This window comes from Melospiza georgiana, chromosome 28, assembly GCF_028018845.1.
Source record: "Melospiza georgiana isolate bMelGeo1 chromosome 28, bMelGeo1.pri, whole genome shotgun sequence".
NCBI classification, from domain to species: domain Eukaryota; kingdom Metazoa; phylum Chordata; class Aves; order Passeriformes; family Passerellidae; genus Melospiza; species Melospiza georgiana.
In genome coordinates this window covers 2,480,276-2,546,762 of record NC_080457.1, presented here as the reverse complement: position 1 = coordinate 2,546,762, position 66,487 = coordinate 2,480,276, and the positions used below count along the sequence as shown (strand labels likewise).

At 45.4% G+C, this 66,487-nt stretch overlaps 7 protein-coding genes across 7 annotated transcripts in view; all 7 read left to right on the top strand.

Moving 5' to 3' along the window:
* The first annotated feature begins 5,882 nt into the window (after positions 1-5,882).
* LOC131094110 (keratin, type I cytoskeletal 9-like) lies at positions 5,883-11,588 on the top strand. Its single transcript, XM_058041583.1, has 9 exons — positions 5,883-6,467; positions 6,557-6,639; positions 7,118-7,274; positions 7,682-7,843; positions 8,121-8,250; positions 8,962-9,184; positions 9,487-9,821; positions 10,265-10,366; positions 11,269-11,588. The coding sequence occupies exons 1-9, from the start codon at positions 5,883-5,885 to the stop codon at positions 11,292-11,294; spliced, it is 1,803 nt and encodes a 600-aa protein (XP_057897566.1). The 3' UTR covers positions 11,295-11,588.
* Positions 11,589-18,087: 6,499 nt separating this feature from the next.
* Positions 18,088-23,928, top strand: LOC131094109 (keratin, type I cytoskeletal 17-like). The gene is made up of 8 exons (XM_058041582.1): positions 18,088-18,780; positions 19,524-19,606; positions 20,044-20,200; positions 20,777-20,938; positions 21,292-21,417; positions 21,634-21,860; positions 22,799-23,154; positions 23,606-23,928. Exons 1-8 carry the CDS (start codon positions 18,088-18,090, stop codon positions 23,629-23,631), a joined length of 1,830 nt encoding a protein of 609 aa, XP_057897565.1. The 3' UTR covers positions 23,632-23,928.
* Positions 23,929-26,780: 2,852 nt separating this feature from the next.
* Positions 26,781-30,511, top strand: LOC131094119 (keratin, type I cytoskeletal 14-like). Its single transcript, XM_058041594.1, has 8 exons — positions 26,781-27,422; positions 28,202-28,284; positions 28,475-28,631; positions 28,823-28,984; positions 29,148-29,273; positions 29,366-29,592; positions 29,755-29,843; positions 30,260-30,511. The coding sequence occupies exons 1-8, from the start codon at positions 26,964-26,966 to the stop codon at positions 30,277-30,279; spliced, it is 1,323 nt and encodes a 440-aa protein (XP_057897577.1). The 5' UTR covers positions 26,781-26,963; the 3' UTR covers positions 30,280-30,511.
* Positions 30,512-35,088: 4,577 nt separating this feature from the next.
* LOC131094118 (keratin, type I cytoskeletal 15-like) lies at positions 35,089-38,990 on the top strand. Its single transcript, XM_058041593.1, has 8 exons — positions 35,089-35,556; positions 36,395-36,477; positions 36,631-36,787; positions 36,979-37,140; positions 37,304-37,429; positions 37,522-37,748; positions 38,298-38,386; positions 38,697-38,990. The coding sequence occupies exons 1-8, from the start codon at positions 35,089-35,091 to the stop codon at positions 38,714-38,716; spliced, it is 1,332 nt and encodes a 443-aa protein (XP_057897576.1). The 3' UTR covers positions 38,717-38,990.
* An 8,694-nt stretch (positions 38,991-47,684) lies between these two features.
* On the top strand, positions 47,685-52,560 carry LOC131094122 (keratin, type I cytoskeletal 19). Its single transcript, XM_058041599.1, has 8 exons — positions 47,685-48,193; positions 49,546-49,628; positions 49,943-50,099; positions 50,328-50,489; positions 50,623-50,748; positions 50,865-51,085; positions 51,791-51,819; positions 52,296-52,560. The coding sequence occupies exons 1-8, from the start codon at positions 47,765-47,767 to the stop codon at positions 52,313-52,315; spliced, it is 1,227 nt and encodes a 408-aa protein (XP_057897582.1). The 5' UTR covers positions 47,685-47,764; the 3' UTR covers positions 52,316-52,560.
* A 4,033-nt stretch (positions 52,561-56,593) lies between these two features.
* Positions 56,594-61,430, top strand: LOC131094114 (keratin, type I cytoskeletal 15-like). The gene is made up of 8 exons (XM_058041588.1): positions 56,594-57,205; positions 57,691-57,773; positions 58,578-58,734; positions 59,021-59,182; positions 59,319-59,444; positions 59,555-59,775; positions 60,594-60,619; positions 61,114-61,430. Exons 1-8 carry the CDS (start codon positions 56,660-56,662, stop codon positions 61,194-61,196), a joined length of 1,404 nt encoding a protein of 467 aa, XP_057897571.1. The 5' UTR covers positions 56,594-56,659; the 3' UTR covers positions 61,197-61,430.
* A 3,320-nt stretch (positions 61,431-64,750) lies between these two features.
* The window catches only part of LOC131094111 (keratin, type I cytoskeletal 23-like), a 10,198-nt gene continuing 8,461 nt past the window's right edge, over positions 64,751-66,487 (top strand). Inside the window, exon 1 of the mRNA XM_058041584.1 lies at positions 64,751-65,380. Coding sequence (XP_057897567.1) covers positions 64,751-65,380 — 630 coding nt within the window. The remainder of the gene's footprint in view (positions 65,381-66,487) is intronic.

The following is a 66,487-nucleotide window of genomic DNA, read 5'->3' as shown; positions in this document are numbered from 1 at the left end:
AAAAAAAAAAATTAACAGAAGCTGGAATAATTAGTAATCTTGACTGATTGCAAATGCTTCTTGCGCTGAAAAACAAGGAAATTGAGAAAGTGTCTGGGAAATCCTGGCACTTCCCAGCTCTCCCCATCAGGTGTCAGCTGCTCCCAGCTGGCAGATCCCAAGGAAACACTGACCTGTCAGTGTCCTGGTGCCGAGCCCTGTCCTGTCCCTGCTCTGCCCCAGGTGTGCAAACACTGTAACCTGAGACAAGGTCTGAGACTGCTTAAAGCCGAGTTTACATTTTCCTAAGGGGCCCAGAGACGCTGAGTTAAATAAGGGCTAATCCCGACTGTGGCTAAGTGGAAATAGTTGCTGTTAGCCTATCCAACAGAAGTACAATTATATGTGATTAAAATGATATAAAAATGCATTGATCCACCACCGTCTGCAGCAATTTCAGCCCTGTCCAGCCCCCCGGGTGGGCAGCGCTCCCTCTGTGCCACCGAGCTCACCACGCCGAGGGATCCCGACACATTGTACGTGTCAACACACATACATTTTGAGATTTTTTTTGGAGATGCAGGATGAATGACCTGCGCTGCAGGTGCTCTCTAGAGGGCACTCGGCTCCTGCGGCAGAGGCAGCGCTGGGGGCTCGGCTGGTCCCCTCCCAGCGGGATGTGCTGGGGACACCCCAGTGCCCCAAACACAGCCCTGGCATCCTGCTCCAGCCCCGCCGGAATTCAATGGTCACACTCTCACAGGGCTGCTGTGTCCCGGATTTGTGTGTGACTGCAGGGATGGCGCAGCTGTCCCGGATTTGTGTGTGACTGCAGGGATGGCACAGGTGTCCCGGTTTTGTGTGTGACTGCAGGGATGGCGCTGGTGTCCCGGTTTTGTGTGTGGATGGCACAGATGTCCCGGTTCTGTGTGTGACTGCAGGGATGGCGCAGGTGTCCCGGTTTTGTGTGTGACTGCAGGGACGGTGCAGGTGTCCCGGATTTGTGTGTGACTGCAGGGATGGCGCAGGTGTCCCGGTTTTGTGTGTGACTGCAGGGATGGCGCTGGTGTCCCGGTTTTGTGTGTGGATGGCACAGGTGCCCCGGTTTTGTGTGTGGATGGCACAGGTGTCCCGGATTTGTGTGTGACTGCAGGGATGGCACAGGTGTCCCGGTTCTGTGTGTGGATGGCGCAGGTGTCCCGGATTTGTGTGTGACTGCAGGGATGGCACAGGTGTCCCGGTTTTGTGTGTGGATGGCACAGGTGTCCCCCTGCCTCCCGCACGTCCCAGGTGTTTGTGCTCCCGTGCGGGGGTGTGCGGGATGGGCGCAGACTGAAACTCGCTCACCAGTTTGCTAATACCTGTTTGTTTTCCAAACTGCACCGGAGTATTTTGCATTGTGTCGTTAGTGGGAGCACAGTGAAACGCAGGATCTCCTCATGGTTGTAAATGTGCTGTAATGACCCTTTGCTAATGAGGGTCTTGCAGGTGAGACCCCAGAGAGAGAGCTGGGCCAGGGGCTGTTTGGAGCCACAGTGAAGCAGCTCCAAACCAAAGGGTTTGTGCTCTGAAAGTCTCTTACAGCTCTGACTCACCTAATTACTGCTCCTATCACAAGCACCATCTCTGTTGGGTGGTGGAGCTTTTGAAGGTGCTCTTTAATGTTTCATCACTGCTCGGCTCTGCAATAGGGAATGAGTAACAGATCAGGCAGAATGTGGGCAGGAATGATGCTGTTCCTGAAGGAGGGATGTTTGCTGCACCGGACTCTCCCACTGCCCTTCCCAGAGGGCAGCAGGTTACCTGTCCATGCCAAGGCCAGCTTTAACTGAGCAGTGGCTGAACGTGTGGCACTGGGACCACTGGACACAACAGGACAGATTCCAGGGATGTTCCCTGTGACCACACACCTTGGGGTGTGGGTGGACACCAAGATTACACCCTGTCTTGCAGAATAGTTCAGGAGAGGCGGGACTTTCTCACTTCAAAACAGATATTTTAAAACCCTTTGCTTAAGAAGAGCATAAATAGTTTTTTGGCATAAGGGAATCACAGAATTATTTAGGTTGGAAAATCCTTCTAAGATTCTCGAGTCCAGTCCTTCACCCAGCACTGCCAAAGCCACCACTTGCAGATGATTTTCACAGAATATCACTGAGATCTAAAACAATGCTGTGTGTTTTGGGCTGTGGGAACAAACCCAAGCACTCTGGTTAGGAGCCCCATGCCTGGAGAAGAATGAGGCACCATCTTTTGACAGAATTATTTCTAATTATAAAAACACATTTATAGAAAATCACACTTTTCATGGGAAATTGTTGGAACTGAGCATTTTCAACCTCAAATATTTCTGGATGGAACTGTTGCCAGGCACCCACAGCTGTCTTAGTGGGGGGACAAAAGACTCCAAACACATTGTACCCTCACTACAGAGTGAGCAATTATGAATTGTTGGGTAGGAATTACTTTTTGCTTAGAACTCTCAGTTAATCCACTATTGAAAGAATAAATGTGATTGAGCTCTAATATATTACAACTGATCTAAATCAGATTTTTCCATTTTCAAACATCTAGCTTTTTATTGGATAAGAAAAAGGTCCTCATCATTTAAATTTTAATGGGGAAGAGAACAGCCTAATGCTATGTGTCAGGCAGCTGGAGCTCACTGGAATGAAGAGCAGAGTACAAACAAGAATGATGTTCATCCTCCAACACAGTCACACTGCACAGTCTGCCTTTCTTTTCTACTATGGAGAAATCCTATGGGATTACCTGGTGATAATAAAACTGCCTGATGATCATATAATGGGAATTATTTTATAACATATAATTATGAGAATGAGTCATATTCCCCAGGCAAATATTTCATCGTTTTTCTCTGTGTAGCAGCATAGAAGAATTGAATTTTCCAACAAGACCTGGCCAGAAGCAGGAAGGATGGAAAAGGATCCCAATGAAGCACGAAAAACGGGGACAACAGTCCAGTTGTGACCCCACAAATGTGCTCAGCAGCCTCGGTGGTTTCTCCCAAACACAACAGTGTGGGGAGGGTGTGGAGCTGGGCAAGGTGGTCCTGGGGGCTGAGAGGAGCTGGTGTGTGCTCAGCCACAGCCCCAGCCCCTTCCTGCTGCCACACTGCCAAAGGAACAAACTCTCCTGCAGCCTCTGCTTCAGCCAATCTGGGCTGTGCAGAGCACAGGAGAACCCGGGCATTGAAATGCTGATGAATTCCTGCGGTGCTGGGTGAGCAGCTCAGGCTTAAATAGTCCATCCTACTCTTTGGGCAGAGCTCAGGCTTAAATAGTCCATCCTACTCTTTGGGCAGAGCTCAGGTTTAAGTAGTCCATCCTCCCCTTTGGGCAGAGCTTAGGCTTAAGCAGTCCATCCTACTCTTTGGGCAGAGCTCAGGTTTAAGTAGTCCATCCTCCCCTTTGGGCAGAGTTCGTAATTGTTTCATCACAGGCAAAGGGAGAGGCCTCATTGAAACAACTGTGGAGCCACCTGCCTCCTCCTCCTCCTCCACATCCACATCCCCCAAACTCTCCATCCTCCCATCCCAGTTTCTGGCTCTGCTGCAGTGAGCAGCACCAGCCCCAGATTCTGTAACATTTCACTCTTCCATTTCACAGGGACTGCTGCAGATCCTTCCAGTTCCTGAAGTTTATTGCAATCATTTTTATGTGAAGGTTTCCCAACCCTCCAGCTGCACTTCAGCAGCATCTCTGGATTTTGCTGGAATCACTATCTAAGATCACCAGGAACCTCAGTGTGTTGCAAGGGCCTAGACAATACTCTGAGACAGAACTGCAGAGAAAATTACCAGCTCATAAACCAGCTTCCATCTTACAACAGCTCTGAAATAAAACATTCCTTTCAGGAACTGTAACTTCTATCTCTGGTCCTGGCCAGGATTTCCAGACATGATGGATCTGTCAGGCTTCTTCAGTTCTAAGGAGCTAAGTTTCACTCTTGAAGCACATTGCCTTCACAAGTTCTAGGGGGGAAATGGCAAGAAATCTTCCTCTCATGTATTAAAAATGAAGCTACGAAATTGCACACAAGCATCCTCACTGATATCTAACCATCCAAAAATGTTCTTTTGTCAAGGGAAGACAGGAAGGTTCATTTTCCTAAAAGGAATGACTGATACAGAAGATGTAATAAAGTAATAGAGGTAAAAAAAACCAAAAACCCAAACCAACAAACAAACCCTTTCTGCAGAATTATACAGAACAACATGGATTCGTTCCCATGTCTCTGTATCAGTTAAATGGGACATAACCCAAGTGGTTCTTGAGCTAAAATAGCTGTGAGTATACAAGAGAATTTCATTCCCTTTGGGAGAAAAGGATTTCTCAGTGGAGAAAATGATCCCCCAGACTCCACTGAGTGCTGAGGTGAACCATTGAAATTTCTACAATGCAGGGGAGGCCCTGCTCCCTCAGATGTTTCAGAGATGAAGTAGAGCAGCAGGTGGAACGTGAGGCATGTCCTCTGCGTGGGCCAGGGTGTGCTGGGAGGGGCCTCTGCCAAAAGCTGTTTCCATAAACAGTTGCTGTAACAAACAAAACTTAATTAGCAACAAGCACCACCACAAAGGCTGAGTGAGAAAACAGTAATATCCCAAATCAATAGAGGAAATTGGGTGTCACAGCTCCACCTACAAGGTAACAGACTGGGATTTGCTAAGGATCAGGTACCTGGGCAGGAGGAGAGGGGTGAGAGGTACCCAGGGGAGAAATGTCTGAGGCTCAGAGTGCTGTGAGAGCTCACAGGGCAGATGTACAGCTGAACTATCCACTGCATTGGGCTAAGATACAATCTTAAAAGAAGAAAATGGAAGACAGCAGATATTTCCTACTTTTGATCATGTTATGTATGTGAATAGAAACAAAATCTTAAGGAAAAAATGCTGTTTTGATGTGGTTTATTGGCTAAATCCCCAAACCAGGAATTTGACCTTTCTCCTCCAAGTATTGTATTTGTGCTGCATAGGGAAAATATCCTGATAAAATTCTGAATCCCCTTCAGGAACATGACCAATGACACTCCCAGCCTTGTCAGGAGAGACCAGGTCTCTCAACCATCCTGTACCTGCATTTGGTCCAAGGAAGGGTTTTTCCCTGCCACAGCTTGCCACACTTCCTTCCCTCAGCCTGACCCAGAGCAGTTCTGCAGTTGTTGTGATACCATTTTTCATAATTAATTTGTTATTTATAAAACACAATTATAGAGGTGTGATTGAAATAATTGCTGCCATGTGATATTTGCCATTATTCACTGAGTTTTTATGAGGTATTACAAATAAGTCAGAGTGGTTCTGTGTACCTACAACGTGCATCCTGCAGTGGGCTTTCCAAAGGTAATAAAGGATTGCAAATAAGGAGCATACAGCATAGGATAATGAAAAACCTATGAAAATCTCAGTTAGCTATAAAAAAATCAGCCAGAATTCCTTGACAAATATCTGAGGATTAGAAGAGAGATGGGAACATCCACTGCTGTCCTGGACTGTGGCAGTGTGGTGTTGTGCTGGGAGGGCTGTGACCAGGACGAGGTGAGTGGGATGAATTTGTTTCGGGTGACTGTCAGCCCATGCACTAGATCTCAACAGAGATCTCCCTAATTCAGAGCCACCCAACAGAAATTACATGTTTTGTGGTAATAAACAAATGGTCACAAACACTTAGAGGAAGGGTTAAGCTTCCTGTCACTGCCAAGCATCTCCCTTTGGCAAATTAAGCCTTGTAACCACACATGGAAAGCGGGTACTCCCTTCCACGGTGACACCCACTGTCTCAGGTATAAATGCAGAGGAGGCTGGCTGGAACTTGGAGCTATGATTCCAGAACAACTGTAGGACCAGCTTTGACTTTTCTCCTGAGTTATTTGCTGCTGCCACAATGAGCTGTGGCTCCAAGCAGCCCCTCAAGAGCTGCCTGCGGGGCAGCAGCGGTGGAGGGGGCAGCTCTCATTCCTCCTCGAGGACAGTCACCTCCAGGAGCAGTGGTGGTGGCAGGATTTCTGGCAGCAGCTGTGGTGGAGGAAGCTCCAGGAGCAGCTGTGGTGGAGGCAGTGGCTATGGCAGGCGCAGCAGCTATGGAGGAGGAATGAGCAGCAGCAGCTGTGCAGGGAGACTGGGGGGTGCATGCTATGGAGGGGGAATGGGCCACAGCAGCATGGCAACGGGCTTCAGGCCTGGGAGTGGCTTTGGGGGCTTTGCTGGAGGGGGGGCTGCTTTCAGTGGGGGCAGCTTTGGCAGTGGTGGCTTTCAGGGAGGGAATGTGGGAATTTTCTCCTACGATGAGAAGCTGACCATGCAGAGCCTCAATGAACGCCTGGCTTCCTACATGGAGACAGTCAGGAATCTGGAAAAGGAAAATGCTCACCTTGAACAGTTAATCAGGGAGTGGTACCAGAAGCAAGGTCCTATTGGCCCAAAGGACTACAGCCACTATTATGAAAAAATTGAAGAACTTCAAAAGCAGGTAGGATGCTCTTTGCCAGAGAACTTGAAGGACTGACAGACTGAGAGATTCACAGGAAATGTTTTCCTAACATTTTGTGTCTCTTCTAGATTGTGGCTGCAGCTGTGGAAACCCACAAGGTACTTTTGGAGCTGGATAACACAAAGATGACTGCAGAAGACTTTAGAATAAAGTAAATATATATTTCTCTTTTACAGGCACTGACTTCCTTCCTCCTGCTTTCCTGAACTTAGCTTCATAGATTCATTCCATAAACAAATATCAATCCACAGGGACTTGGCTTTCTCCTGCTTCCATGGCAGCACAACTGAAATAATTTGTGAAGCTTCAAATTTTTCAGTATTCCTAGAGTGGTCTTTGATGGGGATGCTGCCTATGGCTGCAGAGCCAGAGCTTACAGAAAGTTTTATTTTTAAGAAAATAAATGTTGGGATTATCTATCACTGAAAGCCAGGTTAACCAGATAGATGGAATCTGCACAAAGTTGTAGTAAGAAGAGAGGATGAAAGAGACCACAGAACACATTTTAATACTAAAGTTTGATATTAATATTAAACTTTGCATTTATTTAGTATAAAGAATAATAACTTCATGTTATTAAGTAATATTATTAATTAAATGGCTGACCTCTGTGCCTGTCCCTGGCACAGGTACGAGATGGAGAGCGGGCTCCGGCAGAACGTGGAGGGCGACCTCAACAGCCTGAGGCCCATGCTGGACAACCTGACCCTGGCCAAGTCCGACCTGGAAATGCAGTTTGAGTCTCTGAAGGAGGAGATCATCGACCTCAAGAAGAACCATGAGGAGGTAAGAGCCAGCTCCTTGAAATGCACACTGAGATGTGGGAATCTGACATCCAACACTGACCAAGGGGCACGGCCAGGCTGCTCCAGGGTTCCCCTGAGCTCAGCCCCCTCAGCAAACAAGGACTGGAAAGTCAAGGCTAAATAATTGCAACACAAACCCTCCAAATATATATATAAAATATAGGCATATACATATATACATATATACATACATATATGTCTGGGAGTTCCTGCTCCCAGGCACCCACAGCTGTTTTAGTGGAAGGACAAAAGATTCCAAACACATTGTACCCTCACTACAGAGTGAACAATGATGAATTGTTAGGTAGGAATTACTGTCATATATGGATATGTTGTTGAAAGGCTCTGTTTGTGTTCATTGTCTTGGGGCCTGGGTTTTCTCTGCAGGAAATGAAACAGCTGCAGTCCCAGTCCAATGGGGATGTGAATGTGCAGATAAACACTGCTCCAGGAGAGGATCTGCTGAAAAAACTGAATGAGATGAGACAAGAATACGAAGCTATAATTCAGAAAAACCGTGCAGAGGTTGAGAAGTGGTACGAAAGCAAGGTAAATGGTGACAGCTCTTGGTAAGAACTTCCTGTAAAGGAATGACACAACATCCATTGATTTTACAAAATAACAGTAGAGTCCCTTTGGTCAAAATGAGGTAAATCACAAGTGGGCTTGAATTGCTCTGGCAGAGCCACACAAGCAAGTTTAACAGCCCCATTCTATCAGTGCCCCTTCTGCAAATTGTTGTGTTCCAGATGGTCCCATGATAAACTGCCATGTTTGCACTGTAAGTAAAACTCAGAAGCTGCAATTCCCTACATTCATTTTTCAGATGGAAGAAGTGAGTCAACAAGTCCACTCAAGTAGCCAGGAAATAGAATCAAGCAACCAACAGATCTCTGTGCTGAGACGTGAATTTCAGAGCCTGGAAATTGAGCTGCAGTCGCAGATCAGTCAGGTAGGTAACAACTGATCCTCATCCCCTGGTGAGCAAAGAACTCAGGAGCTGCTGGAATGCCAGGATGCCAGCTGTGACAGCCAGTGAGCATCCTTGGCACACCTGACACTGTAGCCACATTTCTCTTCACAGAGAAAAGCAAGTCACAATTCTCCCCAGGAATATTTCTGGGTTTCACATTCTCTGAACGTCAGAAAAAGGGAAAACACAATTTTTATCATTTGCTGTGCCTGTGTGTGTACAAAAGTAGAATGCAATGTGGAGATTGTTTACCCACAGTGATGGTGTTTTGTCTCCTTGGCCTATCAGGGCCAGGTGTGTGTGTGTGTGTGTCAGGACTGTCACTGACAGTCACAAGATTCTGTGCAGTGTGAGCAGAGTGAGTGCTTGGCAGATTCAGCTTAGATGTAATGTAATATAATGTAATATATTAGAGAATAATATAATAAATATTATATTATTTATTATATTCGTCTATGCTATATTATAAAATATAGTATAGAATAATATAATAAATAGAATAAATTTAATAGATATAATAATTAATTAGCCTTCTGATAAGATGGAGTCAGATGCATCATTTCTCTCCCCTCGCTGGGCTTGCCTGCAAATTCTATATGACACCATGTGGGACTTCTCTCATGTTGGGCATGAGAATGAGCTAATCCTGCCCCATTCCCTTAAACATTGTATTTTGTTTTCTCATTGCAGATAGACTCTCTGCAGTCCAACCTGGAAGACACAGAGCGTCGTTACAACATGCAGCTGCAGCAGATCCAGAGCATGATCGGGCCCCTGGAGGAGGAGCTGGCCAGCATCCGCTGTGAGATGGAGAGCCAGAACGAGGAGTACAAGATGCTGCTGGGCATCAAGACCCGCCTGGAGCAGGAGATCCAGCAGTACAGGGCACTGCTGCATGAGGGGCAGCAGGGCATTAGGTACAGACATCAATTAATTAACTTTCTATCGATGCCATCACGGAAAGAGGACAGCAGTAATGCTTGTATTAGGAACTGGTGCAAGGGATTAATCAAAATATTTACTACAAGCACAAGAATTCACATGGAATCTAAATTTTAGCTGGCAGCATGCAAAGCTGTACTTGTACAAAAGTGTTTAGAATTGTAATTTGCCATTTCTTCCCCTAAGTACAATCAAGAAGTGATGGCACATCAGGAGATGCCATTATTTGGGAAAATGAAAGGTAAGAAAGAAATAACACACCCCTTCCTCCTTACAGCACTTCACAGGGAGGAGCTGGTGGTGGATCTTCAGGAGGAGGAGGAGGTCATGGAGGAAGTAGTGGATCTTCAGGAGGAGGAGGTCATGGAGGAAGAAGCTGTTGGTCCTCAGGTGGAGGAAGCAGTGGAGGAAAAACCGGAGGATCCCATGGAAGATCTTCCTCTTCTGAAAGCGGAGGAGGAGGGAGTGGAGGAGGAAGTTCAGGAGGTGGAACCTGTGGTAAAACTTCAGGTGGAGGAGGTGGCAGTGGAGGAGGAGGAGGAGGGGGTAAATCCTGCCTCTCCCGCTCTTCATCTTCCCAGTCCCAGCCTGGCGACTCTTGTGAAAGCCCAGGTAAAAATGGAATTAAAAAACACATCCTGCAATCCACAATTCTCTCTGAATAGCAGGAAAGGATCTAACAGCTTCCTTCCTGGAAATATTTTTGCTATTTTTCCCAGTCTTGTTTTAAGGCCACTGTGACATTTATTCTTAGTGATAAATCAACATGAGCAGCACAAAGGATGGCACGAAGAGTTGCGTCAGAGGATGGGTGAAAAGAGGAAATGGAGGGGGAAAAGGGAAAATAGTGCCAAATCCAAAGTGTGCAGGGAATTAGGAAAGTCAGAAGTTAGAAATGTGACTGATATTAAGCAGGGGTTATTTAAAGCAGAATAGAATAATTGGAACATTCAAAACATTTAAAAGTGTCATTGGCTGCAAAATACTGAAGCAGTAAAAGATGGAGAGTGACCAAAGGTCCTGATCCATATCTGACTTCCTGGCTCTGGTTCCAGGAAGTGTTGAAAACATGAAGCTCTGCCTGGAAGGAAATAAAACATTGGAGAGAGGAGCAACCATGGAGGAAGTGTCTGAAGCCATAAAACAGATGAGAAGGGGTAAGGGTCCAGGTCCAGGCAGCGCCTCAGACAAAAGCCTGAAAGTGGTGAAAATGAGTAGAAAGATGTCATTTTTAGAAAGATTCAACTCCACTTTTGGTTTTCTATGAAAAGATGGAAAATGGTCCTGCTTTGAGGTTGGCATTTACTCCTTATTATGACCAGGTTCAGTCAGGCTCTGTCCCAGACACAGTTTCCACTGCAGACTGACAGTCAGTCGTGACATGAGAGCTGGCTCTCACCCAAAGGGCCTGAAGCCATCAGTGCAAACAGCAGGAACACTGCACAGACACTTCTGATGCTGAAAACAAGGCAGTGAATTCAGGAGCATTTTGTGTCATGAAGAAGATTATTTGGTAAGATTTGGCGTAGATGAGCTGTAGTTTTTAAAATTTCCTACATGGGCTTTGCAAACTCCTCTGCAAAAATTTTTTCCTCTGATCAAACATCCCCTCTGCCCTGCAACACTCCAGGGCAGTGGAATGTTATATATTAATATTAATGTTATATTAATGCTTGGTATATATATAATGCTTGGTAGGCAAGATTAAAGCATATTATGTGTCATCTCTCTTTAACTTATAAAAATCTACTGTAAATATCCATACACACACAAATGCAGGTTCTAAGTTCACCTGTATTTGGTTTGTAGTGCTGCAGCCACACTAATTTTAAGTGATTTGCACTGCCATGGCTCAGAACAGAAGCAGACCCAGGTAGTTAATTGCTAAATCTGCACACACGCTGTACAAACTCAGGTCTGGCACTGTCTGGACCTTTCCAGAAGTCTGGGAACAACCCTGATGCATTGAGAACTGCACAGGTGATACTTAGGAAGTAACATAAGGTTAAAAATGCTGAATTCTTCAAAGAAATTCTTGTTTTCCTCCATCTTTCAACAGGGAGTTTTAGAAAGGTTGAGGAGTGATGAGCAAGACCAGCATCTTCCACTGCACAACCTCCCAGTGAGGCCTTTGGACCAAGCAAGACTCCACTGAGCAAGGCTGAACGTCCCCTGCCACGAGCAGGAGTGAACTCTTGTCCAACTTACTCAACTCTGCTCACTCCAGGGGCTCTTCTGAGCTCTCTGCATGTCCTGTCTGCTTCCTCCATCTGTGTTTCTGCTCCAAATCACTGTTACCTGAGTTAATCTCCACTGTGATTGGTGCTCCTGTGGAATAAATGCTAATAAATCTTTGCTTCTCTCTGATGCAACCAGAAAGCTGTGTCTAGTCCAAGTTTCTTTAGCAGAGATTTTTGTTTGAATCAGTTATAAATATCAAACTCTACCTGTGGAATACACAATGATGTATCAGATTACCCACAAGACCCAAAGTTTTCAGGGACATATTCACCACTTAAGACTAACTGGGCAAAACTTTGCAGTCTGCAGTGCCAGGAACAATGCTCTGTTGAGGGAAAACTCAGTCAAAACCCTTCTGCTATTGATTTCCATCAGGGACAAAAGGCTGGGTTTAAGGAACTGACTATTCCCCATAAAACCTCTTGAAAATACGACCTCTGTTGGGAATTTCACTTGAAAATAACCCAGGGGGTTATTTGTATATTATGTATATTTGTGTATTATGTTGTATTTTACACAACACCTGCTCACAGATTCATCCTTTCTCCTGTGCACACCTCTCCCCTCACCTGCTTAAGCCCAAATAGAACAATCACTCTATGAGTCTTTATCTCTCAGTTTTACAACCATGAGGTTTGTTTTTTCTCTCTGAGGAAGGCATCACTCATGGGAGAATGTTGGGAAAGCCAGACTGAGTGGGAGACCGTGGGAACAGGAATCCCAAACTCCTGAGTTCCAGGCAGACCTGTGCCAGTGATTCACAGTGTTGCCTTATGCTGGGCTCTCAGCCATGAATTACTATTGGAAAACAAAAAAAAAAAAAAAAAAAAAAAAAAAAAAAAAAAAAAAAAAAAAAAAAATCTGATTTTTTTCCTGACCAGTGTCCCTCTGGGGGCTGGAGGAACCAGCTCACCTGCATGAAGGACTCCTGCACACACAGGCATGTGCTGATGCACCTGGCCTGACATCACAGCAATGCTGGGGATTGTTTGTCAGGATACCCTCAACTCCCAGCTGTTGCAAAATCACCTTTTCATATTTAACCCCTTGCAGCATCCCACCACACTTGTCTCTGTTCTGCTACCTGTCCCCTGACCCTACTATCTCCAATTGCTCTGCTCATTTACCACCTCTGGCAGGTGGTGCCAGCTATTCCTCAGACTCTTCAGGGCGCTCAATTTACAACCCAAATTAAGGAATATTCCCAATCCAGGAGCCCTGCTTCTCATCCCTCCCCTAGCAGCCTGCCAAGTTAACCTCAAAAATGTTGCTGCTCAGGGTCTGCTTCCTGGCTGTCCCATGGTGATTTACAGTTCTCTGGCCTCACACTGACACCCAGGAGGCTGTTGGGGTGCTTGGATATGATTTACTCAGAGGAGCAGCCTGTCCATGCTGGACGTCACTGCTCTCTGCCACTGTGGTGCCCCTGACACCTGTTTCTCCTGTCCTTTCCAAAAATACAACTTACTTTTAGTATTTTAGTGCTGGTTATCAGGCATGTCTGCATTTAACCCTGCAGAAGAAATTCTCCTGAACTGACCCCTGGAGGAGCAAAGCAGAAACTGGGATTTGGAGCGTGGGAAGGGCAGTGAGGCAGCTCAGGGGCTGAGAACCCAGTGCTGAGCACAGACACGTACCAGGGTGCAGCATGTTGCAATACTCAATGCACTTCTGCTGCTGATTTAAATGCTTATTTTAATATGTTATAATCAGTAACAATTTCTGAGCCATAAGGATAAATAATATACTACTACTACTTTTGCTACTCAGCATTGATTGTACTGTCTTTTCCTTATCTAAAACCTGTGGCTTTCTTAACAAGATGTTTTTATACTGTTTATACATTTAATGAGTTTGCATCTTCTACAGTGTAAATCAGCTTCATAATATGATTTACTGAATGCTATGGTATGGGACAAAATAAAGACAAACCACCAAAAAACTGACAAAACTCCCTACTTAATCATGGCATTAGGACTCATTACAGACAAAAAGGAGACTAAAATGAGATGGTTTCTTACCAGACCCCAGAAGAAAAGCCAGTTTTAAGGATTCTTTCCTTTTTACATTTTGTATTACAAAATCTGCACGTGGGTTATCACTGGCACTTGCTTACTGAGAAAACAGGCTTATATGGAGGAGCAGAGCTGGAAAACTCAAACCATTGCAAAGCAGGAGTAAAAAATACAAACATTGTCGTGTCAGGTGTCAAAGCTTGGGGAGGCTCAAAGTGGGGCAGCAGCAATACTGAGGAGTGAGGAGAACTTTGCACTTTTTATTTGCATGCAGTCATTAATCAGCATAATAAGCTTTAATTTTATGAGCACAAAGTGTTGCAATTCGGATACTTATCTGGTGCTCCTATTAGTGCTCTGAGAAGATAATTGTCCTACATGTTGGGACAAGACCTTCAGAGCAACCTTAGGCAAAAAGCAATGTGCACACACTCCTGTGTTTGGCTTCAGAGCTCCCAAGCAATCCATGTGTCCATTTGAAAGCACAGATGTCGTTTCCAAATTGCCTGTGTGTATATTGTGCTGATGTCTCTTTTGTTGAGCATTGATTGTCAGCCCTGTTAGTTGCCAAATGCTCCCCAGGCCATCTTCATGGGCTGCAGAATGAGGACAGCAGGTACATCGTGTCACAGGGGACAGGCAGAGCCCACCTGGGCCGTCCCTGAGTGTGTAAATCCTCTGCAGAGCTCAGCCCAGCAAGACCTTCCTCCCTTGCTGTGCTGCAAGGAGAGCAGAAGCCATGGATGTTCTCCTTCCCCACCCAGCATGAGCCACAGCAGTGCCACCCTCCATGTGCCATCTCACAGGACTCTGCACTGAGCACAGCCAGCCAGGTGTGGGTGCCCACAGCTCTGGGGGGCTCTGAGGCTGCCCAGCCCAAATGGACTGAGGTACTTGAACCTCAGAGAAAGGCAGGGACCTTGGTGTTCTGACCATGGCCTCCAGCTGTTCTGGTTGGGTACCAGCAAAAGGAATTATTCCAGTCTAATTCCTTCACTCTCTAGGAGACTGGGGAAATACAGTGGGACCACTCTGATTGTGGCTCAGAAACTGCTAGAAACACTGACAGCTGACAGGAGGGAATTAGCAGCCTGCAAAGTGTCCCCAGCAGTGGGGCACACACCCCCTGACCCACAGCTACATGGCAAAGCCCACGTGTGCAATTTTAGGATCTGTTCTTCCCATCAGCCTCCTTGCATGGAGGGTCCAGGTTATCCTACACAAAAAGTTGTGCTGGGGGAGTGCTGAAAGTTTTAAACTTCACAAACAAGCCCACTGCTGCCTTAGGGGTTCCTGTTTGCTTTGCTGGGTCTAATTTAAATTTCTTCAGAAACAACAGTGATTTCACTAGAACATTCTGAGCTGAAGCAGGAATGAGAAGTGAGCACCGTCTCTGAGGTGAAAACAGACCCTCTCTTCTTATAAAATTTTCTGGTAAGAATGATGGGAAGAGGTCATTAAACAGAAGAACAGAAACTCTGGTAGCTGCCTGAGGCAGCAGAATGACATTGAATTCAGGGGAAATGTTTCCATTTTTCAGCACACAGGTACAAAAGGGAGAACACATTTTCTCCAGGTCTGTTTGGAATGCAGCAGCTCCAGCCTGTTGGAGAAGTGTCCCAGCTCTGCAGCATGGGCTGCTCCCAGGGTTTGTCAGCACTCTGGTGGTTGGAAGTCACTTTGATATGGATCACAGAGACCTGATTAAAAGGAGAACAATAACAGAGTGAGAGTGAAGGAACACGGCTGGGCTGAGCCTGAGCAGAGGCTGTGCACTCAGAACATTCCACTGTGCATCACACAGGGGAAAGAGATGAGAGATGGTCCTAAACCTGATGGTTCCTTTTTGGGTAATTCCAAAAATTACATCATCCATATAATATATTAGGAAAAAGCATCAGAGAACAAAAATCTTTAAAGGCTCTTCTAATGAGCTCAGAAATCAAAAATTCCTTCTGTCCACAGAACAGATCTTCTTTGCTTTACAAGTATTTGCACAGTCAAATATTTAATAATCAAAAAGTGTTTAAAAATCAGCCAGGAGGGAATTCAGTGTGTGCAACTTTACAGGAGGATGAAGTATTCATAGTTCACCTGTATTTTTGAGGCACTTCAGCGTCCTGCTCCAGAGAGACACACAGTGACTGTGACAGAAACCAAACATGCCAAGGGCTGTTCTCAGCTCCAGGAATACACAGGAATATGGCCCAGCCTCATGGCCAGCAGGGTTCCTGTAAACCAAGGTGTTCCACACCCAGGTGGAACTACTAACAAAAATGAAATAGCAGCAGTGCTAAAGACAAAACAGGAGCACCCTACACGCATGTGACTTAAAAATTACCTTAGATCTATAGGCAAAATCTGTGATTTATGATCCTCTTTTACATACAAAGAGTGGTAACAATACAAAGCTAAAATGAAATGTCAAGGTGAGTGGAAGTTCTCCCCACTTAGTGGTTTGATTCTTTCCTTTCATTGTTCTTATTTTTTAAAGTATTTTCCAAGCCTGCAATAAGACTTGCCTTTATCACAAGAACTCTTACATATGGACAAATCCCTGCTGTGAATAGTTATATATGGAAAAAGACATAGTAAGTAAAATAGGAAATAATGTGGGTTGTCAGAAGATAAAGAAACAGATTAAGATATTATTTTGGCAAAGTTTTTACTCTTTCTTTAATCATTCTGGGGAATTTTGCATTTGCAATCACTAACAAACCCTATTGATCTTCTATCTTGGCTGTGAAAAGCATGTCTAAGGCATATCCCTGGAATCAATGATGGGAATTTGAACATGAGAATCAATTTTACTCACCACAGCAGAGTTTGGGACAAAGGGTCCCACTGAGCAAAGCAGCACTACCCAGACCCAGAGGCAAAACAGCACAAGAAAAGAAAAACCATTTTGCCTGTAGCAAACTCCCTCTTTCTGCACCAATAACAGACTGTGCTAAAGCCCAGAAACTGTTTATGCTGCTGAGGTGTCACTACCAGCCTACAGCTGAGAATCAGGAGAAATTATTCCATCACCAAAGTGCTCGGAATCTTTCATCATCCTTCAGCCATTGAGAGATCAAATAGCAAGATAAAATCAGGAGGTTTTGAAAGCAATTGCACAAGCAGCAATAGAGCAATGCTGGCACAGATGTGGCAGGACAAAGGATGCGGTCAGGAAATGTTAAATAATCCTGAATTTACAATCAACATCCCACCAAGGCAGCCTTTGGGAAGCAAGGACTGCGCTGCATTGTCATCTCCAGGAGGTCTTGGCTGGGAGAAGGAGAGCAGAGCACAAATGGCAGATCCTACACCTGAGGTTTAGGGAGATTGTTGTATTCCATAACTCCCTACAGTCATTAAAGGCTCCATAACCCCACAGAGAGGAGGGCAGGCGATGAAGACATTTCAGAAAGAACAGAACTGTCACTGGGAAGCTGTGCACGTTCTCCTGGGCAAACTGGGGACACTGTGGGTCCATCTAGAGCAAGACACAAATGCTGGTGTTGTGCTGTTATTTGCACATCTGCCTTCAGACACTTGGCTTTGGTATCCAACCCACCTAGTGAGGATGGAAACCCTTCCATCCAGGATCAGGGATCTGGGGATAAGGGCAACACTGGAGTGTGGGGTCGTTTCTTTTGTGGTCTCAACAGTCTGATTTCTACTGGTTTGTGTAAAAAGTCTTTCAGCTTTCCTCTCAAGATGCTATTTTAATCTCAAGGATCTTTGCTTTAAGAACAGCAGATATAATTACTTTATCACCTACAATATATGACACATTAACAATAGAGTGAACTGCTTTATATTAAATGATAAAAAGTCTTCCCACACACTAGTTTTTAAATCATTGTCTGAAATAAAAGAGCTTCTAATTGGGATACAAATGACATTATAATACAATTAACACCTCCTTGATCTTCATTCATTTTAGATCAACAGTGCTTTGATGAAAAGAGTTCAGGATTATTTTTCTTTTTGAATTCTAGGACTTGGCTGCTTGTGAGCTGCCCTAGCACTTTCTTCACAAAGGAAGGATCTTGATTTTTAAACAATAATCCCTCTGCATTGTTTGAAATAGCCTGTTCCTATTAAATAAGATGTTCTCTAAGTGCTGGCAGGGATACACAAGTACAATCTTCACAGACAAGTCACACAATCCTAATAATAAAACTCTTGCACTACCACGTATGGTGAGAAATGGAACATAAGCTGTGTAGAAAATCTGAAATGCACAAAGTTGGAAAGAACAAAAGAGACAAACAACAATCTTTAGCAATAGCAGCTACAAATCCTTAGCAAGGAAGTACCTACTCCAGAAACCATTCAATGAAAAGAATATGTCACCTAAAAGAAGTGAGATGTTCAACCTTAACCAAGCCTCAGAAGCCCAGATGTGGGCTGGATTGCCTGAGATATCTGCACAAAAATACTGTTCAGCAAATTATTCTTGGCACAAACAAGAAGTTTGGTAAATGCCCTGGGAGAAGGAAACACCCTGATGGTGACACCCAGTGTCAAATGTATAAATACAGAGAGCTGGGGATGAACACTTGCAGTCCTGAAGCTTATCAGGTTCTGCAGCTAAATTTGGGGTTGCGGTTTCACTCTTTCCTGCTGTCACCATGAGCTGTGGCACCAAATCTTCGAGCAGTACCATCAGAATTAGCAGTGGAGGAGGAGGTGGTGGTGGTGGTGGTGGAAGATGCAGTGGTGGAGGTGGTGGAGGGGGTAGGTCTGGTGGATACTCCTCCATGTCCTCAAGAAAATACACCTCTTCTGGAGGCAGCGGGGGCTTTTCTGGGAGAAGCTTTGGTGGAGGAGGCTCCAGGAGCAGCTATGGGGGAGGCTTTAGCAGTGGCAGCTGTGGCAGGATCAGCCGCAGCAGCTATGGGGGCAGAATGAGTGGGGGCAGTTATGGAGGAGGAATGAGCTGTGGAAGCATGGGAGGAGGACTTGGATCAGGAGGGGGTGGTTTTGGGGGAATGGGAGGTGGTTATGGAGGTGGTGGATACAGTGGAGGTGGATTCAGTGGCTTTGGGGGTAGTGGTGGCTTTGGTGGTGGTGGCAGCTATGGAGGAGGCAGTTTTGGTGGCATGGGCTTTGGGGAGGATTCTGGCTTGCTCTCCACAAATGAGAAGCTGACCATGCAGAACCTCAATGATCGCCTGGCGTCCTACATGGATAAAGTGCGGCGCTTGGAGGAGGAAAACTCCCAGCTTGAGCAGCTGATCAGGGAGTGGTACAAAAGCCAAGCTCCCTCTCAGGGCAAGGATTACAGCCAATACTACAGGACAATTGAAGAGCTGCAAAACCAGGTATGAGGTACTTTGATTAACGTAGAACAGGTAGTTATTGGAATGGCGCTTTCCTCATGCAGCACAAGGCGCCGTTTGGGGTGATATTCCCATTCCTGGGCTTTAGTCAGGAAGCAGAATGCTGTGGGGACCAGCTGCTGTCATGTATTTGGTGCAGGGAGCATTGCTGGGTGCAGTGGCAGATCAGCACCAGTGCCCATCACACGGCCTGTGCCAGGCTCCCTTCAATCCTGGGCTGCTGCTCTCTCGTTCTTCACTCTTGAACAGCAGACTTCATCCTTGTCATGCTATTATTGCCATATTAATTGGATGTTTTTGTGAATATAGAGGATGAGCCAGCATGTGCAGTTAGTCTCATTCCAGCCCTCAGCCATTTAACAGTCATGTATCTCTTGTGTGAACATGGCTGTTCTCAAAAGTAATGGAAATTCTGCTTTCTCACTGTTTTTTGTTGGTTGGGTTGGGGTTTTTTGTTTGGTTGATTTTGTTTATTGAATATGAGGAGTTAATTTAGTTATTCTTTCCAACAAGGTATTTTTAATGGATATTTAACAGTAAAGGCACTTTTTTTTTATCTGGAAGCAATAAACTCATCTCTCTCAGTAGCTCCTGCAGCTCTAGTCAGGCTTGAAGGCTTGACATTGCCATAAATCCCTTCTGCAAGGTGTTTGTGCACAGGTGTTTCTTGTCTCAGACATCAGACTGAAAAGACAACTGACTAACACCTGCCCTCTCCATTTCAGATTGTTGGTGCAAATGTAGACCTTAACAGGATGCTTCTTGACATGGACAACACCAGGATGACTGTGGATGACTTCAGACTGAAGTGAGTCACTCCCTTCCTAGTTCCATCCATTTTGTCTCCCTTTATCCCCACGAGTTTCCATTGTCAATTAAGCTTTGTAGAAGCTGGAGACTTTTGGCTACGATCACAGGATACAGAAATGTTGGGAAAAGCATTCTGAGAAGGATTGCTTTGGGTTTTCATTATTATTTTTCTCCAGACAAGTTCTTAAAGAGACACATTTGAGAGACTCCATTCTAAGTTTCTCCATCCTTGCACATAGATTTATAAGCATAATCCTCATGGTATAAATCTCACAGAAACTGGACTGAAATCAAACACAGCTATTGGAGATAGAAAGAGAATGGGGTCCTTTATTCTAGGAATTGACTATAGATGTAAATGGGAACTGTCCATAACTGAGATACCAAACAAAGAGGTCTGGCAGCACTTTTACTCTTTTTCTTGTCTGTATTCAGGTATGAGACTGAATACACCCTCCACCAGAGTGTGGCAAGTGATATCAATGGATTACGCCCACTTTTGGATCAACTGACTCTGTCCAGATCTGACTTGGAGACACAGTTTGAGTCCCTGAAGGAGGAACTGATCTTCCTGAAGAAGAACCATGAAGAGGTAAGTTTCTACACACTTCAATAATTAAAGGCAACTCAATGAATTTCCCCTTGATTTTTCCACCACCAGCAACCAGGTTTTGATCACCCAACTTGACACACGCCAGCTTTGATGCTGAGGAGTGTGCAGAGGGCACAGCTGCCCACAGCTTGTGTCATGAGACACCAGGTCAACATGTGAAACCAGGGGGATGAATGGCTTTCAGTACAAACTACAGTTTGCTTGCTGAACTCATGGAAGGAAAATTGGATAGACTATATGGAGGAGTCAAAAGAAAGCATTTTTACTTTCTTCAATGAGATTTCCCACTGAGAAGAAAAGATTCTCACTGCATAGAATTCCTTACAACCCTGTGGAGGCAGTGCCAGGGTCACCATGCATGCAGTGCCTGGCTGTGAGCACTGGAACCTTGGGAATATCAGAATTGTTCCATGGCCAGGGCAGGAAAGGCCTTTTTGATGGAATCCTTTTGTGTGAGGATCCATGTCTTTTTCCTTCCCTTTATCTGAACTGATGCCATTCCTCCTTACCTTCACCCTGGGAGAACCTCATGGGGTTTTTGTGATTTTTTTTCAGGAAATGAGAGGACTGCAAGGCCAGTCTGGTGGAGATGTCAATGTGGAGGTCAATGCTACTCCTGGCATTAACTTAATGGAGAAATTGAATGAAATGCGCGTTGAGTACGAGAGGCTCATTGCAAACAACCGCAAGGAGGTGGAGAGCTGGTATGAAACCAAGGTAAAGCACAGGCAGGCTTGGCTAATTAAATCCTTCACAAAGTACTGGACCTATTTACAGCTGGTGAGAGGCAACTTATCATGTGTTATTTAAGGGACAATAACTTTCAATTACTTTAGGCAGCTTTCTACAACAGGTCAGTCCTGGAGTATCAGTTATGTGGTAAAACAAGTAGAGCCTCTGTGTTCCAGCAGCCAGTGAATTACCAGGGTGTTAGCAGAGTGGCTTGTGGGAAATAAACAGTCTGCATGGAATCTTTATTTTTATTAATTGATTTCCTGATGCTTTTACGATAACCCCACAATGTTTTCTAATGATAAAAAATGCCTCAATTTTGGATGTCAATTTTTCAGATGGAAGAAGTTAATCAACAAGTCCACACCAGTGGCCAGGAGATACAATCAAGCAACCAGCAGATCTCTGAGCTGAGGCGTGAATATCAGAGTCTGGAAATTGAGCTGCAGTCACAGATCAGCATGGTAAGGAAAGACATTTGCTTTACCTGTGACACAGTCTGTATGTGAGAAGAAGAGCTACAGCCAGCAAGTAATCCACCCAAGGAGAATGGGATATTGGATTTCTTACCTTCAACGATACCCTTTTTTTCTGAGGATTTGTGAAGATCTCTTTTCCCACACAAATAAATTAAAACCACCACATTCCCATAACCACTGCATCTTGTTTTCCCATTGCAGATAGACTCTCTGCAGTCCAACCTGGATGACACAGAGCGCCGTTACAACATGCAGCTGCAGCAGATCCAGAGCATGATCGGGCCTGTGGAGGAGGAGCTGGCCAGCATCCGCTGTGAGATGGAGAGCCAGAACGAGGAGTACAAGATGCTGCTGGGCATCAAGACCCGCCTGGAGCAGGAGATCCAGCAGTACAGGGCACTCCTGGAGGAGGGACAGCAGGACCTTGTGTACGTACTGATAGAACACCCAGCTGCTGGTCAGTCACCAGCAGGAAATGTAACAGGAGACATTTGCAAAAGAGGTTTTGTACCGAAATGAGGCTGATGCAGCTGTCTTGGCCAATGGCCTCCCAGGTGTGAGATAGTTCATTCTGTCAGAATGTAACTCAAGTGAAGAAAAATTAATGCAGAAATTTGTTGAATTTGCAGGCAACCCCAACAAGGGAAGAGATGAGAATCTTGACTCCAGAAGGCTGATTTATTATTTTATGATATATAGTATATTAAAAGAAAATTATATACTAAAACTATGTTAAAAGAATAGAAGAATGGATTTCATCAGAAGGCTAGCAAGGAAAGGAATGGAATGGAATGATAATAAAATCTTGTGACTGACAAGAGAGTCCAAGACAATTGGACTTTGATTGGCCATTAATTATAAACAACCACATGAGACCAATCAAAGATGCACCTGTTGCATTCCACAGCAGCAGATAATTATTGTTTATGTTTCATTTCTGAGGCCTCTCAGTTTCTCAGGAGAAAAAGATCCTAGCAAAAGGATTTTTCATAAAATATGTCCATGACGTTAATTCTGAACTACCAGTTTGGGGCTGGACAAGGAAATCCATGTAAGAGAGCCTAGTACTGTTTGTTAAGCAAATGTAAATATTCTGTAAAACTATAAAGGCAACATGTTGTAAATGTGTACTGCAAGGAATCCCTAGGCAGAATGTGGGAAAAGCAAAAGCTCTTGCATTCAAGTTGAAGTTGACAGAGGGGATAGTTTTTGGCACTGCAGTTGTTTTGCTGTGCAGTGCTGGGCTCTAACCAGCAGTCTGACCCAGAGAGGTGCTGGCTCCTGGGCAGCAGATGCAGCTCAATGGCTTTTGGATGGCAAAGTGCTGTTGATTAACTTTTTTTCCCTTCTTTTTCTCTCTTTGCAGAATCCCAGCAGGAGGAATGGGAGGAGGCATGGGAGGAGGCATGGGAGGTGGTAGAATTGGAGGTGGTGGTTATTCTGGAGGAGGAAGAGGAGGAGGTGGTGGCATGAGTGGTGGATATGGAGGTGGTAGCAGCGGAATGGGAGGAGGAATGGGAGGAGGAAGTTGTGGAGGAGGAATTGGAGGAGGAAGTGGTGGAGGAGGAATGGGAGGAGGAAGTGGAGGAATGGGAGGTGGAAGTGGTGGCGGATGCATTGGAGGAGGAGGAGGAGGAAGAACCTCAGGAGGCATCAGCAGCTCCCACTCCTACTCTTCATCTTCCCAGTCCCAGTCCTGCAGGAGTGGCGGCGAAAGCCAAGGTAAGAACTCTGGTATGGGCATAGTGCTCTCTCAGTCACTAAATTAGTTACATCCTGACTAATTTATGCACTAATTTATACCAACATACTCTTCCAGAGGCAAACAGTACTGAGGGTAAACTAAAATTTCTGGGAAGTATTAGATTTACTGTTACCAACAATTCTTTCCTCTTTGTGTGCAAAGGATCAACTCCACTTCCAGAGCACACAGTCCATTTCTATTCCATTCTGTAGGTAATATCAGCTGGTCTTGTAGTTTAACCTCAGATGGTTTTTTTTCCATCTGTCTCATTCTTTGCAGACTCTCATAAATCCTGCAGCCTTTGTGCCATGCTGGAGTTTTCCTTTTAGCTTTTGGAATGCTTATGGCCACTCCCACGTAATCCTAATGGTGTCTCAGACATTCAGTGCCAGGACTGATGAAGTTCATGCTTGTTTTGTGTCTAAACAGGATATGGAAGAAAATCTTTTGACTAAGAATTTACATCAAGGATCCTCCAGCACAAGACCTTTCAAAATGAATCTGGCCCAAATCCGCTGCATTCCCCACACTCCCAAGGAAAGATGATGCTCTGAACAGTTCCTGGGAGGTGCAGATGCCACCTCTCCCCCTGCCCTGCATGCTCTGTGCTGCTTCTGCCCACAAAGCTCTGCAGCTTCGGTTATTGGCACTCAAACTGCTGCTTTACAGATCCAACCTGTTTGGTACTCAGGTTGCTCTGAATCAGGAAAATGTCTCTAATAAAATTTAATTTCTGTCTGATGCAACCAAAATGCTGTATGGGGTTTTTCTTTCCTTCTGTAGGTGTAAACACTTAGAAAACACAAAGTCATGCCAAGACACACCTCCGGGTAGAGAGGCTGATGATACACTCCAGTAGTTGATAACAAAATTTAGAGTTAAAACACAAATTCTGAGCAGTAGGGGCAGATCAGAATCTTCTTGGGCTGTGCCTTTTTTTTAATAATGTGTCGGATATTCCTGGGAGCTGAGTTCTGAGACCCAACAGATGAATATCAACCTTAAAGGGGCTGCAAAACCTCAGTGCTCAATAACTCTAATGGTGAGCACATGAGTGTCCACAAAGGAACACTAATGATTACAGAGCTGTGGTTATAAAATGAAACCAATGTTTCAATTCACAAAACCTTGATGGATACTCCTTGGTTTAACCTGGAAATGCACAGATAAGGGATCTTGTTTTGAAATTATAAGAAGTGAAAGGGAAATATAATTTACAGGAACTTTACAAAGTTAATTTCCATAAAATGTTAACATTGACAGCAATTGCCTTTAACCTCTGAGAAATTTAGTACATGTAAAAGAGCCTGGAATATTCACCTCTGTATACAGCTACCAGTATATCCCAGCAGCTGAGGGGCCAAAATTCCAGTGAGGCTGCCCGAGGGGAGGGTGCATCTCACCTGCACACAACCTTGCAGGCTGAGCTGCAGGTGCTGGGCTGCACACAAGGGAGAGGCCTCTGGGGTTGAGTTGAGAGTGAAACAAAATGTGAGTTCCACACGAGAGGAGCAGCACTGCTGAGTAACACAACAGATGCACATAAGTATGGATTGTGAGAACAGATACAAAACTGATTTCCAGAAATACACGTCACACTGCCATCTCAGCACTTGGAAAGCATTCAGGGAAACAGAAACACTTGACTTACACCAAGCCAAAGTGTGCTGGCATTGTGCTGGCATGAATGAGCCTTTGCAGGCTTGTTAAACAGAGTTTGTGCTGCATAAATACTGCCAAGGACATGCAACAGGAACAATGAAATTCCAGTAATGCTCATTTCTCTTTCTTTGGTTTAGAAACTTGGACTACACACACTATCCAGAAAGAGCCATGATGTTCATGATAGATGGGCTGAGGACTAAGAATTGTGTGTATTCCAGAGCCCTCCAAGGGAGGGAATTGCATTGTCACCTCCTACAGGTGCAGGGAGAGGGACAGGGACCTCCACTGATGTCAGTCCATACCTTAAACTAACCTTGGAAGAGTATTTATTTCCCTAACTCCTCATTACTTTGCTGCCCCACAAGCACTAAGTGCTACACACCAGAGAGTGAAGTCCAGAAGGGGTTAAAACAGAATGCAGACAGCAGCTACTGAGAGACCCAGGTGGAGGGAAGGATTTCCAAATCATTTTACATCCATAAGGCACAGTTTTGGGTTTGTGTGGCAAGGTCTGGGTAGCAGGGGATACAGGGGGATTTCTGAGAAGAAATCTGGTGAGAAGCTGCCAGAAGCTTCCCCCCGTGCTCAATGGAGGCAGTGCCAGCCCAGGACAGCCCCAGTGCCAGCCCAGGACAGCCCCAGTGCCAGCCCAGGATGGCCCTGCTGCCCCTCAGCAATGGTGGCAGCACCTCAGGGTAACAGAACTACCAAGGGTGAACAAACCTGCACAGCTGCAGACAGAGAGAGGAATGGGCTTAGTTCTTCTTCTGTAGTATGGAACCTCTTCCTGAAACACCTCTAGGTTGAATCCATCCTCCCTCTCTGTGGATAAGCTGATTTTCATGTGGCAATTCACAGCAGGTCCCACCAGCTCCTTGTGCTTCCTCTGCACAGCCCAGTGACTCTTCTGTAGAACTGCAATGCTGATATTTAATGCACAGCTGGAAATCTGAAAATTTGTTTCTCTTCAAGGCTTTTTTTCAGTTTCACAGGAGCCTGATTAGTAAAGATGGAAAAAGCAGCTCACTGCCATTCCCTATTGCACGGGCAGTGGAAAAAAGTACACAAGGATTTCTGACTCTCTGTTGGGTGGTGCAAGGTATTCTGTCGTGGTTGCAAAACACCCTTCACTGTAATGAGCTCAGGTAATGATGATATTTTTTCAGATCTAATCTTTGGCTGTTTTAATCAAACTTATTTTTTCATTGTATTATATAATTCCAGGATGTATTCTGAGAATTTACTATTTAAAATGCAGTGGTGAAAATATGCGAAATAAAATATTTCTCCTCTCAATTTCCACTGAGTCCATTTAAAACAGTTACAATAAAATTAGGAGCTCTTAGATAGGAAAAGATTTAGTATCTTTTTCCTTGGACAATGTTACTTTTGTGGCTGTTACACAGAGTTTTCTTCAAGAAGAAAAAAGACTGTGATCCACGTGCTGTATGTTCAGTGAAAGCTGAATGTCAGCAGGACCTTATTCAACACAGAGTGAAAAATTTTGAGTCAGTCTTCTTCTGTAACAGACATGGCAATGTAGTCTTCAAAGTTTTAATTTTGGTGCATTAAAGTAGATTTCTATAAAGCTGATGAAATTTGAAATAAATCAATGAATGAAGAGTCCCTTGGAGGCTGCTGGTGTCATGAATCATGTCTGTGATCTCAGGTGGAAGACTAAAGCTGAGCTACTGAGCTTCAAAGCATAAAAAGTAATGGCCACAGACAATGAAGCAGAAGCTTCATTAGCTGCCGTTACCAGCGCGATATTGCCAGATTAACAGAAACTGAGACATACGACATTGTTCAACAAAGTATCCTACAAGGAGCCACCCACAATAAATTATAGTGCAGCTAGATGTGAATCAACTAAGACATATTTGCGCTGAATGGTAATGTCTTTTACTTACCTCAGACAAAATTCCTCTTAGCACATCACTTTTGGCATGAGCACTATGGCTGGCAAACCCCATGGGAAGCTGGACTGCCTGGCAGGTGACACCCACCTGGGCAGGTATAAATAGCCACCAGCAAGGACAGCCCGCTACACTTTGATTTCCTGAGTCTCGCTGTGCACAGCTTCGCACCTGGGGCTGACTACTGAACAGCTGATCCTTTCACCATGAGCTGCAGCATCAAGAGAACGTCCAGCACCTCGTACCGCAGCGGAGGAGGAGGTGGCGGTGCCTGCGGGGGCAGCGGCGGCCGCAGCTCCTCCGTGTCCTGCCGGCGCTACGCCTCCTCCGTCATCGGCGGGGGCAGCTACGGCGGCGGCCTCAGCATGGGCAGCATGGGCGGCATGGGCAGCATGGGCGGCATGGGCAGCATGGCCGGGGGCTTTGGCGGGGGCTTTGCGGGCAGCTGCGGCCCCAGCGGGGACCTGCTGCTCAGCGGCAATGAGAAGGTCACCATGCAGAACCTCAACGACCGCCTGGCCTCTTACCTGGACAAGGTGCGGATGCTGGAGGAAGAGAACGCTCAGCTTGAGCACCACATCCGGGAGTGGTACAGGAAACAAGCGCCCAGCGTTTCCAAGGACTACAGCTCCTACTACCAGACCATCGAACAACTCCAGAATCAGGTAGGATCATCCTGGCACACGTGGCTCCATCTGCCACATGCTCCTCTCTCCTCTAAGGCCTTCCTCCTTCCTCTTTGCTTCTTCCTCCTCCCTCCATCCCCAGCACTGGGCTCTACCACCTGTGGGAGGGCCATGTTGGTGGCACCTCAAGCACAAACATGCTGAGCTGCACCTCCCATCCATCCCCTGGCTGAGCAAACCCTCAGAGCAGCCCACAGGCAGCAGGGCACAGCCCCAGGCAGCAGCAGCTCCCCCAGCCACAGACACGCTGGCTCACGCCATGAACATCCCACGTTGTGCAGCTGCCTCCAAACCAGCCATGTGTGGTTTGCAGCGCTTCCCTCTGCTCCCAGCCACATCAGCTGCATGGAGTGCAAAGCCAAAATAGGATCTGAGCTGTCTTCGTCCCTTCACACTCCTTCAGACAGGACTGAGGTCTTCCATTACAATCCGGTCACACAGTACCAAAAAACCAGATTAAACAGATACTGTGAAAAAGCACTTTATATAGAAAGGGCTGCAAACACTCTTTTAGACTCATAAGGGCTGAGTCTAACTTGAGAAAAAGAAGAGCATGGATTTGGCAGGATGGTCTGTGATAGCACAAGCTTCCCTTAAAAGTAAATCTGGATCGCTACCCTTCCATATGGCCCCTGCACTACTGCAAGAAATACTTTTAAAACCCTCAATAACACCTTACCAAAGCTTAGAGCCTTCTTACTGCTTGTCCTGGAAATAGAGAACACAGAAAAACTTCTCTCCACCTTTCCCTTTTGCAGATTATTTCTGCCACTGTGGACAACAACAGAATGCTTCTGGACATTGATAACAGCAAGATGACTGCTGATGACTTCAGAATGAAGTGAGTAGCTCCCTGTGAATCTTGCATGTTTGCTAAATCACTCTCATCATCATCTAGGAACAAGGGAGGACTGCCCTGGGTGCTATTACTGAATCATCCTGTTTTACTGGAATACTGATCTTAGAAAGATGTGTGCTATTGACTGTCAGTATTCCATTTCCCCATTTCTATCTCTGTGTGTGTGACACAGGTACGAGAATGAGCTGGTCATCCGTCAGACCGTGGAGGCTGACATCAATGGCCTGAGAAATCTCATGGATGACCTGACTCTGGTTAGATCTTCACTGGAATCTGAGCTGGAGTCCTTGAAGGATGAGCTGATTGCTCTCAAGAGAAACCATGAGGAGGTATGATCCAATGATAAATAGCACAGCCAAAGACACAAGCCATTGATTCTTCATGGCTCCCACCAGCACACATCAAGTCCATTTCCCCTTATGCCATGGGATTGTTGTTCCTTTGTCCCTTAGTAGTGCTTTGCCCCAGCACAACAATTGACCTGTGTGTGCTCTTGTCTCTCTCTCTGCACTCCCTGCAGGAAATGAGGCAGCTCCAGTCCCAAACTGGTGGCGATGTCAGCGTGGAGGTCAATGCTGCCCCTGGACAAGACTTGACAAAGATCCTGAATGACCTGAGAGATGAATATGAGCAGATCATTGAGAAGAACCGCAGGGAGGTGGAGCAGTGGTATGAAGTCAAGGTATGTAGCAATGCCCAGAGTGGAGTCTCCTTTGGTGGCACAGCCCAGACACCCTGGTACCAGGACTGGCTGAAAGGGAGAGGCTCCCTGCAGATGTGAGCTCTCCTTCAGCAAATCTGCTCCCTTGGGGCTCAGCAAGTGTCTCTGGGCTTTGTCCCTGCAGATCCAAGAAGTCAACCAGCAGGTCACTTCCAGCAGCCAGGACATCCAGACCAGCAGCCACCAGCTGAGCGAGCTGAGGCGCGAGATGCAGAACCTGGAGATCGAACTGCAGGCACAGCTCAGCACGGTACGGGGGCAGCATCTGCAGGCCCTTCCCTCCCTGGCTCGGGCAGGCAGCTGTAGAACTCTGCTCCTCATGTCCTGTGTTTGCCTTTCCAGAAAAGCTCTCTGGAAAACTCCCTGGCAGAAACCGAGTCTCGCTACGGATTCTTGATGCAGCAAATCCAGGTGCAGGTCAACTCCGTGGAGGAGGAGCTGGCCAGCATCCGCTGTGAGATGGAGGGGCAGAGCCAGGAGTACAAGATGCTCCTGGGGATAAAAACTCGTCTGGAGCAGGAGATCCAGCAGTACCGGGCACTGCTGAATGAGGGGCAGCAGGATCTTGTGTATGTATTTCATATTATGGCAAGGGAGTCAAAAGAAACCCTCATGTTTATTTGCCAACAGAGACCGTTTTGTCCCTGAAGCTACATCAACATATCTTTCAACTGAATATCCAATGTTAGTAGGTTTTGATGAATTCTCTGTTGGCTTTTTTTTTTTAACAGTGCCTCCCAAGGAGCTTTCCAAGGAGGTGGAAAATCCTCCCAGTCATATTCTGCTTCCTTCTCTCATTCCCAGTGTGGAGAAATGTCAGGTAAGTCAATACTTTGTAAGCATGTTATTATTAGTGGGTTACATCTGCCCCAATAGCTACAGTGTATTTGGTCAGAAAAAGGATTGTAGCTTGGGCTGGGAAAGATTCCAAGGTCCACTAGCCTGGGAATGAGAAATCTCATTACTCTGTTGCAGCAGAATCAGGGGTTAAAATACAGCAAGCGCTGCTCTTCCCTCTGCCTAAATATAAAACACAGTTTATAAACTTTATTGGATGGGAAATATTTTTTTGTTTACTGGAATAATAAAAAATACAGTTCTGAGAAAGCGCCCAGAGTGCTGCTGGGCATGGAGCCTCTGCTCCTCTGCTGCTAACACTGTCAGGCGTAAGAATTCCACCCATCAGGAATGCTCAGACTTCCCCTGAAGGCAGTGATTTGCTCTGTGCTCACACAGGGCAGTCAAGAGTGTGCTAGAGCAGCAGGAGAGACCCTGGCACTGCCCGGCTGCGACGAGAGACACCCGCGAGTTTCTGCAGCACGGCCGAGGGAAGGGTTTGGAAGAGCCTGGTCACCTGCCCCAGCACCCCCTCCTCCTGCCTGCAATGCTTGGCTTACTCAACTTGTCTTTGGCAACTCATTCTTTGTCAAAGAGCTTACACTCTGCTGGTAACTCTGCTCTAATAAATCTTTATGTCTGCAATTCAAATCACAACATGTCTGAGAAAATAAATGTAAGCAACCTCGTGCGGGTACCTATCCAGATCATCCAGTAAATACAGGCTGTGGAGATGTATGGGGTACATGATCCCACAACAGTCCATTCTGCACTAGGAGAATGGACACAGTGCTGGGGTAGAATCAGTGAGTGAAAGGAAATATCAGGAATTGTGACCATGGCTGTGTGAGGTGGGACAACAGCCAGCCCCTGCCGAGGGGAACTGCTGGGTGAGGCCGGCAGAACTCTCTCTTCACAAGCAAGAGATATAAGGTTTCAAGGAGAAATCTTGTTGTCAGTTCTTGACACAATTTTTCTCCTTCCGGAGATGTTAAAAACAATTTACCATTTTGTTTCTTAATGGTCACTAAGGGATTGCTTTCTGGCCCCTTGCCTTGCCACTTGTACTAAAAAGAATGAATTATATGACTGAAAGGAGAAAGAAAATACAAATAATGGGTAACTATCAGGAGATGAACTGTTAATTTACTAAACTGTGCCCAATGGTACTACTGTGAGTTATCTGGGTCCATTAATCTCATCCCAGCCAGAGTACTGTGGGAAGGAAGGTGTGACTCAGGAGAGGTTCTTCCAGTATGAAGGGGCTTCCTCACAAGTATTTCTACACCTTCTGTTGCACAGAGAATGACGTATTGCTGACTTCTGTTGGGAGAAACAGACAGCAAGACAATGGATGTGTTCCCTTCAGTGTCATGCACCAAAAGCATTCCAGTGTTTTATGATAGAAATTTCAATTGAAATACTGATATAATACCCAGAACCCAATTTCTGTTGGTACACACAGCTGGTTGATAGTCTGCCTTAAGAGAAATGAGAGACACATTCCTTTCACTGAAGGTATCTTCTATATTTTACTGCTTAAGAACATAAAATATGCAACAAAATTAGAGATGAAACAGCAATACTAAATTAGGGCAGCTCCTTTAGATGTATTTTGCTTTCTGAAGATCACAGTGAAGCCCTTTTCAGACTCTGACTGTTGTGCACCAGATACACAAAATCAGCAATGTATCACTTACTGATACGTTTGTCATTTTTGTCCCTACGCACTGATTAAACCTGGTTTCTAGTATTTCCCATTTCATTTCACACTGAAAGATTGATCTGTTAGGGTAATGCAATTAAACATTTTCTCATCACAACCAACTTAGAAGAGTTGGATTTTGCTTGGGTCTTCTGTCAGTAACCACATGCCTTGGCTCTGCCAGCACAGCACCCTGACTGCAGCCTGCAGTGAGTGTCCACAAAGAATACATTTTCTACTTCTGTTGAAAAACTGACTTTTATCAGTCCAGCACCAGGAATTTGTGTGAATAAAAGCCTGTCTATAATGAATAAAAAGTTCATTTCAGGTTTTAACTGTATAGAAAGTGATGTAAAGCAAATGCAAACGTGACTTTTGTCTCTGGAGGCTGCCAGAGCTCACTCAGGTCTCAGTTGGGTTTACTGCAGCCAAAGCAGCTGAAGGAGACATCTTTTAAAACCAGATTATGGAACCTTAAACTACAGAAAATGTCTATAACTGAGGAATGTAGAATTCAATTAGTTGCCATCATCGATAACAGGAGTGCATGGAAGCAGAAAGACAGAAGGGAACAGGAAAGGATCCCTCTGCTGGAAGAGCTTAATTTCCCTTGGGAAGCATCTCTAAATTTGTCCTTTTTCACTGGTAGGAAGGACTATGAGTAATGATTTAGATCAGCTGTGGAATTAAAATAGCTCACAGTTAATAGGATTTTCTGTAGGATTTTCTATACATACACAAGTTTATGAGCCCACCCCATAGAGTGACATCAGAGGAAGATGAGCCCAGAATGAGGGGTTGTGAAAATCCTACAGCTCTGAATGAACTGAGCACATGCTCAGGTGAGTGATGCTGCAGGACAATGGATGAGGAATGCATAAATGGGGTTCCTGATGAAACTCTTGGGAGTAGCACTCTTCTTACCAAGACCACATTTGACTCATTTACTGTAAAACAATTAATTATCAGTAATTGTATCTAGGATTGTCCTCTCCCTCTGGTGTCACTGAAGACATACATCCAGAAATGGCATCACAGTCTCTGTGGAAACCACAGGCTGCTTTGGGTTCCTCTGCCAATTTGGAGCATCCAGCTTCACCAGTGAGTAAAAAGCACTGGGAAAGGATTCACAACACTCCTACTTCAAACAAACGTCTGACTTGCAGAGGTCCATGGGGCACACTATGAACAAAATGTTTGCCAGGGGAAATTGTGATTTCAAAGCTCTTACAGTGCCTTTGAATGGCTGAGGAGCCTCAACATCTACAGCAGAACATGTCTGACCTGCTTGTCCACCGTGAAAGGTAATGGCTCCTGAACAGTCTTGGCTCTTTTGGCTTCTGAACAGTCTTGGCTCTTTTGGCTCCTGGACAGCCTTGGCTCTTCTGGCTTGTGAACTAAATCAGCAGGTCCAAACTCACAACAGCCAACTCAGGCCAAGAGCCACAGGACAATGGCCAGAAATGCACATGGAGACACGGAAATACCCCCAAGTTACAGAACAGTCCAGAGATGAAATGTTTGAGATGCAGTTATGGCAGTAAGGATGGTTAGAGCACCTATTCAAAAAAGAGGAGAGGAACAGAGAGACAGAGAAAAGGCACATGGTGACAGCATGAAATTACAGCATTGGGAAATGTCAGAAATTGTTGGGCCGGGTTTGGTGATGCAACGACGCTGAGGAGGAGATATAAAATCAACACCTCTGGCACTAACACCAATCAGCAATAAACTTCTCATACGGGAGAATAAAGGTGCATTTCAACAATCTAATGAGGAAAATATGACTAAGGAATCACACCCTGTGAGAAAATAATTTTTATTTTTTAATAAAGATGACTCAGTCTCAATAACATATGCAAAGCACCTGGTTCTGACGTGTGGATAATTAGAGAGCTACCAATAAAACAACAATCATAATTATGTAGATCAAAGGCTTTGTGATATGGGGGTGGTGGTGTGTCAAGAAAGAGGGTGAATGGTTTTCCATGATCCTTCAGTCAGCCATAACACACATTAGTAACTTTATGGATCTAATAATCACTGTGGCTAAGAAAAAAAAACCCTGCTTGAGCCACAACTGCAGGGTGTGTGTAAGTAACAGCATAAATGGAGAAACCAACAACAAAAAATTGAGTAAATTATAACTTCCAAATAGAGATGGATTTACATCAAAGTTCAACCCTCACATAATGAGACCCCTTGTCTTTCAGGCTTAAATTCACATTTTCCAAAAGTTATTTAAAGGCAAAATTTCCTTTCCAAAGAAGGGCTTATCACAATCTGCCCCCTTACCAAAACGGTGCAGTGGTGCAGCACTAAGGGACAAAAGACTGAAGGTAAGGGGGATTTAGAGGGTCATCACAGCTACCTCTGTTATACAAGGATAAAATCCCCAACACCAATTGACTAGATCAGATTTGAAACTCTCTCTTCCATCCACAACTCCTGCAATGGAAACTCTTCAAGACCCTTCTGCTTCCCATAGTTAAAAATTTCCCCTTAGTTTCCAGCCCAAACACACTCAAATCCAGACTGTGCCCTTTCCTACATGGACAGTAGGATTGTTCTGTATTTCAAAGAGCCCTGGTACCTCCTTCCTCAAGAACCAGCTGATAACAATCTCAGCCACTCTCTGGCCAAGCCAAATCCTCCTTCCCAGGATACAGCCAGTGCAGACATATAGATTTCATGTACATATTTCAGTTTAAGATAACCTCTGTGTGATTAGAAATATGCACAAAAATGTTTAAAAACTCACAGCTTTAAAATGGCATTACTGCATGCATACCAGAGCATGAGACAGGAGGATTTCCTGTAAGTGATACCACCAGATTTTGGTGAGAACAGAAATAACACAGCTGCTGTTAAGCTCATTCTACTGTGATTTACCACTAAGTATTCTGAGAGACAGTGCCCAGAGTGAGCTTTCTTTTCTAGGGAAAAGAAATTCTAAACTTGAACTCTAGATTCTGACCTAAAAAAGAAATTCTGAAGAGATTCTGTTTCCAGAAGTGGCAGTTCCGAGGCGAATTTCAACCAGCCTCACACAAAGGGTGTTTGAGTTCATACTTCTCCAAATCTGAAATTAAAGCAGAGTGATTAGGTGGTTCTTTCACCACCTGTTTTGAGGACAAAAGAAAATTACTCCAAAGAACAAAGAACAACTATTAAAATGAGTCTCACTAAGTAGCCAGCAACGAGCTATCTCCAACAAAATCTAACTCACAGCCACCCACCCGAAATTGCAGTGCAGGCTTGGGGTGAATCAGCATGCAAACCCAGTACCTGGGGGGAGGGCTGTCCCAAGCCCCAAAAGAAATTCCCCTTAGCACATCACTTTCTGCATGAGCACTATGGCTGGCAAACCCCATGGGAAGCCGGACTGCCTGGCAGGTGACACCCACCTGGGCAGGTATAAAGAGCCACCAGCAAGGACAGCCCGCTACACTTTGATTTCCTGAGGCTCGCTGTGCACAGCTTCGCACCTGGGGCTGACTACTGAACATCTGATCCTTTCACCATGAGCTGCAGCATCAAGAGAACGTCCAGCACCTCGTACCGGAGCGGAGGAGGAGGCGGCGGTGCCTGCGGGGGCAGCGGCGGCCGCAGCTCCTCCGTGTCCTGCCGGCGCTACGCCTCCTCCGTCATCGGCGGGGGCAGCTACGGCGGCGGCCTCAGCATGGGCAGCATGGGCGGCATGGGCAGCATGGGCAGCATGGGCAGCATGGGCAGCATGGCCGGGGGCTTTGGCGGGGGCTTTGCGGGCAGCTGCGGCCCCGGCGGGGACATGCTGCTCAGCGGCAATGAGAAGGTCACCATGCAGAACCTCAACGACCGCCTGGCCTCTTACCTGGACAAGGTGCGGATGCTGGAGGAAGAGAACGCTCAGCTTGAGCACCACATCCGGGAGTGGTACAGGAAACAAGCGCCCAGCGTTTCCAAGGACTACAGCTCCTACTACCAGACCATCGAACAACTCCAGAATCAGGTAAGATCATCCTGGCTCCATCTCCCACATGCTTCTCTCTCCTCTAAGGCCTTCCTCCTTCCTCTTTGCTTCTTCCTCCTCCCTCCATCCCCAGCACTGGGCTCTACCACCTGTGGGAGGGCCGTGTTGGTGGTACCTCAAGCACAAACGTGCTGAGCTGCACCTCCCATCCATCCCCTGGCTGAGCAAACCCTCAGAGCAGCCCACAGGCAGCAGGGCACAGCCCCAGGCAGCAGCAGCTCCCCCAGCCACAGACACGCTGGCTCACGCCATGAACATCCCACGTTGTGCAGCTGCCTCCAAACCAGCCATGTGTGGTTTGCAGCGCTTCCCTCTGCTCCCAGCCACATCAGCTGCATGGAGTGCAAAGCCAAAGCACCTGGATGGAAGGATCTGAGCTCCCTTTGTCCTTTCACACTCCTACAGACACCAGGTGGAAGGACTGAGGTCTTCCATTACATCCAACTATTTTCACATTGAGATGACTTACAGCATCGGGCAAAGCCCACGCTGCCTCCTACACCCAGAGTGCAGAACCCCATGGGGCTTGGCCATTTCCCAAAATAAATGTTCTTCTGTTCTTTACCCCATCAATATACTCTTTCATCAAAACCTTTGAAAAGCCAAAACCTTGCACACTAGTCCCTGTGGCAATTGAGGAACTTTCTGTGGCCTCTGCACTACTCTATAAAACAATCAGTAACACTCTACTAAAGCTTTGTATCTTTTTTCTGCTTTTCACTTTCCTTCTGCCAAAGTGTTCTTTGGTAGAATCTTCTACCTGTTCTAGATTCTGGAAATCTAGAACACAGAAAGACACCTACTTCCCCTTTTGTAGATTATTTCGGCCACTGTGGACAACAACAGGATGATTCTGGACATTGATAACAGCAAGATGACTGCTGATGACTTCAGAATGAAGTGAGTAGCTCCCTGTGAACCTTGCCTCTTTTGTGTCCCAAATTTTATGAGACTCATGAATGGAGGTGGATGAAGCCCTGTCTAAAGTGGTGTGATCAAGCCTACACATCGAAATTAAATGAGTGTGCAATGCTTTGCTTTCCTTTGGTACAGGTATGAGAATGAGCTGGTCATCCGTCAGACCGTGGAGGCTGACATCAATGGCCTGAGGAACATCCTGGATGGTCTCACCAGCACTCGGTCCTCACTGGAATCTGAGCTGGAGTCCCTGAGGGATGAGCTGACTGCTCTCAAGAGAAACCATGAGGAGGTATGATCCAATGATAAATTGCACAGCCAAAGACACAACCTATTGATTCTTCATGGCTCTCACCAGCACACATCAAGTCCATTTCCCCTTATGCCAAGGGATTGTCATTCCTTTGTACCTTGATAATGCTTTGCTCCAGCACAACAATTGACCTGTGTGTACTCTTGTCTCTCTCTCTGCACTCCCTGCAGGAAATGAGGCAGCTCCAGTCCCAAACTGGTGGCGATGTCAGCGTGGAGGTCAATGCTGCCCCTGGACAAGACTTGACAAAGATCCTGAATGACCTGAGAGATGAATATGAGCAGATCATTGCAAGGAACCGCAAGGAAGTGGAGCAGTGGTATGAGGTCAAGGTATGTAGCAAAGCCCAGAGTGGAGTCTCCTTTGGTGGCACAGCCCAGACACCCTGGTACCAGGACTGGCTGAAAGGGAGAGGCTCCCTGCAGATGTGAGCTCTCCTTCAGCAAATCTGCTCCCTTGGGGCTCAGCAAGTGTCTCTGGGCTTTGTCCCTGCAGATCCAAGAAGTCAACCAGCAGGTCACTTCCAGCAGCCAGGACATCCAGACCAGCAGCCACCAGCTGAGCGAGCTGAGGCGCGAGATGCAGAACCTGGAGATCGAACTGCAGGCACAGCTCAGCACGGTACGGGGGCAGCATCTGCAGGCCCTTCCCTCCCTGGCTCGGGCAGGCAGCTGTAGAACTCTGCTCCTCATGTCCTGTGTTTGCCTTTCCAGAAAAGCTCTCTGGAAAACTCCCTGGCAGAAACCGAGTCTCGCTACGGCCGCATGCTCCAACAAATCCAGGCGCAGGTCTGCTCCGTGGAGGAGGAGCTGGGCAGCATCCGCTGTGAGATGGAGGGGCAGAGCCAGGAGTACAAGATGCTGCTGGGCATCAAGATGCGCCTGGAGCAGGAGATCCAGCAGTACCGGTCGCTGCTGCAGGAGGGGCAGCAGGATCTTGTGTATGTTGTCTGTTTGCAAATAAGGGCACAAATTTTATCACAAGCTTTTCTCTCTTGGCACTTAGAGAAGATAGAGCAGAATATTTTACTTGTCTCTAGCTGAAATCTCAGTTCAGCAACTTTTATTCTCGGCATCTGCATTGAAATGTGTCTATCGAAAACCTCATCATCAGATCAAACATCAAGGGAAACACAGAGCAGATTGTTACTGCCAGGTTTAGAGTTAATCAGTTCCTCTTGACCTGTTTGCACAGAGTGAATTCCATGAGAGGAATCACCGTGCCAAACCAAATTGTAATGAAGTTCCTTCTGTCAGCAGACAAACAATCACAGCTGGACTATGAGAGTACAAGAATTTTACTGCAACAGTCTCTTGCTGTCTCTGCTTTTATAATTTTCTTGGAAAATACGGCTGAATTGAATGAAATGAAAATATATATATAAAAATACATTTGCAAGATCCAGGAAAAGCTGAGCTGTTACATGCACTGCACATGATGTCAGTATGTATTTATTGCTCCCTTCATCAAAACTCCTTTCCTTTTACAGATCATGTCAAGGAGCTCTCCAAGGAGGAGGATCCTCTCACTCTTACTCTTCTAGTTCTCACTGTCATGGTCAATCTAGTGATAAGGCAGGTAAGAAACATCTTTCAAAGAGCATCCAAACTTATTGCTTTCACATTTTATGTTTCACCCCTTTTCCTGTTAATACCAACCTTGTGCTATGGTTTCCACATCTGCAATTGCAGCAGGGATTAATCCATTCACAGACAAAGCTCTTCATTTCAAAGTGGTTTGGCTCCAATTCCAGAGACAGGCTAAGCTCCTTTCCCATGCTTTTGCTAACAAATGGATATTTAAATAGTGGATGGGTCTGAAATGTCAGTGCTGCAAAGAGATTCTTGGTTTACCTATCAGAGCAATGGTTTCTTCTTTCTTTTCACAGGTCAGTCAAGAGTGTGTTAAGATACTTCCGACGTGTTGGACTTCCCTGATCCAGTCAGTGCCGTGGGAGCAGCCAGCCCTCAGCGTGGTGTGACCTACCCTGCTCTCCAAATGCTATCCATGAAATCAAAATTAATAATTGCTAGACTTTTCCTAAAACTATTTACCCCTCCCTTTTGATCCTGGCCAGCACTGTGATCCCTGTGCTCACACACAGGTCTCTGCAGTGCACTTGGTTCTCTACTGAACAACAATCCCTCAAATAAAGCTTTATCTTTCTGCAATGCAAAGAAAACTCTGTGTCCAGCAGTCTATTTGGTATATTAATATCCTATTCACACTTAGGTATAACAAGTCAGGTACACAAAGAAATTAAGGTTGTGTGAATTGTATACTATGGCTCCAAAGAAATACGTGAATTCTAAATCATATGATGACTGGATAAAATCCTGGAGATGAATAAACACATCCACATTAAACTCAAGGGTGACACCTATGGGGAACAGAAGGGGGTGAGGGAACCCCTTTTTCACAGAACATGTTGCAAGGGGTGTGCAAGTAGTTGATTTGCCAATTCAGCAACAGAAAGGAAAAATCAGGATTAATTAACCCCAACATTTCATGAAAATTTTGTCAAATCAAAACCACTTTTCCTTAGTCAAGAAGTCCTATTCAGACAGCCCCTTCCCAGCTTCTGAGTGACAGCTCTGTCTAATCTTGATCAATTAAGCAAAGGGTTAGATCAGGAAATGAGTGAGGAGTATGAAAACTCTACTAACCCAACATTCAGTTGGGATTATTCCTCCTGACATGTTGGAAAATTTGAATTTTATCTGGAAGTTCCACATGAAGGAGAGTGTTGCTGTATTCCATAGGGTCATTCCCAGATCCACGGTGTGTGGAATTCTGATGGAGAATGGCACAGTGCAGACAAGGTTCAAGCTTTGTTACTGAACCTGCCCCACTTCGTGTTCCACACTCAGCTTATTTGGGCTCAGCAGAGGAATAAAATGGGTGAAATATCTCAGTCATTTCAAACAGAAATCTGCATTTCAGTGTTTGATTTGCAGGGCTAAGGAAGCTGCTGAACAGGGTCAGCCACATAGCAGGGGAGTGACTCCACTGCCGCCCTGCCCCAGACCCTGGGTGGGTCTCAGAGGCTCCATTGTTCCCTGAACACCTCCTAAATCACATTTCTTATCCTGTCACGCAGCTTTACACTTACACCTTGGCTTGCAAAGAGTCAGGACAGGTAAAACATCATCGTTTTGGATAACAAGGTATTATTTTAAAATACATCAGACTGTTCCATGTTACAATCCAGGCAGAATTCTCAGCACAGCAGGAAAGGGATGAGTCAGAGAAAATATTTCCATGGGAAACAAAGGTTTGTAAAGTCAAAGCAGATCTGCCACTCCTTGGAGTCACAACAGGACTCTTCTGCTCTGTGCAAGTAACAGAGATTCTTCTGCCTCATGATCCCTTTTACTCCTCTCTCTTATCAACCAATGCTGACTATCCCAAAACCCCTCAGCACTAGCCAGCTGTAATGGACTTTGGGATCAAATACCTTCTTTAGGCACAGTTTAACTAGGAAGAATGTCTGTAATCCCAGAAAGGAGCCATTTGGGAACATTCCTGATTCTCCTGCTTCCCTTCTGCTCTCTTTTAGGTCCGACACGTTTGCAGCGGCAGCATGAGGGAATGCTGTTATTGAGCCGTATCCTGCTCCAGTGGCATGCCCCACAGCTCCGTACCAGGGACAGGATTTATCTGTGGGTGACAGTGTGTCCTCCACTTGGGTCGGCTCCCTGGCATCCTCTGATGGCAGTTAAGGAAACAACAAGTAGGTTTTGTGACACAAACTGCTCGAAACACTCTCAAAATTAAATTAAAGCCTCGGGCCTGGGACACGGTTCGTACAAGGAAAGAACAGATTCATTAACAGAAAGAGTGGTCAGATACTGGAATCGTTTACCCAGTGAGGCGGTAGAGTCATCATCCCTTGAAGAATTCAAAAAAAGACTGGATATGGCACTTGCTGCCATGATCTAGTTGAACAGTTAGAACTTCGGCTGGACTTGATGATCTTATAGGTCTCTTCCAGTCTTGAACTTCTGTGATTCTGCGAATAGGAAAATCGGCGCGTTTTTGGTTTTATTTTTATGTCATGCCTTGGATTCGGTGGCTGTGGTTAACAGCCGGGCCTGCAGGGGGCGCTCTGTGCCGCTCCTGCTTCCCAAAGTCCCAAATCCCACGGTTGGCGACTCAACTCTGGGAATTAATCATCTCCAGGTGGATAATCCAACATTTTCAGAAGGTTTCATGAAGATAAGAGAGCGGAATGGCTGTATGGGCAGAAATTCAAGAAAAGAACCAGAACTGAGTGGACTGGGTCGTCCAAGGGGCATCACTCTGGATCAGGATTCTGACACAGCTCCAGGATTGAGACCCACAGCAATGCTTCCATTTGCAAGGGCAGCTGTCAGGTATGGACAGGCACACAGCCCACTGCTCCTCCTGGTGCCTTTGTGCTCAGTCCTGCCAGGCTCTGGCACCCCTGGCTATAAGGAAATGGAACCACAGAGGTGGCAAGGCAGATTTCCCTCTCGGCCCACCACCGACTCAAGGAATGAGAAAAGAAACTGATTCATTGTGCCTGTAACAAACAGCAAGAGGAAAGGAAGCTGCTCCTGTGATATTTCTGATATTTACCAGCCCACCATCACCATGAAAAATAGCAGCAGCTAAGTTAAGTAAATATGAGAATTCGTGCAGGAAAATCTTTTCTCTCTCTAACAATTTCTGTTAGGTTTCACATCACATATAACACTTCGGAGTGCTAATCCTAACAAACCTCAGAATTTCTTTAAGTGTTTCCACATTGTGGCTGCTGTATCCCTGGAGGTGTTCATGGCCTGGATCAACCTGTTCTAGTGGAAGGTGTCCCTGCCTGGGGCAGAGGGTGGGACTGGATGAGCTCTGAGGTCCCTTCCCACCCAAAGCATTCCATGATCCCATGATAAAGGACAAGTGACAGCAAACACGTAGTCTCAGGCACAGCAGAGCTTGTCACTGTCATATTTTCTGAAAAACTCCTCTTTGCCCAAGATTCTTCTCCTGGGAAGCTGAGATGCCTCAGGGAAAAAAGAAAATAATTATTTGATTTGCTTCTCTTGGGTTGGAGTTGGAGATTGTTTATCCAACATGTGAATTGTTTGGACTTAATGATCAGTCATGGTCTGGCTGGACTCTGGAAGGAGTCACGAGTTTTCATTATCATTCTTGTTAAGCCTTCTGCCTTTATTCTTTCTCCATTCTTTAGTATAGTTTTAGTATGGAATAATATAATATAATATAATATAATATAATATAATATAATATAATATAATATAATATAATATAATATAATATAATATAATATAATATAATATAATATAATATAATATAATATAATATAATATAATATAATATAATATAATATAATATAATATAATATAATATAATATAATATAATATAATAATAAATTTTATGATATTATATTAGAACATGGAGTCAGATTCATAATTTCTTTCCTGCCACGGGGAACCCCAAAAATGCCACTGGAGCTGAACTCTCAGAGCTGTTTTAGCAGTGCCTAAAGAGAGGTTTCTGCACGCTGCAATTACTGCTAATGGAGCAGTCGGGAGCCCACGCTCTGCCAAGCCTGGCTCCAGGGAACACCTTTCCCTGCACACACCTGCATTCCCAACCCATGCAGGGCTGGCATCAAAGCCACCACAGCCTCAGCAATCAACATTTTCTGACAGCATTCCCAATCTTAGTTCAGTGCTTTCCCACAGCCTGATGTCAGACTATTGAAAATCACAGCGCTCACACACACACACAAAGATTTTAAATAAATTCCAACAACTCCTTTCTGTTAAAAATGCTGTTAGAAATCATGTCACCAGATTTTTATCAGTTGATAAAGCTGAATCCATTAGGAAACCATGAAAAAGCACTCAGAAAGCACTTCAGTCACTTGCTTTGCTGGTGGTGGGCTGCCCAAAACACAAGACAGTTGGCACAAACCTCAGTTTTTAATTAAAGGAAGATTTAAAGCTGATATGGGTGGCAGAGTCTGGTCGAAAACCACAGCTCTTAGTTACGTTATAACAATCAGGACTGCTCAGGAAGGGACTTTCCTGGTACACACAAACATGAGTAACTCAGTCCTTTATAAAAGAGGCATAAACTGTCAAAAGTACTGAGAAATCCCCTTTGTTCCCAGAAGCAGGGCTCCAAAGGGGTTTCCATGGGCTGAGAGTTGCCATGAGGACCAAGCGTTAACAGCACCTCCCTGGCAGCAGCTCCACAAACCAGAGGCTGCAGGATTTGCCCTCTTGGATTGTCTCACTGAGCCCAACCAGAGATCTTCAGGCTCTGAGAATTCCTGTCAAGAAAAGCTGAGCATGAAACCACCAGTAGGATCAGGAAAAGTTCAAATACAAGGATCCACCAGGAGGGTACTAAGAGAGCTCCTTGTTTTCTAATTAGACCCAGAACTAATGTTTAAACTAATGTTTAAGGCTTGCACACTCAAATCTCTGCCTTTACTGGAAGCTGTGGTTTACTCCTGTGATCAGAATATATTCTTACAAAATTAACAAGAGAAATAATAATATAGAAGTCTATAAATACAAGTATATGCATGTAAATACATGAGCACAGAGATATAAATAATAGACACACAAATGCTTCACTGATGGGAACAGAATAAAACAGCTCAGCTCTGGGCTATGAGCCCCATCCTACTCTGTGTCCCTCCCAGGTCTAGGATTTATTTTTGAGCAGGAATTTTCCATTTTCCATGGGAAGATCCCTGTGGATAGCCCCAAGGCTCCTCCCTCAGTGCAGCATGCAGAGGCCAGGCAAGAGTCCAACAGCCCCAGCCTGGGACAGCTTCAGTCCCTTGGGCTTTGGCACTGCCTTTGCTGCTGCCTGCACAAACCTGACTTTTGGAACACATCTTCCTGTCAGTTGGATGTTTGACTCTCAAATAATAGTTTCCAGCCCAATCATACCTTGCTGAGATTTAGCAGCCAGAAAACAGGTTAAAGGAAGTGTGGAAGTACATCCAGTGAGTTGATTTGCACTCCCCAGGGCTTGGTGCCCCAACTGAGCCTTCCTTCCCACACAATCTTTAATCACATGATAAGAAAACTTGGTTTATTTTCCTGTCTCAGGTACTTTACTCCACTATTTACTTTATCATTAGAGTTCTGGAATGATGGAGGAGTCAGGAGTTTAAAGTTAGTTATGTTTCTAGGGAAACAGGGACAACAATGAAGCATTTCCACACCACAGCCAGTTTCAAGGATTTGTGAAATATTTACACTGCTCCCAGTTAAAGTGCTTGAGCTCTTCAGGAGGATCTTCTATTTATTTTCCTCATACCAATCTGTTTAAATGTTCTAAAAATGGCAATCATTGACAAATTAAATTCTGTGCCCCAATAGCAGTGCAGCAGCTTGGGCAGGAGTCATTCCAGACCAGCTGAAATCATTGATCCATGATTTCTGTCCTGCCACAAACAAACCAGAGCCCTGGACAGAAATGTCTTGTCCTGTGTCTTAACTCTCACAATTTCTGTTAACACAGAACCCTTACACAACCTTGTTTCTCAGCTCTTTCAGTGCAGAAATTATGCATTCCCTTCACCACAATCCCTCTGCTTCACAAATATAATCATTTTGAGCAAATTCCCTGTGTTGCTCTGCTCTTCCCAACCCTCTTCTCCAGCCATTCACAGCTGTGTGTGCATGTGCTGGGACCTGCCTCTTCAGCACAGCAGCATTCTTGTCTCACAATCTATTGGCACATTCACAGAATATACAGCAATGCCAGGTTTTGAGCATTAAAAAAAAAAAAAAAATTTATGATGGGCTGTAAAAGCCAGACAGCTGAGAATTGTATCTTGGGTAAACCATAACTGCAGTTACCTTGGTACCAACTGCAGATCAGCAGATCAGAGCTTGTTGTCACTGGTTCTTCTCACAAGGAAGTTTAAAAGAAAAAATAGAAAAATTTTGTGCTTGAATTAAAAAGCTGCAAATACTTCATGCCTCTGATCTTTAAAGGGGGAGAAAAACATCCCAAGCTGTGATCTTAAGAGGGCCTGCAACATGATCAGTGGGGAGGGTGGAAAAAGTTCATGTGAGCAAGAGAAGAGATGGAGACTCCAAATGTGCACGTGAAAAAGCAGCATATTTTCACTGATGGAAGCAAAGGCAGAAATAAAAAATCACCAGAAGGGACAAACAGTTAAAAATTGAAAGATAAATGCAGAATAATAAATTGGCTTTGCTCATTCACTCATAGGTGCATCCATGGAAATGCAGGCACCAACACAGATGGTTAAAATGTTCAGTAAGTTCATTAAAGTGTAATTAATTATCTATCCCTGGAAGAAAATTCAGCAGGATGTGAAAAGAGAGAAGGATACAGCAGTGTCCTCCAGGGCAAGGAAAAAAGGGTTTACAGGACAATTAATAAAGCTACCCTGAAACAACTGAATGGTTTTATAAAGCGGCAGTGACTGGCAAAGCAGAGAAGATAAAAGGTAAAGCACAACCAGGTCTTGGCCAAAAGCTTGGGTGTGTCTGGATGACTCTGCTTGAAAAAATGTGTCTCCCTTCCCCTCTGATAAGGTGCAGATAAGGGAAATTCCCTGTGCTGACCATTCCTTATTGGGAAAAAGCTGACCCTACCATAAATTAGGTTTATAGTACCAGCAGAAAAAGAGACCCACACTGAATGGTAACAGCACCTTCTTCAGCTTGCTGTACTGAAGGCTTTTCCAAGCATTTAAATACACATTCTCACCTTAAGGGAGCCCTTTGCAAAACAAACACATGCAAACATTAGGGTGAAACAGAAATTGAAAGTCAAAAGATTAATAATTAAGTTTTAGCAAAAATGCTGTGTGAGGGACTGATTTAGTACTAGGGGCTTATGCTGTATTTGGTGTTATAAATCAGATTAATCCATTTGATGGTGTGTCCCAATCCTTTCTTCTTACTGACACTTCAGCTGTACCTCCAAATTGCCACTAAGAATTGCAGTTCATTCTTTGGGAGATTCTTCCCTGTGAGCTCAGGCAAACCCAACCTGCCTCCAGTACCTGATCAATATTCTAACAGTGCAATATATGGGGATTGCTGCTTTTACTCAAGATGTTGCAGAGGGCATCCAAAAGCCTTCCAGATCCCAATTTTCATGAGCTGGATCATAAAATATTATGCAGCACCACAGATTAGTTTTTCATTTTGCACAACCCAAAAATACACTGCATTGAGGTCCTGTTATGGGAGTCCAGGGAATGCTGAAGGAATACCTGGAGGGACAGATGTTCATCTCTCCTTGCACCAGGACACAGATCTCAAAAAGAACACGCTGGTATTTATTCTTTCAGCTTCTTGCTTTTCTGTTCAGTGAAGAAAAGCACATGTACTGGTGCTCTTTACGCTCTAATTATATTACATTTAACAAAAAAATAACTGTTCCCCAGTAGTTTTCTCTCAGTCACCTCCTGACACCAATATTTCATCTGTTCCCAGCCCTTGGAGCAGTTACTGGCTGGGCAGGTTTGTCCCACCCAGGGCTGAACAGGACATTCAGGTCTCCAGAAGGAACTGGTGTGTCTCTGGCAGCAGGAGCATCCCTGGGCCTCTGAGGAAAGGCTGCACAGCATTGCAGTGCAGGATGGAGAGCTGTGGGAGGCAAAATCTGCACAGAGAGCAAAGAGCTCTGCTGTGGTGTCCTGGGGCAGAAGTGTGATACACATCCTGTGTGTATCCAGTGATATATTCCACGCCTGAGTCACTGCAGAATTCCTCCTGCTACGGCCTCCTCATTAGCTGGTGATACAGGTGCCTTGGCTGGCCTCCCATTTGCTGTTTGCTCTTTCCCTCCCTGAATTTGCCCCGCAGTTTGACACCTCTGTACACAGGGAGTGCACCTCATTGTGTAGCCTGAAACACCTGGAGCATTTTTCATGGATATAGAAAGGCCTGGCTGCTCCCAAGAGCTGTAAGTGCCGCCAGGCCAGAGCTCTCCTTCCATTCTCTCTCTTTCTCATTCCCTCCAAATTCTATGGAACTCCTCAGAAGTGTTTTGGAGGAAGGAAGTAACAAAAGTTTTTGAAAATCCATCTTGGATAACAGAGGACCTGAAAATTTTAGAAATAACATTTTCATAACTCTCAAAGACCAGAAGACTGAGTGATTCTGTTTCGTCTCTTTGCTTCTCTCTTTCAGTAGCAATCAAAGGACTCAGTGTGTAATCAGACACTTGTTTCTGCTCACTCCCCAGGTACTCAGGGATGTCACTGCTTTTCTCTGCTACAGGTACAGCCATGGCTGCTTCAGGAGGATTCTTGAGTCTGTAGAAAACCAGACTCTCAGATACAGCACGTTCTCTGTTAGCCCAAACGGAACCAAGAGTAAAGATAGAAAGAGTGAAAACTTCCTTTCTGAAAGAAGAAATTTTCTCAAGGGGAACGAGGGAAACAGAGGGGTGGGAACGTGAAGGTCCACACACATTGTTCACCATCTGGGCTCCTTACAAGCTCTGTTATCAGGCTGAATCACTCTGTTAGAACAAGGCTTTGTGTGACTCCCTCTGACCGCGGCTTGGCCGCAGTGGGTGCGCTCCTAACCCCTTTGTTTCCACGTAGGCAAACTCTCACCAGGTTTAGGAACGCTCCCCTCGGGAGGGAGACGCCTCCTCCAAATCCCACCTTTCGCTTCAAGCTGCAGAGGTCCGGGGGAGGGGATCCCTCCCCGTGCGGAGGTACTGGGGGAGGAAACAGCCCACTGCACAGCCACTGACCAATAAGGGGAACCGCCGTGTTGGCAGAAGGCTTAGGGCTGATAAATTCCATGGGTCTCAGATAACACATTCTGGAGACAACTCCCATTGTCCCCGGCATAAAAGCGGTGCGGTGGGGGAGCTGGGCACTCTCCTGCTTCGGGATCACGAATCGCTGAGGTGCAGCTTAGGTCGGGTCCTTGCTCTTCCTCCCCATGGCTAGTTACAGCTTCAGGCAAACCAGCTCCTCCGTGGTGGGGGGACCCGGAGCCTCCTCCCTCCGCTTCGGGGGCAGCTTCAGGGCCCCCAGCATCCACGGGGGCTCGGGTGGCAGAGGTGTGTCCGTGTCCTCTGCCAGGTTTGTCTCCTCTGGCCTGGGAAGCGGCCTGGGGGGAGGCTATGGTGGAGGCAGCTTCAGCAGCAGCTTTAGCTATGGGGGTGATGGGCTCCTGTCGGGAAATGAAAAGGCCACCATGCAGAGCCTGAACGATCGCCTGGCCTCCTACCTGGAGAAAGTGCGAGCGCTTGAGGAGGCAAACTCTGACCTGGAAACCAAAATCCGGAACTGGTACCAGAAACAAGGACCAAGCCCAGCTCGGGACTACAGTCCTTATTTCAAGACTATTGAGGACCTTCGAGACAAGGTAGGTGTTAATATTTCTCAAAAGTCATCTTAGATTTCCACTTACAAAGGAAGCATGAAAAGCTAAAAATATCCTTAGGGAACCCCTAGAAAGCATTGCAGGTCATGGGAGGGAGAGGGAGATGTAAATGCAGGGAATGGGTGGGGGGTTAAAGTCAATGTCAATATGGAGTTATCTACTTTTTTAATGCTAGCCAAGAGGAAGTACAAACCAGTCAGTGGAGGATGCCCAAGTACTGAAGACTGATAATGTTGGCTTTTAACAAAGCCTATGTTTATACACACGCTGGTCATGCACACACATATGACCAGTTAATGTATATATGACCATATATAAACTGATTTCTAATGAGAGCCAAGCTGTGACAGCTACCTGCCTGTCTTTGCAACCTCTCACCTGCCATAGAGCTTGAAAACCCTCAGAGGCCCAGACACACTGCTTTAACAATGAAAATAAAAACGGGTTTAGAGTAATTTCTTTTTCACATTTCCCATACTCAACCTTGGAATTAAGTGAACTGAAAGATCTGGCATAGGAAAAAAGGAAACAGCAGACATGAAGTAATCAATCCCATATATAAATGCAGGATTTGCCCCAAGAGCCCATGGGTACCTGATAACAGATTGCTGAGGTGATACACACCCTGCATAACACAGGGAGTAGCTGATTAACTATGTAAATAAAAGAAAGAAAACTTGAGGTTTAGTTTTCTGAGTTCAGCCTGGAGTTCATGACCGCTCCCACGCAGGTTGCTTCTCCTTGCTTCAACCCATCCACATTCACTCCTGATTTAAAATCTGATGGCAATGGGATTTCCTCCTGTTAGTATTATCTTCCCTCCATTCTTTTGCTCTCCTTAGTTAGGGGTGGGAAACCATACAGCTGGTTTGTGGATGACTTTTTGAGTTTTAGGAGTGGCAGGCATAGAAGACATGCTTTCCAGGTAAAACTGAACAGAGATTTCTTTAAATAAAATTTCCTTCAGAGGCTTTCATAATGCATTAAAATAATAAATAAACAGCATCCTGGTATTCTAGGAAATAAAAATGTGATCAAAGATGGTCTCTCAAAGTCCTTTCCCTCTAAGCCAGCATGTAGTTTTGTCTCACTGTGGAACTTCTACCAAAAATGGCTTTCACTTCATACACTGGGCACAAGGATGTGTCCAAAACAGAATCCTGGCAGAAGTATGTGATAAATCTGTATGATGTGTTTGCTGTAGATCATGGATCCTTCCCTACACCTCTATTTGTTGTAGCTACAGGTGAAATAGACTCTTCACTCTTATCTGCACAGCAGGGAAGCTGATAACAGTTGTATCAGCCTCAGTAATGAGCTCTCATTGTTTGCAGATCCTTGATGCCACCATTGATAACGCCAGGATTGTGCTGCAGATTGACAATGCCAGGCTGGCTGCTGACGACTTCAAAACCAAGTGAGTAATTTCTGAGAGGGAAAAGATCTCATGAGTAGGCAAAAATCCTTGTTGAGCCAAAGGACAGTGAAATGGGAATGGAATGCCCCTAGAACCCCTGTGTGAATATTGGTTTGATCCTGTGCATACAGTTCAACCTTCATGTCTTTGCTAAAAGCACCACTAAAAATTTTGCATGATGTGGGATATGTGGAGAAAGGTTTAATGCTTGATCGCATTTGCTATACCTAAGTCCTACAAACCCAGATACATTCATACTGTCTTTCTTGTGGGCTGGGTGATCAGTGAACCTGAATTTGTTTTGCTTTTTTAAGGTTTGAGACTGAGCAAGGCCTGCGCATGGGCGTGGAGGCCGACATCAACGGCCTGCGCCGGGTCCTGGATGAGCTCACCCTGTCCAGAGCTGATCTGGAGCTGCAGATTGAGGGATTAAAGGAGGAACTGGCCTATCTAAAGAAAAACCATGAGGAGGTAAACCCCAAGAAATGCGTTTGAAAGTGGCACTAGAAGAGAGGAGTCCCTCAAGATTGCCTTGGGCTCTCCAACAGTGAGGGAAATATTCCTGTGTAGACTGAGATCCCTCCTGCCAGTATCTCAGGAGAGTCAGTCAGCCTTAGCCCTTGAAGAAAGGACAGAAGGTTAATAACGTTTTCAGTTTACAACTGGACCCTCTTTTGTCTCCTCTGCCTTTCCCCACAGGAGCTGAGTGCCCTGAGAGGACAAGTAGCTGGTCAAGTCAGCGTTGAGCTGGACTCTGCTCCAGGCATTGACCTGTCCAAGATCCTGGCAGATATGAGGGACCAGTATGAACAGATGGCTGAGAAGAACAGGAAGGATGCTGAGGCCTGGTTCCACAGCAAGGTAAAACCCCTCCATATTGCACAAACACTAACCACAAAAATCCATGAAAGAAACAACTATTAAAACACACAGAAAAATGCTGTGACAGCCTTATGCCCCCCACATTTCTCACATGGTGTTTTCCCTGTCTCAGACTGAAGAGCTGAACCGTGAGGTCGCCATTAACACCGAACAACTGCAGAGCAGCAAGTCCGAGGTCACTGACCTGAGACGCACCCTGCAAGGGCTGGAGATCGAGCTGCAGTCCCAGCTCAGCATGGTACGTCAGAACTGGCACTGCCTGACTGCCCCCCACTGAAAAGGGCCCATATTTCCCTCCCCACACCAAGTCCTGCACTGGCAGCAACCTCTCCTGCCTGTGCTTTGCCCTGACAGAAAGCGGCGCTGGAGGGCACCTTGGCAGACACAGAAGCACGTTACGGGGCACAGCTGGCACAGATCCAGGGGCTGGTTGGCAGCATCGAGGCACAGCTGGCTGAGCTCAGAGCTGACATGGAGCGCCAGAACACCGAGTACAAGATCCTCATGGATATCAAGACTCGGCTGGAGCAAGAGATCTCTACATACCGACAGCTGCTGGAAGGCCAGGAGTCCCAGTAAGAACCTTTTGCTCAGCCTGACCATGTCATGGTGCTCATTTGCCACAGCACCTTGGTTAACACAGTACTCCTAGAGTTATACAATTTTTAAAAAACTAATTTTTCTGGAGCTAAAAATGTTGCAGTTTTCATTTACATGAAGTAAGACCTCAAAGAGTTTCTAAACAGGAAGGGGAACTGACAAGCAGCACAGTAGATTAACTGCAACTAACAGTTGAAGTGATCAGCTGCCTCACAGTCAGAAAAAGTGCCATTAATAATGTTTTACAGAATATAAAAATTAATATCAAATCCCCATAAACTCCCTGTTACCGGGTGGAGAATTCTTACCCAACAGGAATCAGTGTGGGAGGAAATACTGGGAAGAGAAGTGAAGGCAGTCACTGAGTGACTCCCACATGGCAGCACAGCTCAATCTCATCTCATACAGCCTCAAGGAGGAAAAAAATGAGGCAGGGGTTGAAAGGTTTTGGTTTGCTCTGTTACTTCTTTTCCATAGTGTTTTTTCCCAATGCAGTTTAAAAATGTATTTCCTAACAGAACTCCCTGTCCTTTGCTGAGAAGGAGCTCAGGTAGATGGGCATCTCTTCCCTGACTGCACACAGTGTATCTGATTGATAGATAATTTGCTTTCATCAATCCTCATCTCATTTTGCATTTGATGTATTAACTCTTCTTCCAATTGTTCTCTTTGTTCCACAGGATGTTTGGCTCCCTTTCGGGAACTGCCGGTAAGAATTCCTTCTCTTTCAGGAGAAGTTCTATTTTCTAAAACCACATAACTGATAGTTGTGTCTGTTCTAGAGATGGGCTCTGCATAATTTGTCACAGAGAAAAAAAAAAAGATGTCTCTGGTTAGAATGGAAAAAATTTCAGCAATTAAAATATGTCAGATATCAGAAAAACATCTCAGACCCTGCTAAAGTAAAACATAAAACACTTAATCATTTCCCCAGATGAAAGGACAGGCGAATTGAAGCTTGGCCTGCTTGGGGGAATTGCAGGAACATGCCAGTAAAACCTGCCTTGAGCTGTTAGAGGTCAGCAGTGTCATAAAAGGGATGAGTCAAATCCAGGTGATGGAGAGGAAAAGTTCTGAGAGAAGGGAATGAGAGATGAGGCCCAGCCAAGCTCAGCGCCCACCACAGAGTGGTCTGTGTAAGCTGGGCTTAAATTATTGCTGTTCTTTCTCTCCATGTTACTGCAGACAAAAGAGACAAGCACTGAAGGTCCTTCAAAGGTCATCAGCAAACTGAGAAAAAGCAGACAACACATGTGGATTGAGATGGAGAAATCATTTTGAACTGCTGGAAATGACTCTTGAAGCACAGAAGGTTCTTGGTCACAAAAAGTTTAGGCAGATTCATTCACTTAGAAATTATTAAGATGCAAATTGGGTCAGCTTTGCAATTATTTCTAGGTTTTGCATGTGTTGAATTGCTGCATCTACTCAAATAAAGATGATATTCTTGCAATCTTTGCTTCTTTGGAGTTATTGTGATATTTCACTGGAGTTTGGCTTTACTCAGGCAGGAATCAGCCAGCCAGCCTCCCTGAGAGAGCTCACAGTGTGGGGAGCTTGGGCTCCATCCTGATTCTGCTGGCTCCTCTTGCTGGCAGGAGTTTGGAATACAGAGGCAGTGGCACCCCCAGCCCCTTGGAGGGGGACACAAGAGTGACCTGGGTGTCTCACTGTGATGCTGTGCACTCTGCAGAGCAGGGGCAGCAGGATGGGAAGTGGTTCTGGAGAGCAGCAGGAGCTGGGAGATGTTCATAGAGTAAAATACAAAGTAAAATACTGGTTCATAGATAATTCCTGCAGGGGCACACAGGGGTGAGCTGCAGCTGGGAGAATTCTTCATTTCCATTCTCTGTTCACACAGGGCTTACAAAGCACCAGCACCAATTTCAGCCCACTTACCTCTCATGCAATTTCAAGGATATTATCCTAGCTGAAATTCCAACTGGAATCACTTTTAGTTCCGATCCACTGATTTTATTTGCTACCAAACTGACAGCCAAGGGAACTTCAGGGATTGTGCTAAAAGCAAACCATGGCTCCAGCCCAACCACCCCTTCCCAGCTCCTGCTGTTACCAGAGGCACAGTTTGCTCCACAGCTGGGGAGGACTGAAAAGAGAGATATGCCCAGATTGAAAGTATCCCAACACTGCTCTCCCCAAGAGTGGATCAGTTTGCAGTCTGTGATTCAGGGAGACATCATAAAATCTTTCAGCACTTCTCTCCTTGATCCTGGGGAATGTCCATGATCCCTTGTTCACAGCAGATTAATGGAGTGTGTGCATGGCTCAGAGCACCCAAGCTCTGGACCTCTCTCTCAAGGTGGGGCAATCCTCCTCAATCCAAAGGTGCTGGGGCTTGGGTTTGGTTGAGCAGTGACTCAGGTGACCTGTCAACATCATCTGTCACTACTGACACTGACAATCCAGCTTAGCCTCTGGAATGAAGCATGGTGGCATTTAGCAGTGGCTTCACTTTGACACGGGAAAACAGTGACAGGAGAGAAGAACAGACAAAAAGACACAGAGAAAGGGACAAGATGGGGAGAACAGGGGGAAAGATGGGCAGAATCAAAGGGAGGCACATGGGGTGCAGGGGATCCTTCAGGAGCTCACCCATTTCTGTAGGGTTCACTTCTGGAAGAGCCAGGCAAAGAAGAACTTGTGCACTCCGTACAAGCAGTTGCTGAGTGCAGACACATTCACACATGGTTTGTACCAAACTTATTCCCTGCAACACCGAGACCTGGAAACCTCCCTACAGGAAAGAACAAACAGCTCCAGGTTTGTTTTTTAATCTTAACAAGTCCCATTCCCTGAGAGCAATTTCTTGTGACCAATCCAGTCAGGGTGGGAGCTCACTGTTGCAGATTTCTGGTATTGTCCAGCTGCAAATGTGCAAATCTGACAAGAAATTCTCATGCTCCAAGAATGCAAGCTATAAGAATCTTGAATTGTTTCTATAGCTTAGTTCTAATTTTATTTTATAATTTTATTAATTTTTTCCTCTATCTCTAAGGCAGAGAAGGATTTCTGGTAAAATGTTAGATATAAATCACTCAGGCACTATAATTTTAGCGTCTGGTTGAGGGAAAAAAAGTGTTTTCTAAAGGCATGTCACGTCTCCTCTGAGTGATGGTTTTATCACTCATAGAGGGATCACTGAGATGACAAACAAGCTGCTGCTTGACTGGAACTTGCTGTCCTGAGAGGAGGGGCTGGAGTGTGTCAGCCCCGTTAATCCCACAGCAGAGGTAACAAAAGAGTTTGTGCAGCACAGACATGTCAGGGAATGTCTTCCAGGAAATCCCTCTGGAAGATGACAAACCAAGGAGTTCAGGGACCACAGGTACAATTCTGAGACTGTGCAAAAGGATGAGTCCATCTGTCACTGGATAAGGAACCTCTGAGCAAAGGTAGTGAGACCAGAATAAAGGCATAAGCTTGAAAGAGCCTTTCTTTTTTTGATTTTTTTTTTTTCAGCAAGTGATTGGCTTCTATTTCCCTGTACAGCCTGTAAGGAGAAAATGTGTAGAAATTGTTGCCTAAATTATGTGATGGGGCATGATCTGTACTAGCTGCTTGATTTATTTTGTTTCCCAATGGTAAATATGCAACAGAAAGGAACAGTTTCTGTCTGCTACCTGGTTTTTGTAAGCGTTCATCTGATACTGATCCAGGTGACGCCTGGGGCATGTTAGAAAGCAGCAAAGTGTGTTTCACCATTGACCTTCCAAAGGAGTTATCACACCTGAGTGAAAGAAGACTCAATGAAAACTCCCCAAAGTTTCCTACAAAATTTTGTGGGGTTTTGTTGCTTGGGCTTTTTAAATGGAATATGATTTACTTATTGTGGGCTCTCTCGGTTGAACAGCCCCTGGCAGTGCACACACTTCAGGGCATTGATTACAGGAGTCTTTAAGACATTTTTTTATCTTCAGGAGGGCTTGTGTAAACTTGTTTCATGAGCCACCAACCCTTGGAGACACAGGGATCTGGCAAGGTACACAGACCATTAATCTACCCAGCAGCAAAACTGAAGGGCTGTGGCAAAGGGCCAGGTTCAGTTTGGAACATGTTTCCAGAGCAGTGAACACCCACCCGTGTGCTCTGCTCAGCCTGGAGCGAGTGGCCGTGCCCAGAGCCAGCCTGTGGGGACACATGGCAGCTGGACTCTGCCATTTCTTCCCCTCCAAGTGCTCATCTCTGAGTGAAAATGCTGTGCATTCCCTGTGCCTGCATTAACATCTCAGCTGGAAATGTCAGAAACCCCCTTGGTTTGTTCCAACAACTCCTGTGAACCTTGGCTTATCCAAAATCCCCAACCTGAGTTCTAAGCTCAGTTTCTGTACTGCCAGAGACTGTGCTAAAAACAATGCCTTCCTTATGATGTTTTTAGCAAAGGTATAAGTTTTCTTCTTTAAGCTTTATTTGAGGTCTCTGTGCTGTGCAGAGATTGGGGCGCTCTGCAAACTCCACACTGCCCACAGCCTGTCCCCAGCAGGGCACAGGGGCAGCTCCTGCTTCCTCACACACTGCCCAAATCTGCCTTCCCTGCAGGCAAGCAGGGCTGCAGGACTGAATTCCTGAATTTCACTGGCAATTAGCTCAGTAATGTATTTCTGTTTCAGACTCTTGCTTTAAATGAAGGGTTAAGGTGCCTCTTCTGAGGGTTTCTCAAGCCTTATTTTCAAATGCTACTCCATTTCCTCATGCACATTGGCATTAAACACATGCATTGCTATCAGAACTGTGTTTTCTTAAATCCTTTCTCTTTACATTTTCCAAAGTAACACAATCTTAGTCCTCCCACATTTACTCTTTTAACTGAGTTGTTTCAATCTGTGTTACCTTTCTGGTTTATTTCAAAGTGATTAATAAATTTACTGTTTCCACTCTCCCCTGCACACTGATGGATGCTGATTGTTCCTCACACAGTGCCATGAGCAAATGCTTTTTGTAACAAAAATTCATACTCCAAAATCTAAATATTAGTTCCAAGAAAAAAATAAAGAATATTTCTAATTCAATTCCAAAATTTTAAAGGGAAAAAAATGCAGATAAAAAAGAAGGAATAATGGTGAGATGAAGAGATGACTCTACATTTTTCAAAGAAAGGAGAATTTTACTTAAGCCTCATTTTTAGAAAAAGTTGATTTTCTGAAGGTCGCCATGGTGAGCATTGTGAATAGGCAAGTGGGTGGGGCTGAACTCACTTTGTTTTTCCATTCTTAAATGTCAGAGAAGTAAACTCCAAGTTTCAGAACTATAGCCTGAAGAAAAAACATCTGATTCATGCCTTTTGTTTAATTAAAAAAAGAAACCCCAAGCCCAAGCCCCTGCGATGTGCTGCCAGCACTGCTTGTCAGGAATGTCATCACAATTGGCCTCACCTCTAGGGAGGAGGAATTTTGGAGGGAGGGCTGCAGTGGGGTTTGTCTCCCAACACCCCATCATGAGGATATAAAAGAGGCACCAGGGCAGCGAAGGCACAAGCTGTCTTCTCTTGCAAGGCTGAATAACTGACCTTTGCTCCTTCTCTTGCTTCAGCCATGGCCACTTCCTACATGAGCTCTTCCTCCACCTACGGGGGTGGCTTTGGGGGTGCCGGGGGCAGCAGCTGCCGCCTGTCCTCGGTGCGCGCTGGGGGCGCCTGCCGGGCCCCGAGCATCCACGGCGGCTCCGGCGGCCGCGGCGTCTCCATCTCCTCGGCCAGGTACGTCTCCTCTTCAGGAGGAGGCTACGGCTTCGGGGGGGGCTATGGAGGAGGCTTTGGAGGGGGAGCAGCCTGTGGTTTTGGAGGGGGCTCCGGCTTTGGAGGGGGCGCTGGCTTTGGAGGTGGCGCTGGCTTTGGTGGAGGATTTGACCTTGGTGGTGGCTTTGGTGGTGGCGATGGCCTCCTGTCTGGCAATGAGAAGATAACCATGCAGAACCTGAATGACCGGCTGGCTTCGTACCTGGACAAAGTACGAGCCCTGGAAGAGGCCAATTCTGATTTAGAAGTGAAAATCCGAGACTGGTACCAGAAACAAGCTCCCACCAGCCCCGCCCGTGACTACAGCAATTATTATAAGATAATTGAAGATCTCCGAGACAAGGTATGACATTCATATGTAGATGAGTTATCAGAAGGTAAGAGAATTATGGAACTGCCTGTTCCATGTCTTTAAAATAATTACAAAAGAAGTAGTGAATTCCTCATCCCAAATATATTGAGGTCGTGAGCATTCTAGCAGAATAGAGTAGCCTCTTCTCAATTTAAACACCAAATATCTTATCCTGACAATGTGATGTTTGTTGAAATTAAAATGATTGCAGTAAAAGTTAGCAAAAGGTGTTTAGAATGATCAATGCATTTTTTTCAGGAATCAAATAGGAAAGAATGTGACAGGTAGGCCTCAAAGGCTAGAAAGGTAATTCACCTGGCTACAGATAAGATCAGGTGTTGTACAAACACATTTCTCTGTTAAGGTTCTGATCTGTGTTGCACAGAGTATCACAGCCCTCTGGTTTGCTCATGGAATGTGGACCAAATATTTTACCATTATTCACAGGAACTTTTCTCCATGTTTCTTAATTGCAGATCCTTGCTGCTACCATTGACAATTCCCGGGTCATTTTGGAGATTGACAATGCCAGGCTGGCTGCTGATGACTTCAGACTGAAGTAAGTTCACCTGGAGCTCATTTGTCTTCACACTACTTGTCTTCACTCTCTCAAAGCAGTTTTTTCTTTAGTAACTTCAGATACAAAACATCCTGGCAAGCAGAATCCATTGATGAAGGACCAATTCAGAGTACAAGCCTGACAGAACACAGCATTCAATCACTGAGCTCTTTGCATGATCAGTTATAGCCCCGTCTTCATTTTTTGTGATACTCAAATATTTTCAGTAGCCTGAATCATAGGGGAAAGAAGGCAGGAATAGGTAGAATTTTCACTTAGAAGGAAAGTGGCAGGAAAAGATTGCTGTGGGGCTTCAGCATTTCTCTGCTGGAGTCTGAAATTCAGAGTAAGGTGGGGTTTTTCCAGCTCCCAAGCTCAGCAGTACATCAGATGATAAAGGTCCATGTGCAGCTGCCTTCCCTGCAGCAATGCACCTGCAGGTTTCTATTTTCTCTCCTGTATCTCAGGCAGCCCTGCCCCACCTGTGCTTTCCTACGCAAATCTGGGAGGACACTGCAAAACTCCTGTCCTATGTGACAATGTTTCTATTGATACTGCTAATCAGTATTAGGTTCTGCAAGGTGAAATGTCATGTCCTCCCCAGGAACAAAATCATACTGCATTGTCTGTGCTTCCTTATGCCATAGCTGAATATTGGGAAAGAACAGCTTTATTGCTTTTACACCTCTAAATCTGTATGTTTTCATCTACAGTCCACTGTTCCTCCCATATGTGATCATTTTATAGCTCTGCTGAATACAAACTCGGACATGTTCCAGTGCTTGTTTCTTTTCTGAACTGCAGGTATGAGAACGAGCTGTACCTGCGCCAGAGCGTGGAGTCCGACATCAACGGCCTGCGCCGGGTCCTGGACGAGCTGACCCTGTCCAGAGCTGACCTGGAGATGCAGATTGAGACACTGAAAGAGGAGCTGGCTTATCTGAAGAAGAACCACGAGGAGGTGAGAGTCCTGGAAGTGCAGGGAGATCACTCCCCTTTGGAATTTATCTCTTGTAAATGAAACATACGTGTAAGTTACATGTAAGTACGTGTGTCCTGTGTGAGTACACAGAGACAGAGAAGCTGTTGCAGTGAGAAAGCAAATGTGATAAATGTTTTATGTGTGTTCCATCTGTGATACTTGATAGCACAGGCACTGTGTACCACAGCAGGGATTGCTGGGGGCAGGAGCAGTGTGAGAGGAGAGAGCCTGATCTTTTTGTGTCCTCTGTCTGCTGCCCATGCAGGAAATGAAGGAGTACTCGAACCAGCTGAGCGGAACAGTCAATGTGGAAATGGATGCAGCTCCTGGCATTGACCTGACCAGAGTTCTTGCTGAGATGAGGGAGCAGTATGAAGCTCTGGCTGAGAAGAACCGTAAGGATGCCGAGGCCTGGTTCTTCACTCAGGTACAGCCACACCAACAAACAGCACGGCAGTGCTCTGCCTCAGCACTACCGCCCTGGCAGGTCCCTACCTCCCTTTCTCATAATGATTGATTTTTTTATACATTTGTATGTGATTTTACATTATTTTTCCTTTCAGACTGAGGAGCTGAACCGTGAAGTTGCCACCCACACCCAGCAGATACAGACCAGCAAGTCAGAGATCACGGAACTACGCCGCAACCTGCAGAGCCTGGAGATCGAGCTCCAGTCGCAGCTCAGCATGGTACGGAGCTGCCCCGACACCACGAGGCACTGCCTCACACTGTCCCCTTCCTCCCTCTCCTCAACTCGACAAACTTCCTTGTAACCTGTTCTGCCATTGCTGCACTTTAGAAAGCCGGGCTGGAGGCCAACCTGCGGGACACGGAAGGCCGGTACTGCGCGCAGCTGGCTCAGATCCAGGCGCTCATCACCAGCGTGGAGGAGCAGCTGAGCGAGCTGCGCTGCGACATGGAGCGCCAGAACCAGGAGTACAAAATGCTCATGGACATCAAGAGCCGCCTGGAGCAGGAGATCGCCACGTACCGCCATCTGCTGGAGGGCCAGGACGCACAGTATGTCACTCTGTCCCCGTCCTGATGAGCAGATAAGGGTAACAACACACCAGAGCTGGGCCTGCCGGGCTGACCCTGGAGTGCTCGGTCACCCTCCCTGCACACGCAGCCTTTGGAGCACTGGCAAAGTCCCTGGTACTGCCACCACTCAAGATTTATGGCTACTGACATAAATCTGCACATCAGTGGTGTGGGGGATTTGAAAATATAAATGCCACCATTTTGATCATGACGAATTACAAAAGGCACCAGGCCCCCCATATATGTCTCACTTAATCCTCTGGTTGCACTGGTATTAGAGCCTTCAGTGAGACAACCTATAAAAACCTGCTCCCAGTATTTCTTTAGCTCCTGGTTGTCTCAATTTGTGCACAGAGGTGAAAATAAATACTCATCCTCACATACCAGTATCCCCAGCAAGAAAAGAGCCTGGAACAGGCTCCAGCTTCAGTAAAATCTGCATTTTCATGCCCACTTCTCATATCTGATCTATACATGGAATTATTTCTGATTTCTGAGGAGGAATCAGCTCCTTACATAGTTACTAGAAGAGGCATTTTGAGGAGAGGAGCAGTATAAGGAGACACCTAGGACAAGGAACTGGTCTGACCACTGTTCCCATTCCCTTTCAAGTACTTAGGGGTGGATTTCAAAGCTGAAAGCACCTTAACACCACCTCTAGTAGCAACGCACCTCAGAACCAGCCATTGAGAGCAGCTCTGTGAAATCCTGCCCATCCACACAAATTCCTAAATGGTTCAATGGTTTCAGGGGACAAGGTCAGGAATGGTCATTAATCAAATCTTTCTTTTCCACAGGTTGTCAGGACTGAACCCCAAGGATGGTAAGAAATATTTTTATTTAATGAGGAGCTGAAATGAACAGGCAAAATAGGATTAAATAAACCTTTTAGTTTTGGGTTTCTTCTTACTACCACAGATTCCATTCTCCCTAAAATGAGCATGTTCTGTATCATGTAGAGACAAAAATATAATACTTTATTTTATGTGCATTTTTGAAACCAGTAGATTTCCAAAATGATTGTATGAACTGCTCATGGGATTCTAAAATAGCCAGATCTCCCAAAGATTCATTCCTTTGCTGATTCACGTAACATTCAAGATGCTTCCAAATCCATATCTGATGTGCACTCCTAAGGTTTTTTGGATGAGGACCAGGAGGGAAAGTAAATAAGATGTAAAGGCAGTTCTGCCTTTGATATGTGAAAGATCTTGTGAGGAAACAAACACAGCCTCATGGTTCAGCTCCTCAGGGTGTTGGCAGTGCCTTAGTGGTTTTTTTGTTCCCTATTTAATTTTTTTATTCCCCCTACAACAGCATTTGGGAGCAGTTCAGGACGTCGCTCTGGCACAGATGATGATGGAAAACCCGTTTCTACCCGTGACAGGAGATACCCGTAAAGAAATCCCAAATCTCCACCTGGACCCAGTGCAGCCTCACACTGGCTAATGCTGAGATAAAGAACCTTTCACTTCCCCAAAGCACAAGAATGTATCCAAGAATGTCTTTCCTTAGATTTGCTCTGCCTTTGTACACGAGCATTGGCTCGCTGGGTCAGAGATGCCAAGCCTGTTTTCTGCTGGTGCCCTATTGTGTCCTAACAATAAAGTTTCTGTTCTGCTTCTGCAAATGAATCCAGTCTGATGGTGTTTTTTTGAAGCCATTGTGCCACACACAGCTCACAGGTTCTCCCAGCATGGGCTGCTGGAAGCCATCCAGGGGATACTCGGGGAATGACAACAGCAATAACAATAATAACCTTAAAAATAATAATAAAGATGGTGATGAACGGACAGATAAAGTGCCATTAGATTCTGCCAGCCATCTGGAGCTGGTATCAGTTAAAAACAGAGAAGATAACATAAACAAATCTTTAAGATCTTTGTGTTCAATTCCAAGGGCACCACAGGGCTACAATTCATGCACAAATAAAATGCATCTCTGAAAAAACTGCATATATTTGTGTTCCTGCACTGCCTGCAGCACCAAGGCAAATTCCCTCAGCTCCTAAGGAAGCAGCAGGCACAGTCCAGGTGAAACAAATTGCTCAGAGTTTGCTGCAACTGTTTTGGTTTTCATCCATCAGGAAGAACATCCCCAGCCCATGTCACTGCTCTGCCTGTGGTTTTAGCCACACCTTCTCCCAGCTACAAATCCCCCACCAGTGGAACTGAAGAGATGCTGATAAAACTTTAAGAGCCTGGTGAAGCCCAGAAGCACACAAAGCAGTTACCTAAGCACTGTACTTTGCTCACATAAACATGTTTGAAAAAGGCATCCTTAGCCCCATCACTGGACATTCAATCCACATTATAATACCTGCAAAAATGATGTAATTTCTATAATTACATATATGATTTTCCTTCCAAGCTCTATTTTCCTTCCAAAAATAGAGACATGATTCTTGTGTCTTCTATTTTCTGACATTTAAGAAAAAGAAAGATACACTGCTGGCATCACCAGTTTGGCCATGAGATCATGGGTGCTGCTGGTAAGAAATGCACATCCTGCTGGCATTCCCACTGGAAGGAGTTCAGAAGAGGTTCTGGCAAACTGCAGCAAAGCAACATCTCAATCCACTAAAGAGGAAAACTGCATTGTATAAATTATATTTTTCCTGATCCAAAACCTAGGTGACTCACAGAGCAAGAGAGGGAATTCCTACACCCTCAGGCAGCTCTCCATCCATTTGTATTCCAGATGGAAGAGCTGAATCAATCAGTGATTGTTGCAGGACATTGACCTGTAAAATATACTTGTCAAAATATTCTGCCTATATTTAAACTGCAGCCTCAAAATTCAGCTCAGTTTGCTTCCCGTGCCCCAATTCAGTAAAACACCCACAATTCCCAGATGGAGCAAGCCAGGTCTGTGGAGCAGCACCAGTCCCAGGGAGCAGAGCAGTCCCCATCCAAGGGTGCCACCTGCTGACAACAGTTTATTTCCTTACTCCGGGTGTCACTTCCATTCTCTGTTCTGGATTAAAGAGGTGGCTAAACCCAAATTCAACACTGCAGCCTGACAAAGAGTCATATCGGATTTTGAAATAAGTTGTTTGGTCTTTTTCATCGATCCTCAGCATGTGTGGATCAAAATTGTGGCATCTTTTCCAGTTTGGAAAGGCTGAGCTGCAGGGGAAGCACTTCCCATGTCTCACATCACCTGTACTTTGGATTAATTGCAAGAGAAAATAAAAATCTGGTTTTCATGATGTGCTAATTCCATTATATTCTCAGGACTGAGGCTCTGCGGTCTCCCACACTGCCAGCCTCAGTGCCAGGCAGTGTGGGAATGCCAAGGAGTAATTTCTGGTGAAACAGAGGATTCATTTTATTTCACATTCTATTATGTACATCCCTGTGTAATTCCATCTCAGTGTGATAGGTCACAGACACCAGCTTGCTAAACTGAAAATTCAATCTGAAATTGATCTCTGGTAAGATCTGCAGGATGTCATCAGTGCTATTAAAATTTGAGGTTTATTTCACGTTAGGGCCTCAGTTTTTGTCTGATGCTTCAAGCTCATCCCCCTCCCCAGCAGCAGGGCTGACCCCAGACTGCAGCTATGTGGCTATAACCAGAATATCTGGGGAGAGCCAAACCTTGTGCTCGCTAGAAAACCTCATCTTCGGTGAATTCTTTCCCCAAACAGTTAGAAATGACAGGATTTCTACAAAAGGAAGTGTCTGGGGAAGGAAGAGGAGCGTGTGTTCAATGTACAGGGAGCTGGGGAAAAGGAAAGGAGCAGGTGCTGAGCAGAGCCAAGGCCGAGCCACAAGGAGGAGCCCGAATCCTGCTCCGACAGGAATGAGGCCGGAGGTACCAGAGAAGCTGGGGTGCAGCAATTCCTTATTGCTGCAGCCTTCCAAGTGAAACAAACAGTGAAAAACACATCTCCTCCTGTTTCTACCAGGACAGTTTAACTCTGCTCCATGCAGTCTCACTGACCTCAGCAGTCAGGATGAGCAGCAGGGCCAGGGCAGACCCTGGGGAAGGGTTTAGCCTTCATTTAGTTAAGGAAATAGCTGCAGCATTTCTGGGAGAGCCTGTGCCCACTCAGCTCTTCCCAAATCTTCCTCCTCTATCTCTTCCCTCAGTCATGCACTAGAACAAGACAAGGCAAACCCACTACACCCAGCAGTTGCCACGGGACCACTCCCCAGTCTGTGCCCCTCACCAGCATGAGGAACAGGACAATCTGCAACAGCCACCCTGCACCTTTCCCTGTTGGATGATACAGTTTGGCAGAAAGTTACTGAAACTTTTGAGAAAGACTATTCCTGCATGATTGCCAGGTCAGTTTTTAGGGCTGGTAGCTTTAAATAATCATTTGAATCTTTTGAGTGCTGTTACAAACTCATAGTGTAAACATGTTCTATAGCTAAGATAAATATCTTAATAGTATTAATGCTGGGAACAAGAAACCTTTGCACTGCTGCCTATTGAGACAAGACCACTGAAACAGGACTGCACCTCAAATAATGAGAAAATCAGCATTAAAATATCTAATTCTCATGTATTTCCCCCGGAAATGGGCAGCTGAAGGTAACAGCTGGGCATTGCTGACTCTGGACTTGAGGTTTATTTGGTTTAGAAGCTGGATGACTTCATGAAAGCCTCACATCTCCCACAGGTTGAAGCTGTTTGGTCACTAAGCTGTTCGACAGCTGATAGGACACACTGCACTTGAGAATCCACAGGATTGAGGATCCAAGGGCTGCTAATTCTACAGCCTGAGAATTACCACAGAAAGTAGCTGCACAGCCCCATCCCAGCTTCCCATTTATTCTCTTCATGAGCAGGAACACATAACATACTAACTACAGGGTTAGAGAGAAGTCTGAGGCAGAACTGATCCTGTTCCACACCTACGGATTTTGGCCACACCTCACTATTATCATATGAAAAGAAAAAGAAAAAAAAACCCAAACAAGCGAAAGGAAAGCAACCCGGTATGCAGCTGATTCCAAACAACAACAGCGTGCAGGCTCATAAATGCTTCAGAATTGACCAAGAGGAAGCACGTTTCGTGATGACACAATCTTGTTGCTGTAGTCATTCATCGAAGGGAAACTCCCACAGGAAAAGGCATAAAGCTGCTCAGGGAAGGCGAAGAGGCTGCTCAGTGCTAGGCAGCCAAACCTGGGGTTCGATTCACATAGAGCTAAACATGAGCACCAGCCAAGGCCCTTTCCAGTTTTTTTCTGGGTCCCTGAGGGGTAGTACAGGGTGTGGTTTGGCCCAGCAAGGAACTTCTTACAGAGCATCAAGTGCAGATGGTGGTGCCAGCAGCACACATCCTTCCTTCTCCTCTGCCAGACCCTTCTGGCTGGCTGCAGGAGGGGCATCCTGGGGAGGCTTCGGCGAGCACTATGGGGAAAGCATCTTCCTGGGTGGGAATGAGAAACAGACTATGCAGAACCTGAATGAGCGCTTGGCTGCCTACCTGGACAAGGTCCGTGCCTTAGAAGCAGCCAACGCTCAGCTGGAGAGCTGCATCCTAGAGTGGCACAGGACAAAGTCTCATGGAAAGAGGCATGACTTCAACCAGTACGAGCAAAACGTCACTGACATGCAAAGACAGGTAAGTCAGAGCTGGGACTGTGTCATTCTGTGCTCTTCTAAGGAATTGGGGTTCTACTTTATGCTGATGGCTTTCCTTTAACAAAGTTAAATAAAACCTTTGAAATGTTAGAAATCCTCAGGAAGGCAGTTCCAGGATAGTCTTTGTGTTCACAAGGAGGAGAATGGGCACAAGAAAGGCTGGAAGGGGGCGAGGGGATTCTGCAGAGACTGGCTGTGCTGCCAAGTGTTCCTTTCTGTACTGAAACTGGGGTTTGAGTAACTGCTGCTGGCAGAACTTGGTCTTTTTGACTGCACAAGTCTTGAGCAAATTACAAAGCAGGAGGAGTGCAGAGCCTGCCCCTCTCCTGCCGCTGTCTCCAGACAGACTGGGGCATTCCAGCTCTTTGATTCCTGCGGTAGCAGACAATGAAACTACAGGAGTTTTGGGACCAATGAGCTTATGTAATCAGATGGAAAAATACTTCATTGTAATTAAGAAAATAGCAGTGACAAATTCCTTGTGGATGTTTTCACTATAATTAAAAGGAGAATTTCTGGTTCCTGCCAGTAGTTAATATTAATGTTCAACAGTAACTCTTTCAATCTCCCAAACTCACGTGTCTTCAAATTTAAGCATAATATTAATCTGTATTCATAATGAACATCCTTAGCACTGTAACCATCTGTGTGACTAATCAGTGTAATTAACTTTACATACCCATATGGGGCAAAACCCAAAGCTCTTCCAAAAGCAATGTTGTCGTTTGCCCTCCACTTTTTATAATATAATTACTTGGCATTCTCAAGATCCTGAGAAATTCTTTTTAAAAAGGCTTGGAAATTGTATTAATTCACATCTTTGCTGACTGGGGCCAAGGACTTAATCAAACTCCATGCTCAGAGCTAAAAGTGTTGCCTCCAGGCAGTAGGTGAGGTGCTCGGACCACAGCTTGTGTATGGAGAGCCAGAACTGTCATCACCCATTTCTGTTTTAAGGACAAAGAAAGGTCACCATCCCCAGAGCTGGCACTTGGGCACTTTCCTTTTTAACAGCAAGAGAAATAAAAACTTGTTCATCAAGAACATGTGTCCAGGTTGATTTGGAAGTAGTAAATCAGAAAGATTT

What these genes read in the sequence shown, in the direction of transcription:
- LOC131094110 (XM_058041583.1), top strand. Translation starts at nt 5,883, where the DNA reads ATGAGCTGTGGCTCCAAGCAGCCCCTCAAGAGCTGCCTGCGGGGCAGC. An exon ending in AGAAGTGGTACGAAAGCAAG is followed by an intron (nt 7,844 to 8,120) that starts GTAAATGGTGAC and finishes TTCATTTTTCAG; the next exon opens with ATGGAAGAAGTGAGTCAACA. An exon ending in GTCGCAGATCAGTCAGGTAG is followed by an intron (nt 8,251 to 8,961) that starts GTAACAACTGAT and finishes CATTGCAGATAG; the next exon opens with ACTCTCTGCAGTCCAACCTG.
- LOC131094109 (XM_058041582.1), top strand. Translation starts at nt 18,088, where the DNA reads ATGAGCTGTGGCACCAAATCTTCGAGCAGTACCATCAGAATTAGCAGT. An exon ending in GTGGATGACTTCAGACTGAA is followed by an intron (nt 19,607 to 20,043) that starts GTGAGTCACTCC and finishes GTCTGTATTCAG; the next exon opens with GTATGAGACTGAATACACCC. An exon ending in GAGGGACAGCAGGACCTTGT is followed by an intron (nt 21,861 to 22,798) that starts GTACGTACTGAT and finishes CTCTCTTTGCAG; the next exon opens with AATCCCAGCAGGAGGAATGG.
- LOC131094119 (XM_058041594.1), top strand. Translation starts at nt 26,964, where the DNA reads ATGAGCTGCAGCATCAAGAGAACGTCCAGCACCTCGTACCGCAGCGGA. An exon ending in TCGAACAACTCCAGAATCAG is followed by an intron (nt 27,423 to 28,201) that starts GTAGGATCATCC and finishes TCCCTTTTGCAG; the next exon opens with ATTATTTCTGCCACTGTGGA. An exon ending in GAGGGGCAGCAGGATCTTGT is followed by an intron (nt 29,593 to 29,754) that starts GTATGTATTTCA and finishes TTTTTTTAACAG; the next exon opens with TGCCTCCCAAGGAGCTTTCC.
- LOC131094118 (XM_058041593.1), top strand. Translation starts at nt 35,089, where the DNA reads ATGAGCTGCAGCATCAAGAGAACGTCCAGCACCTCGTACCGGAGCGGA. An exon ending in AGCAGTGGTATGAGGTCAAG is followed by an intron (nt 37,141 to 37,303) that starts GTATGTAGCAAA and finishes TTGTCCCTGCAG; the next exon opens with ATCCAAGAAGTCAACCAGCA. An exon ending in TGCAGGCACAGCTCAGCACG is followed by an intron (nt 37,430 to 37,521) that starts GTACGGGGGCAG and finishes TTGCCTTTCCAG; the next exon opens with AAAAGCTCTCTGGAAAACTC.
- LOC131094122 (XM_058041599.1), top strand. Translation starts at nt 47,765, where the DNA reads ATGGCTAGTTACAGCTTCAGGCAAACCAGCTCCTCCGTGGTGGGGGGA. An exon ending in TTGAGGACCTTCGAGACAAG is followed by an intron (nt 48,194 to 49,545) that starts GTAGGTGTTAAT and finishes CATTGTTTGCAG; the next exon opens with ATCCTTGATGCCACCATTGA. An exon ending in CTGGAAGGCCAGGAGTCCCA is followed by an intron (nt 51,086 to 51,790) that starts GTAAGAACCTTT and finishes TTTGTTCCACAG; the next exon opens with GATGTTTGGCTCCCTTTCGG.
- LOC131094114 (XM_058041588.1), top strand. Translation starts at nt 56,660, where the DNA reads ATGGCCACTTCCTACATGAGCTCTTCCTCCACCTACGGGGGTGGCTTT. An exon ending in GCTGATGACTTCAGACTGAA is followed by an intron (nt 57,774 to 58,577) that starts GTAAGTTCACCT and finishes TCTGAACTGCAG; the next exon opens with GTATGAGAACGAGCTGTACC. An exon ending in AGGACTGAACCCCAAGGATG is followed by an intron (nt 60,620 to 61,113) that starts GTAAGAAATATT and finishes CCCCTACAACAG; the next exon opens with CATTTGGGAGCAGTTCAGGA.